The 71,091-nt window shown below is 41.2% G+C and overlaps 3 protein-coding genes across 8 annotated transcripts in view; all 3 read right to left on the bottom strand.

Moving 5' to 3' along the window:
* Positions 1-2,866: 2,866 nt before the first annotated feature.
* adnpb (activity-dependent neuroprotector homeobox b) lies at positions 2,867-19,959 on the bottom strand. 2 transcript variants are annotated; one of them, XM_047372247.1, is made up of 4 exons: positions 19,757-19,959; positions 9,040-9,152; positions 6,901-6,993; positions 2,867-6,789 (listed from the first exon to the last, which is right to left on the bottom strand). In XM_047372247.1, exons 2-4 carry the CDS (start codon positions 9,145-9,147, stop codon positions 3,787-3,789), a joined length of 3,204 nt encoding a protein of 1,067 aa, XP_047228203.1. In that variant the 5' UTR covers positions 9,148-9,152; positions 19,757-19,959; the 3' UTR covers positions 2,867-3,786. The 2 variants fall into 2 exon arrangements, with proteins under 2 accessions (XP_047228203.1, XP_047228196.1); XM_047372240.1 differs by having other exon boundaries at positions 19,435-19,958.
* Positions 19,960-23,501: 3,542 nt separating this feature from the next.
* dpm1 (dolichyl-phosphate mannosyltransferase subunit 1, catalytic) lies at positions 23,502-38,284 on the bottom strand. The gene is made up of 9 exons (XM_047386885.1): positions 38,098-38,284; positions 33,019-33,118; positions 32,786-32,819; positions 32,635-32,711; positions 32,452-32,477; positions 27,206-27,301; positions 27,038-27,106; positions 26,832-26,946; positions 23,502-23,895 (listed from the first exon to the last, which is right to left on the bottom strand). The coding sequence occupies exons 1-9, from the start codon at positions 38,226-38,228 to the stop codon at positions 23,791-23,793; spliced, it is 753 nt and encodes a 250-aa protein (XP_047242841.1). The 5' UTR covers positions 38,229-38,284; the 3' UTR covers positions 23,502-23,790.
* Positions 38,285-39,685: 1,401 nt separating this feature from the next.
* Positions 39,686-71,091, bottom strand: part of LOC124869933 (collagen alpha-1(XX) chain) — a 54,492-nt gene continuing 23,086 nt past the window's right edge. For all 5 annotated transcript variants that reach the window (XM_047368207.1, XM_047368189.1, XM_047368215.1 and 2 more), the window contains exons 14-43: positions 71,007-71,091; positions 68,336-68,465; positions 68,065-68,204; positions 64,609-64,735; positions 64,378-64,517; positions 64,128-64,260; positions 63,008-63,153; positions 62,742-62,871; positions 60,620-60,736; positions 60,374-60,520; positions 54,140-54,190; positions 53,006-53,044; positions 52,751-52,889; positions 52,332-52,474; positions 45,594-45,703; positions 44,995-45,153; positions 44,778-44,855; positions 44,501-44,587; positions 44,308-44,361; positions 43,104-43,199; positions 42,934-42,987; positions 42,781-42,834; positions 42,630-42,683; positions 42,209-42,280; positions 42,081-42,116; positions 41,117-41,183; positions 40,811-40,999; positions 40,654-40,731; positions 40,382-40,543; positions 39,686-40,258 (exon numbers count right to left, since the gene is read on the bottom strand). The exon at positions 71,007-71,091 is cut by the window's right edge and continues 61 nt beyond it. In XM_047368207.1, the coding sequence (XP_047224163.1) occupies positions 40,230-40,258; positions 40,382-40,543; positions 40,654-40,731; positions 40,811-40,999; positions 41,117-41,183; positions 42,081-42,116; positions 42,209-42,280; positions 42,630-42,683; positions 42,781-42,834; positions 42,934-42,987; positions 43,104-43,199; positions 44,308-44,361; positions 44,501-44,587; positions 44,778-44,855; positions 44,995-45,153; positions 45,594-45,703; positions 52,332-52,474; positions 52,751-52,889; positions 53,006-53,044; positions 54,140-54,190; positions 60,374-60,520; positions 60,620-60,736; positions 62,742-62,871; positions 63,008-63,153; positions 64,128-64,260; positions 64,378-64,517; positions 64,609-64,735; positions 68,065-68,204; positions 68,336-68,465; positions 71,007-71,091 (3,046 nt within the window). In that variant the 3' untranslated portion in view covers positions 39,686-40,229. The remainder of the gene's footprint in view (positions 40,259-40,381; positions 40,544-40,653; positions 40,732-40,810; positions 41,000-41,116; positions 41,184-42,080; positions 42,117-42,208; positions 42,281-42,629; positions 42,684-42,780; positions 42,835-42,933; positions 42,988-43,103; positions 43,200-44,307; positions 44,362-44,500; positions 44,588-44,777; positions 44,856-44,994; positions 45,154-45,593; positions 45,704-52,331; positions 52,475-52,750; positions 52,890-53,005; positions 53,045-54,139; positions 54,191-60,373; positions 60,521-60,619; positions 60,737-62,741; positions 62,872-63,007; positions 63,154-64,127; positions 64,261-64,377; positions 64,518-64,608; positions 64,736-68,064; positions 68,205-68,335; positions 68,466-71,006) is intronic.

The raw sequence follows: 71,091 nt of genomic DNA on the forward strand, positions 1-71,091 counted from the left end.
TCACAGGGCAACACACAAACAACCATGCACACACTCAATCATACACTTAAGGGCAACTGTGTGACCAATTAACCTAACAGGCATGTCTTTGGACTGTGGGAGGAAGCTGGAGTACCCGGTGAGAACCCACACATGCACAGGGAGAACATGTAAATTCCATGCAGAAGGACCCCCGGCCATGTGTTGAACCCAGGACCTTCTTGCTGCAAGGCAACAGTGCTACCAACTGCACCACCGTGCAGCCCACAGAACAAAGTATTCAATGAGAATATTTCATTCATTCACATCTAGGATGTGTTATTTGAGTGTTCCCTTTATTTTTTTGAGCTGTGTATATATGGTCGCTGAGACACTGCACTCAGCAAATCAACCATGAACTCTTCTATATAAAAAAATATTATAGAGTCAAATGTGAGGCTATCTGTCAGACAGCAGAACTTTGCATACTGGAATGTACCAAGTTTGGTTTCTTATCCAAACTGGGTTATGAAAATGGAGAATGACTCCAAACACAGCAACAAATCTGCAGCAGAATGACTGAAAACAAATGAATAAAGGTGTTCTGTAGAAGTTTACACTTCAGTTTGATGGAAATGTTGTGGTGTGACCTTAAGAGAGCTATAAGAGAGCCTGCAAACCTAAATGCTGCATGAATATTTACTCACAATTTCTCAGGAATGTGAGAAACTGACAACCTCAAGCAATTGCTGCTAAAGGTGGATTATGTTTTAGTATTCATGTGTGTAGCTTTCGGTAAGGCTCAAATTCTTTCTCATTCCATCTGGACTATGACCAGTTCAATCTCAAAATACTGGCTACGGTTAAGAGTTTTTACTTTCATGTCAAACCCGACTCGCATACAGGATCTCAGCTGCAAATTTACTGTTTAAATTCTAACATAAATGACTTCCTACAAGTGCTCCTTCTCCCTGGCTGATGTTCTCAAATCGTTCTTTGAATTGAGCATTATGTTAAAAAAAAATTTGAATGAGGAAGAAATTCAACTTACCTAAAATGTGCTAAAAAACACATTAACACTAAAATTAGCTGATGTTGATCATTCCAAGATTTTAGAGTAATTTCTTTTTCTTTTTTTAAAGTAATTTGCTTCTGTATGTTTAATCTGAAAATTTGCCTTACATTTTAATTTGGTCATTTGCGCCCGTTAGCATTCCTGAGTTAAATCCCAGATTCATGGCGCAGGTTAGGTTTCCATTTCTGAATGAAATCAATGCCAATTCAAGCCCATTGCAATAAAAATTCTGTTAACATATCATTCATCACAAAATTTTCTTACAAATGAGGCTTAAAACAAACACCGGGGCCTCGTCATCACATGCTTGCGGTTCCTTTGTCCACCTTAAACGTCACTACCCCAAAGTAAAATAGCGATCGCAGCAAACTTGTATCACACTTCTATACCATTTAATTCTGTGGGAGGCAGGTTCTGACTCACAGATCCAGAAAGTACCATCTTCTCAAATGTTACAACAGTCATATGAGCCTTTATAGAGGCAATCTAAAGAGGTTCTAAAACTAAAACAGACATTTATGCACCCATGGTAAAGGTGTCTAAAATATATTAAGCTTTTCTTACACTGAAAGCTTTATTCTCATGACATTTACTAGCTTGTAGCAACCAATGATGTCAGAATGCCCAATAACATCTGGCAGTAACATCAGCTTGGCCCTTTGACATGAAATAAAGCCAATAATGTAATCAATTACATTACTCATTGGCATTGTAACAAACAGGACAGCTTCTCTTGAAAATATAGTGTAGAATACTGGTAGTCTTCCCATTCACATTTTTAAGGAAACTCTCTCCTTAATGTTGGTAAGAGCCAATTTGAGAATTCTTTGTCATAAAAAATTTGAATATTTTTCATTTGTTTTGCTTATATGAATTTATTTCAGTACAAAGAAATATTTTATTAGTTATGGTGAAGTTGGTTTGGTAGGTAGACCTGCTAGAATCCAGGAACAGAATGTTTAATGTGACCTGCATGTGTCACACAATCATTACAATTTCAAACTATTTTTACTGCTAATGTAATAACAAGTTAGTAACTTATATTGGCAATATTTTATGTTATTGGCTCAGAAACATTTTTACATTACTGGTTGTTATTAATTATTGGTGGAAAAACATCATGCCCAGTTAACCACGGTGGAGGATCTGTGATGCCGTGGGCCCGTTTCTTTTCTGAAGGCCCTGGGAATCTTGGCACACTGAATGGTATCATGAACTCACTGAAACACAAAGATACTTTAAAACTGAAATCGGTTGTCACTCGGTTTTTAAACACAGGAAGGATTCAAAACATATGTTCGAATCTACATGAAAATGGTTCATCAGAAGTAAAAGCAACCATCTTCTATGGGAATCTCAACCCCTGTAGAAACCAGCAGGGTGAACTGAGGAGAACACAGGAGAGAACCCTGGAGTATGATCAGTCTAATCCAGGCGTGCCTGAGGGCTACTATCCTGCAACCTTTACATGCATCCCTTCTCCAACATACCTAAATCAGAGGAATGACTCATTACCAGGCCTCTGCAGAGTTGATCGACTGAACGCTTATGAGGGAATTCAGCAATTGGATTCAGATGGGTTGGAGGGATGCATTTAAAAGTTGCAGGACAGTAGCTCTTGAGGACTGGACATGGGTGCCCCGATCTAAAGCCTGTATGTTCCACTAACCTGGATTTTGCTGCTTTGCAGAACGTCTTTACCTCCAACTTTGCATTATGGACAAATACCAATTTCCAGGAAGAATTTAAGAAACTTACAATAAGCATGAAGCAAGAATGATTTTTGTCCTTTTGTAAACCAAGCCACCGGTAAAGCATCTGGCTCTGTGAAAATCACAATTACAGCACTTTATTATTCTTAAACGCTTAAGTGAAAAATAAAATAATAATAATAATAAAACAAAAACATGTACACACAATTCAGAACACAATTCTGTCTTCTGGAAGCAAAACAAAAAGCTTCCTTGCCAGTATCCTGGTTACTGTCCCGTCTTGTGGGTCAACTTGTTACGGTGGAAACAGAAACAAGCACAGTATAGTCAAAACTGATAAGCATCAGGCGCCAAAAATGGGTGAAATGATGCTTAATGCCAACAGAAAAACAGAGCGATGTTGCTGTCTGCAAAAAAATAAAAAATAAAATGAAAATAAAATAAAATAATAAAATCTACTTAAGAGAAAAACAAATGTTCATTTCATTTATATATATTTATTTGGCCAAAAAACTAATTTTGTTAAAAAATAAACATAAAAATACCAATCCACAAAAGCAACACCTATTTTTAAGCATAGCAATGGAGAACATATGAGGCTACCTTAAACACGGGGTGATAGCAAATATTTAAGGATACATGTACAGCAACATGTTTAAAAGACTGTACAAATTTACACTCCGTCTTAGTATACCTACATGAAAAATGGTGGATTATATCAGTCAGTTTAAAAGGATTTACCTCAAAACAACGCTTCAGGTATACTGAGAAGTTCAGTGGCTAAATCAGTGTTAATAACTTCTTATCTCAAAGTAATACAGAATATAGAAGGCAAAAACCTTTTTTTCCATCTTTGTTTGGTGTAACTTAACCGTCTTTGCATCACCCCTGTAGCTTTTAGATGCTCGCTGAGTCCTGCTTTCTAACATCAATGGATGGCTTTTTTTAAGTTGACTCATCTGCTTTACCTCTGTCACCCAGTGTAGCTGTCCTTCAGTTCAGGTGAGGCAGATTTATCGGTGTGATCACATCCTGATGCAGTCAGGATTGCTGTTTGCCCAGCTGGGCTCCGTCTCGCTGGCTTCTTGCGGATGAAGGGACAAACTTTGGGATGATGATGGGTAGAGTGTCTCTCCCTGAGCTCTCAGTGGTGCCAAAGCCATTCTCTACATGTGCCCCTTCCTCATCAACATCATCATCATCATCATCGTCGTCATCATCATCATCATCTTCGTCATCATCATCTGACATGTCATCCAGATCTGAAACCATCTTGAGGTCTGTCCTTGGCTCCAGTTTCTCTTTAGCTCCAGTGAGCGGCTGGTTGCCATGGATATGTGTCGCTTCGCCTGCTTCCTTGTCATCCCTCTGCTGCTCTTCCTCATCACTATCAGAGTCAATGGAAATGGGCTCAGAGAGGTCTAGAGGCATTTTCTGTGGTAAGGTGCTGCTGATTGTCTTGGTTTGGTCTCTGCTGACAGTACTTGGTTTGGAAACAGGCAGCGCTGTGTTTGTCCCTTCCTTGTTCCCCGCCGACTTGCCCTCTTGTAGCTGCTTAACTCCACCATTAGCAGCCATGAGTTGCCTGTGTCTCTGGAGAGCGTGTTCTGATACCCCCATACGTGTCCTGGAAGTCCGCTGTTTGCCGTGTCCACCTTCGTATGTGCCCTCCTTGTCAAACTCCAATTCGTGATCAAGTTTACTGAGGTCGTGCATGCTGAATCCCAGCAACACACTGGGCCGCTGGCTTTCACACTCCTGTATGCATTTTCTCCTTGTATTGACAAAGTGGCCGGAGATGTCAGATTTCCACAGCCAAAGGCTAGACGCCAGCTTGTCCATCTCTCGCTGGGTGGGATATGGCGCCCGATTGAAATATTGCGTCAGGAAAGCCTTCCTGGCCTCATACGGCTTGTTTTCCTGACCTTTGGGATCAAGAGCCAGAACTACAGGTTCGTCTGGATCTTCTTCAAAATCAGATGGACCATTTATATCCCGAGGGTGGGCCCTTTCTCCGGGAGGTCCCGGCCTCCTTCGCTTTGGTGCGCTGGTGTCAGAGCTGTCAAAAGTGGGCCGTTTGAGGGCGCTGCTCTGGGACTGGCTGACCCGAGAAGAATGAGTGACCCGGCTGTCCTGTCCATTCTGTGACTTCCCCACTCCTCGACAGTGTACCAAGTGGAGAGTAATGGTAGACGCAGTCATGTTACTTGTATAAACCCCTAAGCAGTGAATACACTTATAAGTCAGCTTCTTTTCTACAGGATGAACGGTCTGAATCACCTGGTGCCTCTCTCTCAGATGGTGGGCCAAGGAATCTGAGATTGGACCCTTGAGGATGGAAAAGCAGAGAGGACACAGAGTCTTTCCGACATCTCTCTTATAGGGCACAGACGCTTGTGGGGCAGACTTGATTGGAGGAACATCAGGGAGCCCTGATGGTGTTTTGGGTGGCTGCTGAGGCATCAACCTCTTGCCTGATAATAGAGAAGCAGACAGAGTTGATGAGATAGAGGAGGTACTGTTCTGAGCGTGGAATGCCACAGACTCTTCAGGGGCATCTCTCATGTTGTATGTAGTGACAATCAACTGAACATTTTTGGGGTTTCCCTGCTGCAAAGTGAGGTCAAAGGTCAGGGGAGAGTCTGTGCGAGGGCCGACCCTCTCCTCCGGATGCGACAGCCGCATGTGGGCAACCATCTTCTCCACGTCATTGAAGGTTGCCCGACAGTATGGGCAGGAGAGACCATGGATCAGCATGTGGTTTAACAGAGTGTCACTGGGGAGATAGCGGTTGCAGTACAGACACTTGCTGGTGAAGTTGTGAATCTTCATGATGTAGTTTGCCACGGCAGGCACCTTCTCCGCTTTGTGCTCTTTCTCAAAGTGAGAGCTGTAGACGTTCTCTGGGAACAGCTCGTTGCAGATGGTACAGATTTTCCACTTCTGGGTGTAGGATGTGCCGAGAACAGAGGAGCCACCTTTCTTTGCTGTGACAGAGGCTACCGTGGTGGCAGCTGCCTGAACACGCGAACCCAGAGAGTTGGATTTGAGTGAGGAAGAAGCACCGGCCACCAGCGGGCTCCGCAGGTTACTAGCAGAGATGAGCTGCTTTGCTGCATGTGACTGCAGCGGCACAGATACCTGGGCATTCCCTGGCAGGGTTGCCCTGACTTGGTGGTTACCCAGAGAGAACGGCTGAGTGCTCCCAGCCTTTAACCCTAGAGGATCGTGTTTTAATCCAGCTAGAAAACTATGGGAGTTAAAGCCAGCCTTTGATGCAGCTGCAGCAGCAGCAGCAGCAGCGGCAGCAGCTCGACTCAGCTGCTGTGAAGCAGGAGACCTTGGAGTGGCCATCACTGCTCCCTTTGGGCCCATCCCGATAATGGTCTTGTCTCCTTGAGCTTTGGGAGGGAACATAACAATTGGTTTGGGTCGGGGGACGATCACACTGGTGTGGCCAATCATGGCAGTGACCTGATAGCCAATCCTCTCATGGTCCTCGATGACGTGCTGGACCAGCGCCTCATAGGTCCGGGGAACAAAGAGACACTTCTTGCAGTGGATTTGGTTGCTGTTAACACTGTGTGTGTTATTACTCTCTGCCGTGCCGCCATTGTGACTGTTTGCTTTCTCTCCTGGTTTTACGATGTAAGGATGGGCCACTTGTTGAAAGTGTTCCCGGTAGATGTGCTTTCGCACAACATTGTATAAAGGGTCCCTGTAGGTGCACTTCTTGCAGTAGTAAACCGCCTGTTCCACATTGTCCCCTGTCCTCTTCAGGAAACTGTCCTTCATCATGATCCCACCAGCTCCCGCCCCCATGCCACCGGGCCCCTGCCGCACGCTGTTATTAGGAATGTGGAAGAGTTTAATGTGTGTTTCCAGAGTCTTTTTGTTGCCGTTGAAAGTGCAGTAGGGGCAGTTGAGCAGAATGTTGTTCTCGAAGTCCTCGCTGTGGACGTTGCGGAAGTGGCTCTTGTATGCTGAGAAATACTTGGATGAAAATAAGCAGCCAGAGCAGCAGAAAGGCTTTGATCTGTAGTCCTGGAGACACAGATGAGAAAAAAACAAGTTACTCTAACAGAGAAAATAGAAAATAACAGCATAACCCCAATGTACAGCAAAACATCTGTTCCATCTGCATGTTTCACCCACCTGGACTTTGGTATGGGATGGTTCCCACATGCACACATCTTCCCAGGTTGTGTGCTTAATATACACCTCAGGGGGGTTAAAATCTTTAAAGTCCTAACGAATAAGAGACAGAATAATACATGATCATGGTAGCTTTGCACAATACATTGAATCACAATAGTTATCATCCATCAACGTGTGCCATATCACTGCTTGGGTGCAACGATTGGTTGGATATAATATTTCTAGTGTTCTGCATATCTAGAATACGTTTGGGTCAGATGAATGGACTCCATCTTCCCTTAACCCCCCAACACCAGGAGTATTTCTGTAGTGGCTGAGTTGTTGTATGCTCAACAAATAAAAGTGTTTTGAAAATGAGGATTAATCATAACTGATCAAATTATTGCAGTTTTCATCAAAAAAAAAAAAAAAAAAAAAAGAATAAAAGGCAATTAAATATTTTCTTGACATCGTTAAGGTCTGGATCCCAGCGTCAAGGCAGCAGCATCAGAACCAGGGAGTTAAAAAAGCTCAACAAGCTAATAAAGTACTTTTGAATTGAATTACAAGCATGGGATCAGAAATGAGGAAACAAGGACAGTGACTGTTGAAAATAATTCATAACAGGATTTATTACAATAACACATTATGCAAAGTTTTCAGTCACAATATTCATTTTACATTTCCCTATACTTTACACAGTTTGCCATTCTTTAGAAGTACATGTTACCGCACTTTATTAATATAGAAAATAGCTTGTCAGTTTTTACTGTTTAAATGAATTTTTAGTGTTGATTTAAAGATTCATTTAATTGTCAATTGTAACTGCCATGTTTGAGCGAGTGAAAAGAATGGCTACAGTCTGACCAACATTAGGAGCAGTGAGCATGTGCAGTGCCTCGCAGCTGTACGTACTGTAATGGTTTCAGCTGCCAACGCTTTAACAGAATAATGAAGTAAAAGGAAAATGATACGTGGTTTTCGAATCCTTTTACAAATGAAATCCCTTTACAAATAATAATCTGCCTAATATTCTATTTCTGATTCAATACTTTATAGAACTTTTGGTGCAAGTTTTTACACACCTACGTACTTCTTAACTTCATAAATTAGCAAGAGATCAGTCCAGATTAATCAAGGTACCAACAGCAAACACTGATTTTCAAGTCTTGCCACAGATTCTCAGTATTTCACTCTGGACTATTCTAACACATGAATCTGCTTAGATCTGAATCGGCCCATCATGGTTCTGGTTGTACATTTAAGGTTACCCTCCTGCTGGAAGATGAACCTCCACCCCAGTCTCAAGTTATTTGCAGCCTCTTAAAAGGTTTTTCTTACTGGGATTGCCCTTTATTTACCTCCATTTTCCCCATCAACTCCAACCAAAAGTCTGAAAAAGTCTCTACAACTGTATTTTGCTCCAGTTTTTCCATCTATGTTGTTATTCTGCAACAAACCTCTGAGGCCTTTAAAGAACAGCTTGATAGTACGCATGGTTGGACTGTATTTATTAATTGACTTGTGAAGGCAGTCGGTTGCAGTGGGTTTTATTTAGTGCTATCAGAGCATCAGGGCCTAAATAGAAATGGCTGCCACTCTTTTTAGAGTTATTTTTGGAGATATTGAAAACCATGTATTATTTCCCTTCCACTTCACTATAATTTGAGCTCGTCAGGTTTACAGTCCAGTTTTTTAGTTAATATGACCAAATGAAAACAAAAACATAATAACATATAGTTCCTCCAACTTAAACGAAATCTAAAGCTGACGAAGAATAATCTAAGACTTCTGCTTTCAAATGCAAACAGCATCATTTTTTCACATATCAAGCGAAACATAATGACAATGGGAATACACAGTCATCTTGGGTAATCACAATCCAGCATGTGCTAAACTTCAGGAGGCTGGTTTATAGATTTAAATGAGACGACATCATCTTAATTCCTGCTGCAGTGCCAGGAGCTCTGCAGCAGAAGCTTTACTTAATGCATAGAAATCTCAACTCTTGAAGTCTCCACTGCTACAATGAATAACACTCTAAATACCATGTTATGAATGCTAGTCCAAAAAGGACCACTGCAATCATCTTTAGATGTAGCCCAGAAAGAAAAAGCAACCCATCACAGTAAAAGCCTTTACTCCTAGCATGATCACCTGTAGGTGATCTCTGCAGAACTCCAGGCCAATGTCTCCCAGGACCTTCTTGACATTTTTCCTGGCTTTCCGTAGACTGGTGAGGTTATTGACTGGGAGCTGGAACATTCTGCCTGTATGAACAGAGGGACAAAACACAAACACGTCATTATTAAATGTACGGTTCAATCTAGTCTGATGTAACAAGTGAATTTGGATCAGGCAAAGTTCCCATGAAACTTCCTCTTTCATGTGCAACATTTACCAACACATTTGATAACCGTTTAGCAATCGGATGTTTGCTGTGTTTGACTAAACCAGACACTTTTTAAATCTCCATGTCAACCAGGAGGATTTGGAATAAAATGGACCAATTACAAAGAAGAAGCAAGAAGGGAAGCCGACCAATAAAAAAAAAAAAAAAAAAGAAATCGTTGAATTAAGATGCTCCAGGTGTTTTTAGGACATGAGTCAAATTTTCAGTCCTAACCTCTTACACACAATCTGTTGTAAATGCGCTATGCCCTGCCTATGGTGGCACCAGAAACATTAAATAACAGCATGAGCAGGGTACACTATAGCATCAGTTACCATGGTGACCAACCACTGCGAGAAGTGACCCTGCTTTGTGATGCTGAAAATCCTAAACCAGCATCCTGGACTTTACGTGTATCTTGTGAATTAGATCACAAGGAACTGCAAGAGTTCAGGCTAACAACCAGTCAGGATGCATGGAGGTCTGGCAGATAATGGACACGAGTCGTCTTTTTTCCCACACAACGCCTCAGCTTGTTGGGTTTATGAGGCAAACTTGCTTTGAAGCTGGGGTCTGCACACTTTCCAGTCTATTCCAGTTCCATGTACTCATCACAAAGCTATTAGTTTGTTTTAACCTTGACTTTCATGACTGCATCCTTTAGACAAGTCCTATAGAAAGAGTCGTGAAGATGTTGTAATAGATGTGACCAACAAATCCGATCTTTATGAATTTATGGTTTCATTAATTAAATGCAACTCAGAACAACCAATGTCCTGTTTGTTTCTCACACATGTGAGACTGTAGTGTTCAGAAGCTCTGAACCTTCCCTCTTAAACCAGATGTTCTTTCACTCTGGTGCCATGGTTTGTGGGATTAATCGCAAACGGGTTTTTTCTCTAAACATTTGTTCAGAGGTATTTTCAGATTAATTCTTTTGCCAGACAGTTTTTACAGATATTTCATTATTATGTCACTCCCCACTCACTCAGTTATTAAGGCTGGTAAATCTGAGTGTTTTGCCAACAAAAAGACAATTTAACTAAAAATAAAATAAAATAACAAAATTAGACATTCTGCTGCTTGCGACCAGTTCTAAATGTACAACCCATTTAAAGTTTTTTGATAAATAAAAGAAAATAACCAGAAATTGCAGTTTGACAGACATAGAATAGGTCTGTAAGCAGAAGATTTGGCATGCAGCAGTTGGATGAACTGCAGGATGATGCATCTCATCTGGATCGTCACCTTCATCTACTACTTCATCAACATGTGGCAGAGAAAAGGTTTAATGCTTATTTTGTCCAATTTCTTCATTTTTCAGATTCTACGTCAGACAGAAGCATGCAAAGTGTAGAAAGTGAAAGACTGATTGTGACAGAAATAAAATATCATCCTGTGTACAAACCCAAACCTCTGAAATATTCGGAGGACCACGCTGAACGTTACACTAATCTTTTGATTATTTAGATTCAAGATTTAGATTAAAGATGATTATTATTTAGCTCCTTCTAAGCAAAATTATAGAAATGAGGAAAGACTCAGGACTTCTGAGCACTACTGAAGTACAGATGCCATCATATTTAGTGGCAGCCTTAATAAAGACACATAAAAAGCTTTAAAGTTATGTTTTATTGCAGTAGTATAATCTCACACTAAACATTTTTGTAAAAAGCAAAACGTTTACTGTATTTTTTTTAGCTGGTTGGTAAATAAACATAAAGTATCATTGGTTAGGAACTAATTGTTTAAACATAATCACCAGTGGCACAATTCATGCTACCTCACACAATCCTTTTGAAATAAAAGTAACTTAAGCATTTTTTTTACTAGGTTCAGAGTTAATGGGAACTTTTAATTAGCAATCCATGATTTTCTGTGTCTCTGGGGTATAAATATGATGTGACACATGCCTATTCCTAATACCCACTGGCTGCTAGGCTGAATCAGAACCCATCTTGCCACAACCGACATGGAGCAGGAGGGTAAGGAGGAGGGAAAAACAAAAACGCCGAAGCTCACTGTTCGGGAACTGCAGCAAGGAGTGACATCTTTGGGTCACCAAGTCAACCATTATACACCATCTACATCCTAATGGTGGGCAATAAAACAAGGAATGGAAAACAACAATATCAATGACAAAGATGGGCTTTAAATTCAGTAAGTCAGACGGTACATGAGGCCTATCAGACAGGTTAAGTGAACACCATTTCTCATGAAGTGTTTTTACAAGACAGAGAAGAGATTGGAACATGTGAATTTGATTTTCATTATTTTATGCTTGTACTGGAATATACTGGCCCTCTTAAGCAGTGATGCTAGTTGGGTTTGTAGGTCAATATATTACTAGGTATTTTATCTTCATTTCTTTACCTTATAACCTCTTATCCCTAATGCCCCTCAATGTTTAAGGGAATTGTGTTTAGTTCCCGGCCAGTTTTCAAAATAAATATCATTAGTTATTAATAATGTTTCTTTTAATTTGTTCTTGCAGTTTGTATTGAAATAGATGCCATCTTCGATGTTGGATTGTTAATTTGAAACTACATCATGAAAAATACAAAAATCGTTCAATACAGAAAAAATACCCGGGATTATTTTTGGTCAATATCACCCAGTTCTACTACATACCAACCAGTGCCCTGAGATGGTCTTTTCTGTCCTACCATTACCAATGTAAACATGTGGAGTTCGCAAAACTTTACTAGGACTTTGAGTAGACCCGTTCGCTTTGGTCAGAAACAAACACTCCAGGTGGGTTTGGTGTGAAACAAAGGATGAATGTGCCCACTGGTAATCATGGTGAGGATCTGTGATGAAGTGGGCCCGTTTCTCTTCCAAAGGCTCAGGAAAATTTGTTTGAGTGCAGCCAGGCGGTTTAAAAAAAAATGTTGTGGCCTCTGACAGTACAATGAAAAGCTGTAAATCGATAATCTAAAACTACGGGTGCACCGTTTGATCAGCCAGCCAATTGATTTACCCAGATTTCCTTAATTTTGGGTGATTGGCTGAGACTTGCACGTGAAACCGATCTTATCCACCGATCTTATCTAGCTCCGCAAAGGTCTTATTCACTGTCCCTTTTTGCTCTGCTGTGAGAGAGGGCTGACTGACAGACCCGGCCACCAGGTCACGTCTACACTAGAGGGTGACACGGGAGTGGATTTTCTCTCCTGTCCCATCCCGCTCCCACAGAAAAATGTCTTGTCTCATCCCAATCCCAGGCCAGCATAACAAAAAAAATCCTGTCCCGTCCCACTCCTGGTAAATTGACTCCCACTCCCATCCCGCTCCCGTTTAGAACGACTCCCACTCCTGTGCCACTCCCATTTTGTTTTCTTCATTTAGTCTTTTGGCAATTTGTTTCTTTGAAGGACCAGTTAGGTCCCTGTTTTTAGTTGTAGTAAAGGCCAGTTAAAGTAAAAAGAATAATGATGAAGAAATAATAAAATATCAAACAAGGAAACAGACCATGCCTATCTTAGTTGAATAAACAAAATGTACCTAGTTGTATTTTACTCATTTATTAAGTGATTGTTTCCTTTGAACAATGATATCACTTTTATGTTTCAAGTTGCTGAAACGAAAGAAAAATGCACCTAGTAAGAGAACAGTACTTGTTGAACAAAAGGCCAAAAAGGCATTACCTTCATCATTTAGAAACTGTACCTCAATGGTTCACAGCCCTGGTCCTCAGGGACCCCTTCCCTGCAAGTTTTAGATGTTTGTCTGCTCCAGAACACCTGATTTAAATTCTGACATGACCTCCTATACAGGCATCAAGAATGGAGGGTCAAACTGGACAAATTTAATACAATAAAATCATCATTAAATAAATAAATGTTGTGAATGTCCCATAAGTGAAGTAAATGTAACATGAAAGAAATGTAACATTAAATGTGCCATTAAGATAAAGGTACCATTTATTTATTTAATACATTATTAGAAACAATAAATGTACCATTATATCATGAAATGGACTATTATGTAATTAAATGTGCCACTGAATAATTAAGTATAATTTTAAAGACGACATGACGTAATTAGTGGTACACTTAATATTTAATGATGTATTAAATAAATTGTACATTTAATGGTACATTCAATTTTTTTCTATTTCACAACTTATTTAATATCTTCCATTGATGAAGCCTTTCTATACGGAGCCCTCGAGGGGACATGGGGGGATTTTTTTCTTTTTTGTGTCCCCACACAATAGTCTTTGCGTTATTTCGCAATACTTTGTGGGATAGTTTCCAAACCAGATAAGTGCAAAAATGAAACAAACACCACACCCGTTTTGAGATTTATTGAGTTTTATTTTGAAATCAGCCTTAAATAAAATTATCTTCAATCAGACTAAAAGACAGTTTTTATCCACAAGCTGTCAAACAAACTACTGAACAATAATACTGCACGAAAACCACATCTGTGACACTTTGTTTGCTTATTACTGCTGCATGATGTGTACTTTTTTTTTGTACGCCATTAGTGTTTTTGTTTTTATCGTGATTTGAACGGTTCTTCTTATCCTAAGCATTTCATCGCATTGTTGACTGCGTGTTAACCTGCATATGACAAATAAACCATATCAATGACATATCAGTGCTGTTTGTTTTATGAGCAGTTTGTCATCTGTGCTGCTGTTCCAAAATGCCGAACGCAAAAGTATTGCGTGGAGACGCAAAATAAATACATTTCCCCATGTCCCCTCACGGGCTTCCGTACCTTACCTCTTAAATCTTTAGTGCACATGCAGCAATTTTGTTGGTCAGATGAGACTTGACACATGATGGTACTTTTGGTTTGATGAATGAAGAGATGCAGGGTTGATTTAATCCAGAAGTTGGCAAACAAGTGTCCCTTAATCACTGGTGAACTTGATTACGTTTTACAAGCAGCATACTGCGTGTTAACACCGCTACATTCAACTCTCCTGAAGTTCGGTAATATTTGCGACTTTCCTGTCAGCTCTATGAGTTTAATAGATAAGTCCTTACTTCTGACTTTACGTTGCAAATCCAATTTTACCACGTCCACTTCACCTGCGTTTGCTCCCTCCATCCTGAACGCAGGTGGAAAACATCGATCAGAAGCACTGTTGGCTTGTGGGTCGTGTAGTTCGTTTGATTTGCATTATAGTTCAGGCTTCTTGGAAAAAAACTACACAATGGCGGCGTCGATTCAAGTTTTTTTTTCTTAGTTTATAACAAAGTCTCAGTTTTACATTTCCAAAGACAATTGTTCCTAGTTTGTTTTCCCTCCTATTGGTTAGCTCCTGCTCCCGTCTGCTCCCGTTCATTTTTTATCTTGTACCGTCCCAATCACGGGATCTTTACTGATGCTGTCTCCCGTCCCGCGGGATTCCAGTGGGAATCCCGTGACCCGTGGGACTCCCGAAAAAATGTCAGCCTCTAGTCTACACACGTGCGGTTCACAACTGTTGACAACAAAAGATTGAAATATTGAAGGTTATGATACCCGACAGTGTCAGTTATAAAAGTTTATCAGCATCAGCCAAAATTCCAATTGGCAGGTAAGGCTTTTTAAAGACCATTAATTGATGATTGGCCAGAAACAGCCAATCGGTGCACCCCTATCTAAAACTATAGCCAAATCATCGTTCTTCAACAGCCGTATGAGAAGATGTAGTGTTGCCATGGCAATGGAGGTTGTACAAAGAATTGACACCAGTGGTACAAACATTTTTTCCTCAACATAATATTTTCTACTGAATAAAAGCATATTGAAAGTTGGATGTTTCTCAATCTTCAGTATGAGATTATGATGCTAAAATAAACCATTTGCTTTAAGGCTTTTAACACATCTTTACCAGAGATGCCAACGAATGTGTTCACACCTATTTATAGAGTAAAATGAAACAGAACTGAATAGTGGCATAAAGTCATGCAGTCACAATTAAAAACTCACCAAGACTTATTTATCGCCAGCTTCACACAGACAAGACTTCTACACTGACTGATCAAACTTACTTCTCTTATTACCACACAATATCCTCTGTCAAACCGCCTGGTGTGAGAACTTTATTGCATTAAAACTGTTTTACCAAAGACATAAAACAATATTCTGTTGTACTAAGGTGATAAACCACCTGTTTTAAGACATGAACTGTACTGTCATGTTACCAGGAGTGGCTTCTGTGATCAGAAATATCCCAAACATTTAATCTGATATTCTTTCAGCTACTGTCCAGCAAGCTCCTCAGTAAAGTCAACAATAGATACACTAGAACATTAACATGTCAAACTAGTGGTTTAATCATTTCCTGTGCGTAGGCGTGGCCTCCAGTACCACACTGGTTTCTGCTGATCCGTGTGTCCCCTAGATCGGGACCACTGTTGACACAGTGAAAGACGACCATTATCTCTACACACCAATCCAGTCATTTAGCAGCCGTATCCATCATTTCTAACAAGCTACCAACCAAATACAGGAATCTCCCAGACAAACCTTTGCCATTGTGGCCCGTGTCATTTGAGTGTTATGTGATGCATGTGTGAACTGAATCCCCTGATATGGTCCACACTGACAGGCTGGCTGGACTCCTCCAGACGCAAGTAGAAATCAGGAAGCTGAACACAGAGGAAAAAGCTGTCACTTTATCCTTTAAACAAAATCTAAGTATCTGCTGCAGGTGAAGTCTGATTAGGAGGTCATTTGGATATGTAAGTGAAAGTAAGGGTCAACTAAAGGGAATAAAAGCATGGCGAAGACTTTTCACAGTTAGTAATGCTAACTGTGTCAACGTGCTAGCGGAGTTTAATATGGCTGCACAATATTAGCCAATACTGCAATAGTTAGATCAGTAGCGATAAATGACGATTTTCTTCCTTCCTCTCCTTTTAATCTGTGCTTCCATCAGTTTGTGACTTTCAGCATCTGCTGCTGTGAGACTGTCCAACTGGCTAAATATTACATTAGCATGAAAAATTATAGTTCGTTACACTCGAAATATATTGGCTGACAATTATTGCACTCCAAACGGTCCTTTGAGACATTAATACACACTGATACAGCGATGACGATATATTGTGGGGTTTTAGTTTTAAACGGCAGTACAAAAGGCTGAAAACGGTTCAATATGTCACCTCTGTTATGATTTTATCTGCATTGACAAAGTGAATTTGTTTTTCAGTACAGAGCTCCGTAACGCTCTATTCTCTCACGCACAGCGCCATATCAGCTCTGGTCCCAATTATTCAGTCATGGAACATTTGGGTTTAAAGGCGTCTTCATTTTACAAACATGTTTCTACTGACTGGAAGTAATGTTAACTTTTTAGAGGGGCCAAGCCAAAGTCCTGACTTCGATCTAATAAAGGATCTGTGGAGGCAGCTAAAGATTAGGGTGATGGCAATGAGGCCTTCCAACCTCAAAGACTCATCTTCAAAGATATTTCAGCAAAATACCAGTAGAAAGATGTGAAAGATTGTTCAGCAATAGAAGGGTTTGAAATACCGATAATAATCATTACTGAGAAGAGTATAAATCACTTAGACATTGAATTTGTTTTATAGAATGTAAACAAATACAGATCCTCCTTTACGTAGTTTATTATCTGCTGAGAGGTCTCCTTTCCTCCTAGAAGCAACGTGAAAACTCCGACATTGTTTTCTTGTCAATAACACATACTCCTAGTACCGCCTGGTGTCTGTCATTCACTACAAACCTGGCACACGTGTACGGAGTGATCCAGTAGTGTCTGGACTGACCCTATTATGTGCAGACAGGGCTAGATAGAGGTCTGAACACCCTCACGCTGCACTGAGGACAGTTTTCTTCAGACCAGCTTTAGAAGATGGGAACCTTGTTTCTACTTTGGTTTGGCGGTCCGAAGGCAGCCTGTCCTGGGACGCATTAAAGGTTCCTCTCTGATTTTGTGTCTGTTAAACTACACAGGTGAGCTTATAAAAGGTTTGTAGCTGAACTAACTACAGAAAGATGCAACTGAGATGAATGTCTGGCTTATTGATGGCCAGATAACATGCTGATCAGGTTATTGGTGACGTTACAGAAATGTCCCAACGACGTCCATGCATCAGAAGGCTCCTGTAAAACTAATGATGTAACAATCTAACACACAACAGTGAATCAAAGCATTTCCCTCCTAAATATCAAGTTGAGCCAGCCAACCTGCTCATTATTATTATTATCGCATCTTCCAGAAATAACCAAATAGCTTGTAATGTACTATACTTTTATGTTTTACAGTGTGCAACAAAGGAAAAAAATACAGCGAGCTATTATCTGCTTTGATCAGGAGTAATGGCGAATGGTAATTTTCTTTTTTATTTGTGTTTTCTTTTATAGAGGCCTCTGTCCCATAACCTGGACCATTAACCTTGAGCCGTTTTTGTGAAAATCCACAAAGAAATCTGCTACAGTCAGTATCAGCAGGTCAAAGCTCTATCTGATGAGTCTCTACTTTCAACTTGAGTTAACTACTTTTAGCGGTCACACTAGAAAAGACCAACAACATCCTATTTATAACAACTACTAATATCGCATTCAGAGTCATCATGTTTTTTTTAGTTCACTTGTCCAGCCATTAGGTTTCTGATCAAATGTTTTTGTGTGCAAGGGTCAAAGGTCACTAGTTCACAATGACAAATCAACATGATGCCAAACAACTGCAGTGAACACATCAGCTCGTTTCGTCTTCTGCAGAGAAAGGGAGGTGAGGGACCCACCGTGGTCCCTCTAACGTCCTCTCTGCCTCCTGGATTACTGTCCTTCAACAAAACATATACAGGCATTGGACATGCAAGACACAGAACTCTACCCACTTCCCCATCTGGCCTTTTTTTTATCCTTCATCCCTCCCTTAGATGTTAGATGGCGCTGCAGAGGACTCCCATTATGTAAGCCTCCCAATACTCTACTCTGCCTGGCCCCTTTTCCTCCCTTCCTCGCAATGCCATCACAGAATGGCGCCTCCTATTGAGTAAGCAGCAGCCCCTACAATATGTCTGCAGTAGAGGGGGGAGGGGAGGGAGAGATGTTGGATGGGAGGAAGAGGAGGGACAGAAGGAGTGAGAGGGAGAGACTGGGAAAGGGGGGAGGGTGAGTGTGAGAGAGGATGAAGAAGAGGAGGAGGAGTAAGTGGGCCAGTGTGGAAGGATTGCAAGGGGAGAGATGAGAGGAAAAGGGGAGGGAGGGGGAACGGGTGAGGCAGGGAGGTCAGGCTGACTTGCGGAAAGGAAAGAGAGGGTGGAGTAACAGAAAATGGAAATGGGTGAGAAATGGAAGGGGCAATAGATGAGGGGAAGGGGGGCAATGAGAGGATGAGTTGGAGAGAAGGGAGGAAGAAAGAGAAGGAAGAGGACAGGGAGGAAACACAAGAGGAGACTGCTGGACAAAAAAAAAAAAAAACAGGCTTCCCGTTCTGCAGAGGAGCTACAAGGAAAGAAACAGAGCCCTTCAATGCATTAAACAACCAGGATGTGATCACCAGATATATCATGTTTACACTTTCTCAATGTCTAAATGCTTAATTAGGGAAGGGAGAAGCACTTCTCATAAGATCCTCTGAAATATGAGATTGTGTTTTACCACATGACTGCACACCTGTCTGATGAATTCTGATAAAGGTGTAGGTTTGTTATCTGGGTTCATGTTAAAACAGCGACCATGCTCCCCCATCAAACACCTGGAGTGAGAACAGCCCTGATGTCACCTGGCTGAACTCTGATCACATGTGGGGGGGGCAAACAGGCATCACAACATTATAATCAATATTAGATGGAGTGTTTGAAATAAAACACTGTTTACACCAATCCAGCCACAGTCCTTTTAGTCTTATTTGTTAGAAAAACAAACATCTGGAAAGAGCGAGAGGGGCAGTTTTGGCAGGGAGCTGCTGCAGCTGACAAAGAATAGGGGCACACCGCGCTCAGCTAGCATGCTAAGCTAGCTCCTAACAACATGAGCTGTTTAAAACTAATTGTTCTCCACCATCAATGTTTTGCTACAACCATGTCTAACCTGTTACAAACCAGATCTGTGAGTTATGATGAGCCTCCCTACACGGAGAACCAGGCTCCCACCGAAACCCTTCACATCACATGCCCGCAGGTAGGGCACGGTTAACGGCCAGCTATCTGAGGGTGCTCCCCCGGCATTATGACACCCAGGTTTACCTGCTTTCACATCCAGAACTCCCGTCTGAGCGAACCGTGCCGCCTCGGACTGACTGAGGCCGTGTCTTCACACCTCACTTGCGCAGCGCAATTCTCCCAGGTGCCTCAGGAGGAACACCGGCCGTCGCTCTACCTCCCAAGCCCGACGGTCCCTTCCCAACAGCGGTTATCCTCTCCCCTCTGTTCAGAGAGCGGAAACGGAGAGCGCTCCGAGCTTCACCGGACAACTAATAGGGCCGTTCCCCGGAGCGCAGAGGACGGACACATGTCAGCTACTTTACTCCTGAAATCGAAATCCCCCTTCAACTGTACCTATACTTACACGGTAGTTAGAAATGCTTTGCCCATTATCTTCTGACAGACAATACACAGGCAGCCCGCAAACTGCCCAATCCAAAATGGCGCAAATAAAAGAAGCGGAAGTGACATCTGCCTTATTAGCATAAACTATCTCATTGTAAGGTCCTCCCAAGCTCATCTCATTAAAACTCCTGATTGGTTTGTCAATCAGTTTGCTTAATTAAACAAAAGTCCGCTAAAAACCACCCCCCGTCTTTCCTCCATGGCTGTTTTTTTGCGTTTGTTCTGGACTCATTGGGGTAAACAACCGGTGCAGCAGTTACCTGAACTCTCCGACAGCGGGCGTCCTTCTATGTATACCCGACTCCCCTCCCTGCACATAGGTCGAAGCTGGAACAACACTAGATGGCGCTGTAGTTGCTCTAACTAACTTCCCAATTAGTGGAGGCTGGGACTACTTTCTGTACCTCTGGTTGATGATGATAAAACGCTTTACTGTGGAGGGCCACAATTCAACAAAGACGTATGCTGACAAATATTTCTGTGACCTTTTAAATAAAATTAGAAATGCATACATGAAATACATCTAGAACAATTTCAATGTTTCAATAATTGATTAAATACATAATCCGTCAGCCCTCCTCATCAAAGTCAGAGGACGCAGCTAATACTTTAGGTTAACTGATCAAACGTTAGGGTTTGACAAGTTACCTTGTCATTATGGATTTTACCATAGAAAATGTGAAATAATTAAATACCGAAATAAAAACGAGGTTTAATTAATTGTTAATAGTTATTTATGTATTTTCTTAATTCATATATTCACATAAGGACATTTTATTTAATCAGTGCATTTATTAGTTTTGTTTAAACAATTACATTTTTTTTTTTTTTTTTTTGACAAATTTGCTCAAATGATTATCGACAAGTTAATGAATGGACAGGATGGATGCATGAGAGAGTAGATGGATGAATGATGGATGGACAAATTGATGAGTGTAAAATTGGATTAATGAATAGGCAGATGGATTTTGATGATTGTGTCTTCCAGATAATAAATACCCAAAGTGCAGTGTATCATAAAATTTGATTACATAAGATCAATAAATAAAAGTATATTGTTAGCAGAAATGTCCAGCTCCTAATGGTTGGGTCTCCTTTTAATGCGGCGTGGCATGGAGGTGATCAACCTGTGACATTGTTGAGGTATAATGGAAGCCTTGGTTGCTTTGATAGCGACCTTCAGGTCATCTGCATTGTTGGGTCTGGCGTCTCTCATCTTCCTCTTGAGAATATTCCATAGGACACAGTACGGTTCAGGTCAGGCCAGTTTGCTGGCCTATCAAGCACAGTAACAACGGTCACTGAACCGGCTATTGGTACCTTTGGCTATGTGGGCTGGTACAACCCCAATTCCATTAAAGTTGGGACATTATGTAAAACGTAAATAAAAAAATATTACAATGAGTTGGTAATTATGTTTTACCTATATGCAATTGAATACACTACAAAGTCAAGATATTTAATTTTCAAACTGATAAACGTTTTTGCAAATATTCACTCATTTTGCATTTGATGATTTTAAAACATTCCAAAAATGCTGGAACAGGAGCATGTTTACCAATGTGTTACATCACGTTGGTACAAACTTAATAACACTCAATAAGCGTTTGGGAACTGAGGACACTAATTGTTGAATCTTTGTAGGTGAAATTCTTTCCCATTCTTGCTTGATGTACATCAGTTGTTCAACAGTCCAGGGTCTATGTTGTTGTATTCTGCACTTCATAATGCTCCACACATTTTAAATGGGAGGCAGGTCTGGACTGCAGGTAGACCAGTCTAGGACCTGCACTCTTTTGGAACACATGCAGATATGGCTTGGCATTGTCTTGCTGAAATAAGCAGGGACGTCTCTGAAAAAAAAAACGTTACTCGGATGGCAGCATATGTTGCTCCAGAACCTGCATGTACCTTTCAGCATTAATGGTGCCCTCACAGACGTGCATGTTACCCATGCCATGGGCACTAACACACCACCATACCATCACAGATGCTGGTTGTTAAACTTTGCTCTGAAAACAATCTGGATAGTCCTCTCCAAAGCTTGTCAGCAGAGGGAAGCATGAAGCTCTAGAATTCCCTGGTAGACTGCTGCATTGACTGTGGACTTCAGCAAACACAGTGGACCAGCACCATCGGATGACATGGCACCCAGTCATCACAGACTGTGGAAAGTTTACACTGGTCTTCAAGCAAAGTGTATTCTATGCATCTCCATTCCTCTTTCAGACTCTGGGACCTTGATTTCCAAATGAAATGCAAACTTTACTTTCATCTGAAAAGAGATCTTTGGACCACTGAGCAACAGCCCAGTAATTTTACTCATTTGCACAGGTAAGATGCTTGTAGTCCATGTGTAGGATTCATATGAGTGTAGTGATATTGATGCACTGACTCCAACCTCAGTTCACCCCTTGTGAAGCTTCTTGTATGCATGTTGTTCAACAATCCTCTCACGGCTGCGGTTATCCCTGTTGCACTTTTTCTTTCTATTCAACTTTGTAAGCTGTAACGGAGCATCAACTGAGATGTCATCTAATGCTGTTCACGAGTCCACTTATGGTCGGCTGAGACACGGGATCCCACTGTTCTTGAAGGGTGGCCCTCAGGTCATTGAGGTTCTGGGGTGCAGAGTTATGAGCCTCTAGATGGTGACTAAGCGGATCCCATACGTTCTCTATGGGATTCAAGTCTGGAGAAAGTGCAGGCCCCTCCATTCAAGGAACCCCAGTCTCCACCAACCATTCCCTAATGATGCTACCGCATGAGCGGTACATTGTTTTCCATGAAGATGAAATTAGGCCGTGTTGTTCCAGCAGGGGCACAATGACTGGTTTAATGATGTTATTCAGATAGTATGGGCTTGCCACTGCACCATTCGTAAAGTGTAGGGCAGTTCTGTATGGACTAGACACACCTGCCCACACTGTAACACCACCACCATCAAAGTTTGTCTGATGACAATGGCGTAATGCTCTCCAACATGGTTAGTGTCCATTATTACTGTTCAGCATGAGTCTACTTTCATCAGAGAACAGCCCTGAAGCCCACTGGTCCCACGTCCAGCATAAATGCTCCATGGCCCATACAAGACGGTGATCCCTGTTCCTGGTGGTGTGTTCAGGGACCCTTGCAGGTTGTCCATCACATAGACCACACTGATGTACAGTTTCTAATGATCTGACGCGACACTTGGGTCCTCTCATCTCCCTTAAATGTGTCTGGAGTTGAGTGGGATACATCATCCGGTTCCACGGTGACATCCAGCCTTTCTGTGACTCTTCCAGTCCCTCTGTGTCTGCTGCAACCTGCTGATGACACACTGTGACACTCCAAGCTCAGTGGCCACTTCCGTCTGAGAAGATCCTGTTTGAAGCCTCTCAAGGATCAGTTGTTAGGTGGCGTTTTGGTCTTGGTTAAGCTGCTTGTTAGAGAACAGCAAGTTCTGCAAACAGCACCAATACATTGAACAGTTGGACATGTACATTCAAAGGTTTAGAGACGGTCACATTAAGTTCTCCTGTAAAGGTTTTAGTGTATTTTAGATTAATCTTGAAATTTCAACCGAAAGACGAATGTCCCTAACTTTTTGTGAGTAATGTATTTGCCTGTCTATGAGTCAGATACTGATTTTGAGGAAAAGACATTTGTATCAGGATTCAATTTCACTGTTTAAAAACAAAAAAACTCCGACAACAAAACAGTGGCAGGAATATAAACTGTTTATTTTATACAAACAACACCTAATCTGTGAACCTGTTAATGCAGGGTTCCGTACACATTCAGACATGGGAATGGTGAGACACCAAAACAGACTCAAAGGGATGATGGGAATGTAAAGCTTTGTCTTCCTTCAATGTCCTTAAGGCTACAGAGGACACTGTTTAGCATTAAACGCCTAACACGGTCAGATATCTGCTTTCTTGTTTGTCGTCATGTCACTGTATAACTGCAGGAACCTGAAGAAACCTTCTGGTGAAAGCACACCGCTGATCATGTCGTGGCGAACAGTGTAAGCAGTCCTTTCACGAATGAAACAATCTCATTCCCTCCAAGTTTGGACTCTCCGTAAACTCGGTCCACAAAGGAGATGGGCACCTGTGTTTTGGTAAGAGAGAGATTGTGTTTTAGACTGTAGAGATTAAGGAAAACATTTATATTAAAAAAGCAATTAATTCCCTAATTTCCTGCTGAAGACAGCTTTCAGAAATCTGCTGCTGGCTGGTCTTTAAACACTTGTTGTCATCTTTAGAATTAAACATTTGAAGCAGATATAATGCTCACTTTCTCCAAAACAAACATAAATGTGCTTTTATTTATTAATCTGTGCATACCCAGTAACTACAGGTGTGGTCAGAAACCTTTGATTGATCTGAGGATGAAACATTTATACAACATATAATACTACTCAGTGTTAAACATATACATACATCTACCTAAACCCGTTACTAAGAGGTGCTGAATGTTTTAGAGGTACTGTTAACTTCCTGTTTGTGATCATGACTGTACAGCTGGTGGGTAGGTTCTCCTTGGCAGCAGAAAAAATGGATTTGTTTACAGCACAATACTCAGAACAGGAATGAGTGAATTTTTAACACAGCTGAATGAAATTTACACAAGTTGAAAATGTCTTTATGAGCAAATTCTAAGCTTGTTAGTTCAGGAAACTGTACTCATGTACAAGTGACCTGACTATACCAAAGTCCGGAATAAGACCGATAACGTCTTCATCAGATGAAGGAATATTTCGGGAGCCAGAATTCTGGAACGTGCCATGACCTGGAAACTGCTGAAACATTTTCACTGTCTACACTGAAACCAATTTTACATCATCACTGACAGAGTGTCCCAACCCAGAAAGAAGCACCTGCTACAAAACTAACACCTTTAAACTTGACTGAAATTTACAGTTGCCCAAATGTTTTCTTGGGAATTGTTCATTGGTCAGATACAGCACAGACCGAGCTATTTGACTACAATGGCAATGTCTTTCTGGAGGGTTCACGGGGAGGCTTTCAGCCCTAAGAACCACCGGTCTGGCATGGTGACGTTTTCTGCCAAAGGTACTGAAGTAATGAACAAAATGGATGGAATAAAGAAGGACAACTACCTATGTCTAGTTAGCTAGAAGGTTGAAATCTGGAAAAAACTGTGTGTTCCAACAGGACAAAGAACTGATACACACATCAGAAGATTTGTATTATACCTTTCGTACACATTTGTTTTTCTGTTTAAGACTTTTATTTTTGTTGGACCACTAGTTTGCTGAATATTGGACCATTTGCACGTTGCTGGACGCCACCAGGCCTCCTGGCATTTTCGGCCATTTTGTATCCAGGACAGTCCGTTCCTACAGATCCCGTCGGACATTGCGACTGATATGACGGGGCGCTCCAAGTCTGACGTCACAGGACGCTACATAGGAAGGCGCCCATTTTGAACACTCGCCTTCAGTTGGAGACCGTGACACGGTTACCAACATCTGAAGCATCACCTGGAGAAGAGTCCCGAGTGGATTTCATTTATTCTCTCTTGTTGGCCAACGAAGAATTCATAACTGAGGTTTCTGGAATAAGGCGGCCCGAAATCTCAATTTGTCGATCGAAGATGTGTTTAACACGTAACTAAAAAACCACGGAGTTTCAAGGAGCCACCTTGTTTTGTCCTAGTCGACTGTGATGGTCAGATCATATTTTCCCTTTCGCCAAGGAGGACAGAGGACGAAGATTGACTGCTTTTCCTGAAGTTAACTGTGGACACACAGTAACTTCCAACTTCCACCCCATTCTCTCTCAACCCCGCTCAGAAGGGAGACAACGACAAGTAAAACCATCCTTTATTTTTTTTTGTGTGTTTTGCGGGGTTATTGAACACCTGAGAGCAAGCACAGGCTCGCTGTGAGACTGGACTGTTATAATAACCTCATGGTGAAATTCAACATTTTCTTTGTTTTCAACCTCACTGCTTGCTAGCTTGCCGCCAAAAGTTTTATAACTCTTTTTCTGCTCAAGAGTTGGGGGAGGTTTTATGACTGAGTATAAATGAGTTACAGTTGGAGCTGTGCCCCACCCTCCACTCACCAACACACCCCTTTGTCATATTATCATTTTTGCCATAACTGCTGGTTTGATCTCATACACACCCACTGCTGTTTTGCCTTATTTTGTTTAATTAGATATTTTACCCTTTTGTGTAGAACTTTGCATGTTTGAGTAGGTGAAGATTATTGAATCAGAAGAACGGATTGTATCAGGCTGTGATTTAATAAATATTCACATAGATAAAGAGAAGGCGTTTTGTGTTCATTTTGTGCAAGAGTGATTCGTCAGTCAAGATGAGGTTAAAAGTTCCACACGTTTCGGCAGAAACGGTCGATTAAACAGTGACATCTCTCGTAATAGTTATTAATTATTACTGAGTATTTAACGGTTGTAATTATCTGAGCCACAATTACAACACCAGAAGACATGTCTGGTCTCGATTTATAAATGAGGATTTTGGTTAAGAAATTAATTTTGTCAAATTATGATTTTTAATTATAATTATTGATAAAGATTAATTAATCAATAATCATAATTCCAACAGATTCAAATTAAAGATTAAAAAGTTCCCCAGATTGTTGTATTAATATATCATCAACCATCCAAGCTGGAACTGTTAAAATAGCCCAGAATGCTGCATAGTCACCCACATGTCACCTGTGCCATCCTCTGTGCTGTTTGTTCAGTTGAAAGGATGGTTTTAAAGTTCAGTAGTTTAAGACCTACAACTGGTTTGGTATTAAAGGAAATCTAGTTTTTGTTTATCCCCCAAGCAATGCTCACAGCAAAGATGTGAAGTTAGCTTATATGTGGAACCTGTTAGAGTGCAGAGGGCTCAAAGCTACATCTTTGAGGTCAGGATGAGAACAAAACTTTCAACTTTCACTCTTTAAAAGTAAATTACACATTTTGTAATCAGACCTTTTCATCTCTATATAAAAATAAGTAAAAGTTATAAAAACAGTCGAGAAACGAGCTAAGTCTGAATTTCACCTCTCCGATTGTGTAGTTGAGCTGTCTGGCTCGGACGATCATCTCCATCTGAAACACGTAGCCTTTGGACACACACCGTTCCACCAGACTCTCCAAGACGTTTTTCTTATATAACCTGATGCATACAAGACAAAAAGGAGAAGAAACACTCTGGTACACCTACATTTAAAAAGACAATCACACAGCAAGCCTCACACACCACTCACCTGAAGCTTCCTGTTAGGTCTGACGCACCAGGTCTCAACAACACCTGACTCAAAAAGTTGGCCCCTCGACTGAAAGCAGGAGAAATGAGCAAGAAATACCTTAATGTCAGCTTCTTACCAATAAAGGGAGAGTAAACTGGGGGAAAAACTGTGCTGAGGAGGTGTTACCTGATTAGCTTCCTGCGCAGGTCCCAGCCGTAAACACCTCCATTTCCTTGGTATCGAGTGCCGGACACAAGATCATAATCACCTTCCTTCTGCTTTCTGGTCAAAAAATAACAGACACATTCATACTGCAACTCCCTGCTGTCACTCAGAACGCATCTACTTAACCTACAGTGAAAACCAGAAGTTCACATACACTGTAAAAAAGGACGTGTTCTAACACTACGTCTGACTAAACCTTTGCTGTTTTAGGTCAGTTTCTATTTGCTAAATGTTGGGACGATGAGACAGGAAGGTTGGTTGTTTTTATTACTTTCTTCAAAGTCAGAAGTTTACACACATCTCTTTAATATTTGGTAGAAATGCCTTTTAAACCATATGATCTTGTTTGAATGCTTTGGGTATTCTTCCTCAAGCTTCTCCCAACAGTTTGATGGAATTTTGGCCCATTCCTGGTTCCAGAACTGGTGGAACTGAATCAGGTTTGTTCGCCACCTTGCTAAAACACATTTTTTCAGCTCTGTCCACATATTTTCTATTTTTTGCACCTTTGTTTATGGCTTCGACTGTCGTCCTTAGGCCAAGCTTGTTGTCCCGTCTGTGCTTAAGATCTAGCGTCCTGGACGGTGCTTTGAGTTGTTGCTACATTGTTTCCATGTACAGGTCCTTCTCAAAAAATTAGCTTATTGTGATAAAGTTCATTATTTTCCATAATGTCATGATGAAAATTTAACATTCATATATTTTAGATTCATTGCACACTAACTGAAATATTTCAGGTCTTTTATTGTCTTAATACGGATGATTTTGGCATACAGCTCATGAAAACCCAAAATTCCTATCTCACAAAATTAACATATCATTAAAAGGGTCTCTAAACGAGCTATGAACCTAATCATCTGAATCAACGAGTTAACTCTAAACACCTGCAAAAGATTCCTGAGGCCTTTAAAACTCCCAGCCTGGTTCATCACTCAAAACCCCAATCATGGGTAAGACTGCCGACCTGACTGCTGTCCAGAAGGCCACTATTGACACCCTCAAGCAAGAGGGTAAGACACAGAAAGAAATTTCTGAACGAATAGGCTGTTCCCAGAGTGCTGTATCAAGGCTCCTCAGTAGGAAGTCTGTGGGAAGGAAAAAGTGTGGCAGAAAACGCTGCACAACGAGAAGAGGTGACCGGACCCTGAGGAAGATTGTGGAGAAGGGCCAATTCCAGACCTTGGGGGACCTGCGGAAGCAGTGGACTGAGTCTGGAGTAGAAACATCCAGAGCCACCGTGCACAGGCGTGTGCAGGAAATGGGCTACAGGTGCCGCATTCCCCAGGTCAAGCCACTTTTTAACCAGAAACAGCGGCAGAAGCGCCTGACCTGGGCTACAGAGAAGCAGCACTGGACTGTTGCTCAGTGGTCCAAAGTACTTTTTTCGGATGAAAGCAAATTCTGCATGTCATTCGGAAATCAAGGTGCCAGAGTCTGGAGGAAGACTGGGGAGAAGGAAATGCCAAAATGCCAGAAGTCCAGTGTCAAGTACCCACAGTCAGTGATGGTCTGGGTGCCGTGTCAGCTGCTGGTGTTGGTCCACTGTGTTTTATCAAGGGCAGGGTCAATGCAGCTAGCTATCAGGAGATTTTGGAGCACTTCATGCTTCCATCTGCTGAAAAGCTTTATGGAGATGAAGATTTCATTTTTCAGCACGACCTGGCACCTGCTCACAGTGCCAAAACCACTGGTAAATGGTTTACTGACCATGGTATCACTGTGCTCAATTGGCCTGCCAACTCTCCTGACCTGAACCCCATAGAGAATCTGTGGGATATTGTGAAGAGAACGTTGAGAGACTCAAGACCCAACACTCTGGATGAGCTAAAGGCCGCTATCGAAGCATCCTGGGCCTCCATAAGACCTCAGCAGTGCCACAGGCTGATTGCCTCCATGCCACGCCGCATTGAAGCAGTCATTTCTGTAAAAGGATTCCCGACCAAGTATTGAGTGCATAACTGTACATGATTATTTGAAGGTTGACGTTTTTTGTATTAAAAACACTTTTCTTTTATTGGTCGGATGAAATATGCTAATTTTGTGAGATAGGAATTTTGGGTTTTCATGAGCTGTATGCCACAATCATCCGTATTAAGACAATAAAAGACCTGAAATATTTCAGTTAGTGTGCAATGAATCTAAAATATATGAATGTTAAATTTTCATCATTACATTATGGAAAATAATGAACTTTATCACAATATACTAATATTTTGAGAAGGACCTGTATTGTCCTTTCCTCATGATGTCATTTTGTTGTAATGCGCACTAGTTCCTCCTGCAGCAAAAACACCAAGACATGATGACCAAACGTGTCAGTTTAGGTTCATCAGATCAAAGTACATATCTCCAAAAATAAGGTATTGCTCTCCAAATGGTAGGAGATTTAAAATATGTTTTTGTTGTTGCTTTTTATGTAGCTTCTTCCTTGCTGGGTGACCTTTTAGCTCATCTTGGTACATGATTTGTTCCACTGTGGAGAATGACACTTGGCCAGCATCTTCACCAGGTCTTTTGCTCTTTGCTTGGGGTTGATGTGCAGATTTTCACCAAAACATGTTCCCCTCTAAGACAGATACTGTTCCTTCCTGAACAGCATGATGGTTGAACCTTCCAATGCTGTTAATACTCTCTTATAATTGTTTGAACCGAAAAACATGGCCCCTTCAGGTATTTGGAAATTGTACCCAATGATAAACAAGACCAATGAAGGTCAACAGTTCTCTTCTGACGTTTTTCCACAGAAGGAACTCTTGCTCTTGAACTGGTTCGGTTTGTCTGCCTTCAAACTCTGGTTTCCACCAGTTTTGGGAACCAAGCATGAGTCATCAACGGTGGTCGTTACACAGCAAGGTAGCAAGACAATGGAGCTTGCTGAGCTGTGCCCAGTGTTCCTTTAAATGCAAAAAGAGAGAATCTATAAACTATAGTTAATAAAGAAAAGGAGACGGCGACTCCATGCAAGAACAATGGTAGATACAATGTTTGCATTTGCATAAGTATTTAAAGCACTGCTGATTTTGCAGGTTTTCCCACTTCCAAAGCATGTAGAAGTCTTTAATTTTAATCATAGGTTCTCTTCAACTGTGAGTGATAGAATCTAAAACAAAAATCCAGAAAATCCCATTGTGTGATTTTTAAGTAATTAATTAGCATTTTATTGCATGATATAAGTATTTGATGACCTAACAACCAGTAAGAATACCGGCTCTCACAGGCCTGTTAGTTCTTCTTTAAGAAGCCTTCCTGTTCTCCACTCATTATCTGTATTAACTGTTTGAACTTGTTATCTGTATAAAAGACACCTGTCCACACACTCAATCAATCAAACAAACTCCAACCTCTCCACCATGGCCAAGACCAGGGAGCTGTGTGAGGACACCAGGGATAAAATAGTAGACATGCACAAGGCCGGGATGGGCTACAGGAAAACAGCCATGTAGCTTGGTGAGAAGGCAACAACTGTTGGCCCAGACCTACACAGCAGGACCTAGTCAATGACCTGAACAGAGCTGGGACCACAGTCTCAAAGAAGACCATTAGTAACACACTACGCCACCATGGATTAAAATCCTGCAGCGCAGGCAAGGTCCACCTGCTCAAGCCAGCGCATGTCCAGGCCAGTCTAAAGGTTGCCTATGACCATCTGGATGACTCAGAGGAGGAATGTGAGAAGGTCATGTGGTCTGATGAGACACAAATAGAACGTTTTGGTCTAAACTCCACTCATTGTGTTTAGAGGAAGTAGAAGGATGAATACAACCCCAAGAACACCATTCCTACCATGAAGCATAGAGGTGGAAACATCATTCTTTGTGGAAACTTTTCTGCAAAGGGGACCAGACGACTGCACCATACTGAGGGGAGGATGGATGGGGCCATGTATAGTTAGATCTTAGCAATCAACCTCCTTCCCTCAGTAAGGGCATTGAATATGGGTGTGGGTTGGGTCTTCCAGCATGATAATGACCCGAAGCACACAGTCAGGGCAACTAAAGAGTGGCTCCGTAAGAAGCATCTCAAGGTCCTGGGCTGTCCTAGCCAGTCTCCAGACCTGAACCCTGTCGAAAATCTTTGAAGGAAGCTGAAAGTCCATATTGCCCAGCGACAGCCCTGAAACCTGAAGGATCTGGAGAAGATTTGTATAGAGGAGTGGTCCAAAATGCCTGCAGTGTGAGCAAACCCCGTCAAGAACTACAGGAAACGTCTGATATCTGGAATTGCAAACAAAGGTTTCTGTACCAAATATTAAGTTTGGTTTTTCTGATGTATCAAATACTTATGCAATAAAATGGAAACTAATTACTTAAAAATCACACAATGTGATTTTCTGGATTTTTGTTTTATATTCTGTCACTCAGAGTTGAAGAGTACCTATGATAAAAATTAAAGACTTCTTCATGCTTTGCAAGCAAAACCTGAAAAATCGGTGTATGAAATACTTGTTCTCCCCACTGTAAGTTCAGCATTCGCGAGTGTAACAGAAACAATATGCCTGTTGAGTGAGTTTTTCCAGACATATAAATAATGTTTATATGGTACGTTTTTTGTCTTCGCCGCCGTACATGTTGCGTCTATTGTCTGTGGCTTCGACCTGACCATAGGTGACATAGCAGTTCACGCAGAAAAACCACATATTCTGCAGTGCCCGAGTTGAACCAGAGTTTGCGCTGTTTTCACTGGTGGAACAACACCTTGCTGGTTCAAAATCATGTTCGGGAACCTGAATGAGCTCCGAACCAAGTTGGTGGAAACGGGCTATTCCTGAAATCTTTGGCATTCTTTTGACTTTTTCAGTGAAGTCACACAATGAAGCAGGTTGCTTGAGTTGTACCTTAAAAGACGCCAACCAGCGTGCATCAAATTAACTCAAATGCTGTGTAATAAGCTATTATAAGCTTACCAAGCCGTGACATCCGCTGGGCTTTCCCAAATTGTTTAAATTATTTTTTTAATCAATTTTATTTTTTTAAAACCAAGATTACTACTTGTGACTTTAGAGAATAAAAAAAACATCTCTCTCAGTCTGTCAGTTAGCGAATGGAACCAGTTCTGGAAAACCCAACTGATCAAATCAGCCCAAATGGCAAAAATATGTTTTTAAACAGTGAATATAAACTTCTGGTGTTAACTGTACATTTTATCACTAGAGAATTTATGTTTTACTGTACACATTTATAAAAAAAAAATGTTTCAGAGATACTTACTTGATAAACTGAGGGATAAACTTTGGCTGAAAGCAAAAGTAACAGAGTCATGAAATATGAATGGAGCAGAATTAGTCATTCACTGAACCCATTTCTACAAATCTGATTATTTCGGCGGTTTCAGACAGGAATAGTTCAGAAACTGTGCCCTTCACAAAGAGATGGAAAACGTTTTCCACTCACATGGTGGGACAGATCTGCATCCATTATAATGATGAAGTTGCCAGTAGCATGCCTCATGCCGTGGATGTAGGCTGTGCCTTTAAAAGCAGACGGGACACCGTCATTAAATCATCATAAGTTACAGAGTTCACAGCATTTTTTAAGAACTTACCAAGACCTAGTTTTTTCTCTCTCGGTCGCAGAAGCTGAAAAACAACAATAATTTATTATTTGCAACAGTTAACTTTGCATTAAATACGTTTCTATAGCACTGTGTTAAAGTCATTCATTTACACCAGCAACAAACAATAACCGTCGTAAATAAAATCAGAATTTCATTTTATTCTTTTTATGCTAATTGTCTGACCCTCAGATTAGCAGACACATTACTGACACTTAACTTACTATTTTGTCTTCGCCATAAATTTTCTGCAGCTGCTCTGCCACCTCCAGTGTCCCATCTGGGCTTCCGTCATCAATGACGATGATCTCATAATAATATCCACTGCAAGATGGACAAATTGAAGACAGATGTCATTAGTTACTATTGGTTACCTATACTTATATGCCTGACAGCAGTTTTACACTAAGCACAACTAGTATAAGCAACACATTTAACCTGAAAATAATACAGCGCAGCTAAAAGCTCATTAGTTTGTTTGGACACACAAACCACCTTAAAAAAAACAGGAAGGCTTGTCAAATCCAGCAAGGCATATACCAATTAGCCAGTCTTCGAATTGCCACTTTTCTCTTAAAAAAGGACCAACAACAGAGAGATCCAATGCTGAAATATCAGATTTTCTTTCTGTTTATTAAATGCATCAAATGCAAACAAAGAAACCCAGAAATTGGTATCAAGCAGTAAAGGCCTGACTGACTGATCTATAGTTTAACCTGGACCAGACTTCCTTTTAGAAAGTAAAACCTAATTTCATTGCTTTGCAGCATGCAGACTACCTTGCAGTAAGTTTGGTTCAAAAACCAACACAGACATTCTAAGGGATGTTACATTTTATTGGGGGCTCGTCCGGGATGGCTTCTGGATATTGTCAGGCTACAAACATCCAAGCGATGATATTTTGATGCTCAGATTTTGTTTTGGCCCCAAAAAATTATCGAAAATAAAAAACTTAAATGATTCAGCCAGTGCCAGAACTGGATTCAGGGGAACAAGCAGAAACAACCTGATTTGGTTTCCCACTCGTTTGACAAGCATTACAGGTCCTTCTCAAAAAATTAGCATATTGTGATGAAGTTCATTATTTTCTATAATGTAATGATGAAAATTTAACATTAATATATTTTAGATTCATTGCACACTAACTGAAATATTTCAGGTCTTTTATTGTCTTAATACGGATGATTTTGGCATACAGCTCATAAAAACCCAAAATTCCTATCTCACAAAATTAGCATATTTCATCCGACCAATAAAAGAAAAGTGTTTTTAATACAAAAAACGTCAACCTTCAAATAATCATGTACAGTTATGCACTCAATACTTGGTTGGGAATCCTTTGGCAGAAATGACTGCTTCAATGCGGCGTGGCATGGAGGCAATCAGCCTGTGGCACTGCTGAGGTCTTATGAAGGCCCAGGATGCTTCGATAGCGGCCTTTAGCTCATCCAGAGTGTTGGGTCTTGAGTCTCTCAACGTTCTCTTCACAATATCCCACAGATTCTCTATGGGGTTCAGGTCAGGAGAGTTGGCAGGCCAATTGAGCACAGTGATACCATGGTCAGTAAACCATTTAACAGTGGTTTTGGCACTGTGAGCAGGTGCCAGGTCGTGCTGAAAAATGAAATCTTCATCTCCATAAAGCTTTTCAGCAGATGGAAGCATGAAGTGCTCCAAAATCTTCTGATAGCTAGCTGCATTGACCCTGCCCTTGATAAAACACAGTGGACCAACACCAGCAGCTGACACGGCACCCCAGACCATCACTGACTGTGGGTACTTGACACTGGACTTCTGGCATTTTGGCATTTCCTTCTCCCCAGTCTTCCTCCAGACTCTGGCACCTTGATTTCCGAATGACATGCAGAATTTGCTTTCATCCGAAAAAAGTACTTTGGACCACTGAGCAACAGTCCAGTGCTGCTTCTCTGTAGCCCAGGACTGGGGAATGCGGCACCTGTAGCCCATTTCCTGCACACGCCTGTGCACGGTGGCTCTGGATGTTTCTACTCCAGACTCAGTCCACTGCTTCCGCAGGTCCCCCAAGGTCTGGAATCGGCCCTTCTCCACAATCTTCCTCAGGGTCCGGTCACCTCTTCTCGTTGTGCAGCGTTTTCTGCCACACTTTTTCCTTCCCACAGACTTCCCACTGAGGTGCCTTGATACAGCACTCTGGGAACATCCTATTTGTTCAGAAATTTATTTCTGTGTCTTACTCTCTTGCTTGAGGGTGTTAATAGTGGCCTTCTGGACAGCAGTCAGGTCGGCAGTCTTACCCATGATTGGGGTTTGGAGTGATGAACCAGGCTGGGAGTTTTAAAGGCCTCAGGAATCTTTTGCAGGTGTTTAGAGTTAACTCGTTGATTCAGATGATTAGGTTCATAGCTCATTTAGAGACCCTTTTAATGATATGCTAATTTTGTGAGATAGGAATTTTGGGTTTTCATGAGCTGTATGCCACAATCATCCATATTAAGACAATAAAAGACCTGAAATATTTCAGTTAGTGTGCAATGAATCTAAAATATATGAATGTTAAATTTTCATCATGACATTATGGAAAATAATGAACTTTATCACAATATGCTAATTTTTTGAGAAGGACCTGTACATGAAGGGTTAAATATTATTTATTTTATTACTTCATACATAGAGTAACTTGCAAAAGTAACACTAAACCTCAAATTATTCATACCCCTGGCAGATTTCGATCTAGATTTATTTTTCATTCAAGCAAGAAGTTTGTTTCTCGTAGGAAATGAGACAGACATCTCTCAAAGAGTATCCATTTTAAAAATAAAAACATTCATTCACATTTCATTAAATAGTATGCTTAAAATTATATATACCATTCTTGATAATTAGTAATCTTCGTTTACATCAAAGTTCACAAAAATCACATGAGGGGTTCCACAGGGTTCCACCCTAGAACCCCTCCTATTTAATATCTACATACTCCCCCTAGTTCAGATCATAACACACAGTATGATAAGTTACCATAACTACACAAAGGTTGGTACACAGAACATACACAGAACAAATCAATGCATGGATGTGCCATAACCTTCTTCAAACAAAACTGAAGTCATTATTTTTGGACCAAAGAAGGAATGATCAAGAGTCAGCACACAGCTTCAGTTATTACAGCCAGAAACCACTGATCAGGCCGGAAATCTGGGTGTACAGGTCCTTCTCAAAAAATTAGCATATTGTGATAAAGTTCATTAATTTCTATAATGTAATGATGAAAATTTAACATTCATATATTTTAGATTCATTGCACACTAACTGAAATATTTCAGGTCTTTTATTGTCTTAATACGGATGATTGTGGCATACAGCTCATGAAAACCCAAAATTCCTATCTCAAAAATTAGCATATTTCATCCGACCAATAAAAGAAAAGTGTTTTTAATACAAACAACATCAACCTTCAAATAATCATGTACAGTTATGCACTCAATACTTGGTCGGGAATCCTTTTGCAGAAATGACTGCTTCAATGCGGCGTGGCATGGAGGCAATCAGCCTGTGGCACTGCTGAGGTCTTATGGAGGCCCAGGATGCTTCGATAGCGGCCTTTAGCTCATCCAGAGTGTTGGGTCTTGAGTCTCTCAACATTCTCTTCACAATATCCCACAGATTCTCTATGGGGTTCAGGTCAGGAAAGTTGTCAGGCCAATTGAGCACAGTGATACCATGGTCAGTAAACCATTTACCAGTGGTTTTGGCACTGTGAGCAGGTGCCAGGTCGTGCTGAAAAATGAAATCTTCATCTCCATAAAGCTTTTCAGCAGATGGAAGCATGAAGTGCTCCAAAATCTCCAGATAGCTAGCTGCATTGACCCTGCCCTTGATAAAACACAGTGGACCAACACCAGCAGCTGACACGGCACCCCGGACCATCACTGACTGTGGGTACTTGACACTGGACTTCTGGCATTTTGGCATTTCCTTCTCCCCAGTCTTCCTCCAGACTCTGGCACATTGATTTCCGAATGACATGCAGAATTTGCTTTCATCCGAAAAAAGTACTTTGGACCACTGAGCAACAGTCTAGTGCTGCTTCTCTGTAGCCCAGGTCTGGGGAATGCGGCACCTGTAGCCCATTTCCTGCACACGCCTGTGCACGGTGGCTCTGGATGTTTCTACTCCAGACTCAGTCCACTGCTTCCGCAGGTCCCCCAAGGTCTGGAATCGGCCCTTCTCCACAATCTTCCTCAGGGTCCGGTCACCTCTTCTCGTTGTGCAGCGTTTTCTGCCACACTTTTTCCTTCCCACAGACTTCCCACTGAGGTGCCTTGATACAGCACTCTGGGAACAGCCTATTCGTTCAGAAATTTCTTTCTGTGTCTTACCCTCTTGCTTGAGGGTGTCAATAGTGGCCTTCTGGACAGCAGTCAGGTCGGCAGTCTTACCCATGATTGGGGTTTTGAGTGATGAACCAGGCTGGGAGTTTTAAAGGCCTCAGGAATCTTTTGCAGGTGTTTAGAGTTAACTCGTTGATTCAGATGATTAGGTTCATAGCTCGTTTAGAGACCCTTTTAATAATATGCTAATTTTGTGAGATAGGAATTTTGGGTTTTCATGAGCTGTATGCCAAAATCATCTGTATTAAGACAATAAAAGACCTGAAATATTTCAGTTAGTGTGCAATGAATCTAAAATATATGAATGTTAAATTTTCATTATGACATTATAGAAAATAATTAACTTTATCACAATATGCTAATTTTTTGAGAAGGACCTGTAGTGATGGACTCAGACCTGAACCTCCAGAGGCACATAAAGCCAATCACTAAGTCCTAGCAGGATCTTAAAATACTCCATGCATTTATCTATAGATGAATTGATTACTGCAACAGTGTCTTCACAGGTCTGTCTAAAAAGTTAATGAGACAGCTGCAGCTGACCCAGAACCCTGCTGCCTGGTCCACACTAGAACTAAGAAAGTAGAGCACATCCCCACAGTTGCTGTTGAATCCACCGTCCAGACCACTCAGGTCTTCTGGTCCACTCTACTCTGCATCCTCAGAATCAGAACCAAACATGGAGAAGCTTTCAGTTCTTATGCTCCACCAGTCTGGTACAAACTTAAACAATATCACTGATGAAAGATAAGTAATAAGTGTCAACCACAGGTCCAGGATCATTTTAAATACCACAGTACACATTCTGGGACGGCCCAGTTCGGAATGTTAACATCTTAGAGATAAGATTCAGCTCAGCATTCCGGTTCCAACACGGCGACAGCAGCAGCAGTTAGCACTAGCCGAGCAGTTCAGCAGCTACCACCAACTCACTTTTCTCCGAAATATTTCACCAAGAGCCACACGATCAGAGGAAGGTTTTCTCTTTCGTTGTATGTCGGTAACAGGACGGAGTACTTGTCTCCGTTTACTCGGTTTGGCTGCAAAGGTTTTCGACTCGCCATGGCTACGTGACACTACAACAACCCATCTGCGCAGCCGCACAACTGCTGCCTGCTGCGTAGCTTCCTGTTTGGTGTTTTCAAAATAAATTGAAGCGGTTAAATACCTATAAATAAGTATAAATAAGTATTTTCCTATTTTAACTGGCTGTTGTTTTCGTATTTGCAGCTTCTTTTCTTTTGCGGCTTTTTTAAAACTTGCTGTTGTTTCTGCTTTTCGCTGTTGTTTTCGCATTTACAGCATTTTCATTTGAAGTGTCTTTCTGTTGCGTTAGTTTTTGCGTTTGTATGTTTTGGAGTTTGCATCATTTATGAATTATGGAGTTTTCATTATGCATAGGTTGGTAGCGCGTTGTCGTCCTTTGCTGCGCGTTTGCACCTCGCGGCCACCGTAGGGAGGTAGATTATAGTTTTGCTTACAAGAACGTAAACATGACACGTCCCAATGACAAAGTTCTGACAGACTGACTCATTGGTGATGTTTTTTTAGGAAATCCAAAACAGCTTTCAGCATTTCCCTGTACAATGGCACACTCATAATAAAAATGTCTAGAAACTTTGATCATAAATAAACCCTATATTACTATCACACCATTTTTTAAAGCAATAATAGTAACTTTTCTACGGAGCCAGGTGTCGTGCCAAGGTAGTTACCCCCGACAGAATTAGTATCCCCCGCGTCGGGAGCGCGCATTCGTCAGGAAATCATATTGAGCCTGCCAGGATTTACATCCCCATTCAAAAATGGACTAACAATGTCCCACATTCCTGATTTTCGGATCTTAAACACTTCTTATAATGAATAAGTACTCCACAAATTTTGAAGCAGTTAGCTCTTTAAATGCAAAAGTTACAGGGGATACAAAAATATCAGACTGTCCCTGCCATAATTTGTACCCCCGTCCAAATAATGGACAAACAGTATCCCACATGTCTATGTACATGTATCTGTGTATGTACATGTATATGTATATATTGGTGTCACAAGTCCATTGTGGGACGTTGCGTGCCTTTCTTTGGATAAGTCCCATTTAAAACCCTTGAGACCAATCAATAAATATGGGCATTATATTTAGATCTAGCTGACACTTGTTGATATCATTTTAAAAATGTAATCATAAATGGATTTCATCATCTTAAGAGCATATCCAGAATTTCACAGTTTGTCTCTCGGTCCAATACAGACAATTTATTATATGCTTTTATAAGATGCAGAATAGATTAGTGCAGTGTACATGGGGAACACACCTACATTTAACATGAAAATGAGTTGTTGAAGCTTCCAGTTGTACTTTTCAAAATAATCACCAGTGGAAACATTCTCTAATAAGGTTGCTCCTACACGGATCTATGACTTTCATATGTCTGAAAATTACAATTCAAATCTGCAGCAGTTTCACACCTTCAGTCTATGCAGTATCAATCTAATGTCATTTTAGTCTCAACATAACATCAACACGTTTCACAATAATTCAAAGATTTTATTCAACACTAACATTTTTTTAAATTCGCCAATCTCAAGACATCAAAAAATGTAAACGGGGGTTTCCAGATGAAACTTACACCACATAAAATACACATGAATTAAGAAAAATACAGCAAATACTATAAAAAATATACAAATTATCTATATATATAAAAGTACTCTCACAGTATTATTTATATAACGTGAAAAAAGCCGTTCGCACCACATGGTATGGTTTTTAATGAAATTGTTACTTTATGCAGTGCATGATACATGAAAACAGCAATAAAAGCTTTCAGTGCTGTTTGTATAATAAACACTGATTCAACTGAGAACTTTTTTCTATTATCAACAGTTATTCTATTTGATGCTGGAAAGCTCTGATTCATTTTAGGTAAATTTCTCTGGAGATTTCAAATGGGATGAAGACTGGAAAATGACAACAGGTAAACAGGCCTCTTGTTGCTCTTGCTCAGTTTTAAAGGAACCACGGTCCTTTCATACTGATGTCCATCATAGTCACTGTTTGTTTTCTCCTCTCAAGGCTGGTAGCCATAATAAGGGTCTTCTGAATGAAGAACATACACACAAACAAAGAGAAACTTTCAGACGACTGATTTAAAGATGAGACACAGTTGCCCTCAGAAATTAAATTTTGCAGACTGTCATTCGGCCACTTTTAGCAGCTAACCTGTTTGCTGGGGAATATTTTGACAGCCTCCACTGCTGTCACATACACCCCGTGGTCCAATCTCTCCTGGCTGACCAGAAGGCCCAAGGGCCCCTAGTGGTCCTGGCTTACCATCGTTTCCTTTCGGACCTGGAACCCCTAGCTTGGACTCCCCTGGAGGACCTGCACACACAAAATGCACATCCCTCACATATCTTAATCACACAACAGGTTACTGATAATCTGTTTGACACTAATTTAATAAATGAAACAAACAGGTCAAGGAGAGGTACCTGCAAACCCTTTGATCCCTGAGGGCCCCTGGACGTTATTCCCCGAAAGCCCTTTTTCTCCAGGAATACCTCTCCGTCCTACAGAGAAAAGAGAAGCAACTGAACAGAATGTCTTGGTTAATAGCTCTGATGAGACATCTAACAGATAAAACCTTACCCTGCTCTCCTGGATATCCAGGCCTCCCAGGTCTCCCTCTTGAGCCGACATTCCCCTGGTTGCCCCTGGCACCTGGTGGGCCCCTGGACCCTGGTATACCAGGTTCCCCTGGGGGACCCAATGGCTCTTCAATAGGAACGGGCTTTCGACCAATCTCATTGATGAACATATCAAGCTTTAAAACCTCATCTAAAAAGGAAGACATCAAATCACCATCATTTTTTATGTTGCAGTGACTGCAAATCACAAACAATTAATATAGGTAGAGGTGTTCATTGTAACACCCCTGTATTTAACAGTACTTACTGTGTACTAGTTGTTCACAGGCCTGTGTGACCAGCTGATAGATCATGGCCATAGACTGAGGTTCCCCCTGTAAAATATCAGAAGATTCACCTGCTGTGAGCTAAGGCAGCTATGAGCTCAGAAGCTATTAGCCAGTTAGCTTGAAAACATTTGAGTAATAATCTTAAATAGCTTCTGACATTGCATTAATTCCATAAAACACTTTTTGCTGCAACACTGTACATGGGAAGACTTTACTCTGCAATAACAGCAATGCTTTCAATAGAACTCTGGAATGTCGCGCACACAGATGTGTGTATGAAAACACCGTGTGGCACATAAAATATTTATCAATAGACAAATGACAAAAATGTATTTGAACCTAATGCTGATTGGGTTATACCCCTTACAATCTGAGAACTTAGTTAAATTCTTTATTATGTTACCTGTTCTTCTTTGAAGGTAACCCTTGTAAAAAATGAGGATACACCGATTGCAGGTTTCGGGCCAATCACGATCTTTAAAAAGCCTAACCTGCCCATTCAGATTTTTTTTTTAGAACTTATATTGTCAGGTGTTATAAGGCCCAATACACCTTCAATGTTCCAATCTTATGTTGGCAACGGAGGGAGACTATCGTTAACCACGCATGTGCAGATGTGACCTGGTGGGCGGGTCTATCAGTCAGCCCTCTCTCATGGCAGAGCAGAAGGGGACATTGACTGATTTTCCCACTTTTGTGGTTATAAGGTAGATAAGACTGGTGGATAAGATTGGTTTCACATGTAAGTATCGGCCAATCACTAATCACCCGCCGATCACTCATAACTAAGGAAATCAGCCGGCTGATCGATCGGTGCACCCCTAGTAAAAATCATATCATTATTGGACTTCTCTAGTCTAAGGTGTACTAGATGTAATAGCATAATTGTTTAAACATAAACTCAGAGTGGTAGTAAGTATGTATTTTATCCCTCTTACCCACCTTTTCACCTCGATCCCCTTTATTTCCTGGCAGTCCCTGTGAAGTTAAATGTACATGAGCATAAACTGGCAGATAACCATATGTGAAGACAGGCTGGACTGCTTTTGTGTTTGTCCCAAAGGTCTTACTGTTGGTCCAAGAGGTCCAGAGGGACCCCTCTCCCCTACAGGTCCTGGGTGTCCTGGAAGCCCTTGGAAACCCTGAACCACAGAAAATGTTTAATGGGGACACTGGCAAAAACTGAACTTTATAGGAAAACTTAAAGTGCACCCAGGAAGATATAATTGTTGATGGTTTTGATTTCAGCAAAAAATGCATATATTTACATACTCCCCAATATGAGAAATCTAGTCCATTAGAACTAAATATTTTGGTTGTCCTGATTATAACATTTTTAAAAGTTTATTAAAGACTGATAGTTAATACATTCACTAGAATCCAACAACCATTCAATGAAGATTTCATAAAATATTTGTTTTAATCTGTGTTCTAGGGTACATTTTTAACTCAAGCTGTCAGATATGTACACAAAGGACAACTTATTCTCACCCTGGCGCCAGTGATGCCTGGGGCCCCAATGTTTCCTTCCACGCCTCTAATACCCTGCAAACATGGAAAGAGAGAGACGGAGAGATGAGGACTGGCACAAAGCTCTGCTGGAAGAGGACTTGTTATCTTTTTCTAGGATCAAGCAACTCACCTTGGGCCCTGGGATCCCCTCTTCTCCCTTTGGACCTGGCGGTCCAGGTAAACCCTATATAAAAAAAAGATCAAACAAGTTGGACAGGGAATATTATTGTTGTTATTTGACAACCAAAGGATAGATAAACAGATTCGCATTGTTTCAACTCACTTGTACTCCTGATCGCCCAGGATCTCCTTTTTCTCCCCTCGCTCCTGGTGGACCCTGATTACAACAATGTTAACAACAGAGGAACATGTGTTTTTTTTAAATCTTTCTAAAGTAAATTCTTAGACATTACCAGCAACACACACAGGAGAAAATGTAAAGTTAAGACTCACCATTTTGCCTTGGACTGTTATGCCTCGCGGTCCAACGCTGCCTAGAGGTCCAAGACCCCCCTCAAATCCAGGCTTTCCTGGGGGCCCCACCTCCCCCTGACAGAGTCAGCATAAAAATGGCAGTCAAGTTTTGCTTAAAAACAACATGTATGAGTTCCTGGGGATATGAGTTCCAGCTCTCTTTAGATGCCTTGACTGGGAGCCAACTCAACTCATCATACCTGCAGTTGCTGTTTACAGTCCGGGATTGTCAGACACACGCCCAACAAGTCATGTGCCCTATTTTCATGTGCGTGGTTTACAAAACTGTATTATTGCACATTTTTATGTTAATTTAACAAATCCCTGTTTTTCCTAATGGTGCCCATCTCCAGCAATATTTGGTAAGCGGCACAATAGACAGATCGCCAGTCTATGACAGGGCAAAACAGAAACACAAAGGAGAAACAGACATGTACCGAACCCACACAGGCAGAGGAGAACATGCATGCTCCATTCAGAAAGACCCTAGGTTGTGATTGAAACCCAGGACCATTTCGCTGCAAGGCTAAGGTGGTATCAACTGCTCCACAGTGCAGAATGTTACAAGTCAAATTATCAACAAGTCATATTAAAATAGAGAGTATACATGCTGATGTTGGCAGGTCACTAAAAACATCAGCTGATTGAAGACTGGAGATGTATAAGTTTAAAAGCAAATAATGAAGCTATGCATGTTTCAGGCGATGTACAGTCAGGATATTACAGTAGCTTTCTTAACAGCGTTGATGCTATGCTAAAGCAGCATAGTGAAGCTGACCTGCAAAAACTCGGATGTGGACTATATGTCTGTCTGTGTCAAAAGAAACAAATAGGAGGGAGCACAGCATCTGGAACGGTCATTTGCGAGTGAGATAAGTCGGACATGATTGTGATACTAGACAAGTATGAAACGTAGCCTTTTATTTTACTTTATATACATAGCAATGATTTTAATGAAGTTTGGGACTCTCCAGATTTAACCATTCGATCAGTATCAGATTGGAAACCTGATCAGGATGTCACCATTATTTACAGTAACTCATATTAATAAAATAATTACAGTAAAATAGAAGTTTAATATTTAGGAAGCCACGAAGCCCACTTCCTTCACAGTTAAAGACTTTAAGCTAAAACTACCTAATAACACTGCCTATTTTAAATGTCACAATCATTTTTATCTTACCTTTTGGCCTTGCTCTCCCTTATCACCTTTCTCCCCTTGAGGACCTGGTCTACCCTGTGAGAAAATATATAAATGGAACTTTAACATTTTAATAATCAACAAAAATATGCCTTGGTATTTACTATATCACAGAAAATTACAGGAAAAAAAAACAAAAACAATTTATTTGAAAGGTACTCATGTGGTGACCTACAATGGGTCCAGCGGGACCAGGAGCTCCAGGAATGTTGGAGGAACAGGTACATGTATACGGTGCAGCAGGACAGCTCTCCTCATCCCTCTGAGACACAGACATATTCCATAAAGGGTTTCGGTTAACTGGTGAAGCGGCTGTATGTGTGTACCTAAACTGGGGAAATGTGTTTCTTAAATTCACACACCTCTCATATTTAATTACGGTTTTCAGACAGTCATCAAATACTTCTACCAACATGAAAAAAAGCTGACTAAAGATGTGCAGGAACACTGACCACTCCAGGCAGGTCACAGCAGGTATCCATGGAAGCCCATGTGGTATTACAGACAATCTCAAAGGACTGCAGCTGAAACTGGAAACAGCAGCAGAACAAAATAATTATATCTACCTTCATTTTATTACTCGCATTGGGTTAGTTTGAAGAATCAGCAGATTCTTCTGTTTATTCACAAACCGATTCCGCATTAATGTCAGAGAGGAAGAAAAGCTACCAGGGCTGAGCCGCTATTAGGTCCTCTGGTTTTCACCAGTTTTCCCAGCATCTCGAATCCATCGGTTGGCAGGTTTCCCAGAGGGCGAGCTGGCCTTTCACCAACAGGCTGACAGTCCACAGACAGGGAAACACTCACCTGGCTAACAGACAGGTGAACCTGTCAGACCCAAATAAAACACAAACACTATTAATGATAAAAAATGACATCCAAGTTTATATTAATCTTTCTGTTTTCAACCATATTACCACAGCATGTAAAGTTAATTAAGCAAAGGCTTTTAACGTCAAACACTTCTCTTATGTAACTAATTTATTTCACCAGAGTTTCCATAATTTGATCATTAAGTGAAACTGAAATATATGAAGAAAAATTCCATTAAAGTCAGCATTCAGTGGTTCTTCAAATAGGGAGCAGCAGCATTTGAATATGGAACTAAATACAAAGCATTAACTAAAGGCTTAAGTCTCAACATGTTTGACTCACACTCCCCTTGTCTGTGAAATAATTAGTTCTAAAGAAGGACCATTTTATTTGCTGCTAAATAAAAGTGAAAATTAATTCATCCTTAAAGAGCAGCTCGATGGGTTTTATTTCACCTTGTGAAAACTTCCATAGAAAATCTTGTGAACCAGAGGCTGATCAAAGGTGAGCTCCTGCACTTCTCCCCTGTAGTCTAGACTGAAGTACATCAGATGTTTGGTAGAAGCTGTGAAAAACAGAAAATTGACATCTTTCATCATTTGCTGTACTGTTTTAACTAATGGTGCCTTAATCCAATCCCAAGTATTTGCTTAGGGACCCAATCCGGGCATTTTTAAACAATTGCTATAGACTTTTTTGTGTCAGTAGGTAACTTTACAACAGAGACCACAAAAATCACATGTGGGGTTCCCCAAGGGTCCATCTTAGGGCCCCTTCTATTCGATATCTGCAGTATAGACCAAACGTTTGGACACACCTTCTCATTCAAAGAGTTTTCTTCATTTTCATGACTATGAATATTGTAGCTTCACACTGAAGGCATCAAAACTATAAATTAACACATGTGGAATTATATACTGACCAAAAAAGTGTGAAACAACTTAAAATATGTCTTATATTCTAGTTTCTTCAAAGTAGCCACCTTTTGCTTTGATTACTGCTCCGCACACTCTTGGCATTCTGTTGATGAGCTTCAAGAGGTAGTCACCTGAAATGGTTTTCCAACAGTCTTGAAGGAGTTCCCAGAGGTGCTTAGCACTTGTTGGCCCTTTTGCCTTCAGTCTGTGGTCCAGCTCACCCCAAACCATCTCGATTGGGTTCAGGTCCGGTGACTGTGGAGGCCAGGTCATCTGGCGCAGCACCCCATCACTCTCCTTGGTCAAATAGCCCTTACACAGCCTGGAGGTGTGTTTGGGGTCATTGTCCTGTTGAAAAATACATGATGGTCCAACTAAATGCAAACCGGATGGAATAGCATGCCGCTGCAAGATGCTGTGGTAACCATGCTGGTTCAGTATGCCTTCAATTTTGAATAAATCCCCAACAGTGTCACCAGCAAAGCACCCTCACACCATCACACCTCCTCCTCCATGCTTCACAGTGGGAAGCAGGCATGTAGAGTCCATCCGTTCACCTCTTCTGCGCTGCATAAAGACACGGTGGTTGGAACCAAAGATCTCAAACTTGGACTTATCAGACTAAAGCACAGATTTCCACTGGTCTAATGTCCATTCCTTGTGTTCTTTAGCCCAAACAAGTCTCTTCTGCTTGTTGCCTGTCCTCAGCAGTGGTTTCCTAGCAGCTATTTTACCATGAAGGCCTGAGTCACACAGTCTCCTCTTAACAGTTGTTCTAGAGATGTGTCTGCTGCTAGAACTCTGTGTGGCATTGACCTGTTCTCTAATCTGAGCTGCTGTTAACCTGCGATTTCTGAGGCTGGTGACTCGGATGAACTTATCATCCGCAGCAGAGGTGACTCTTGGTCTTCCTTTCCTGGGGCGGTCTTCATGTGAGCCAGTTTCTTTGTAGCACTTGATGGTTTTTGCGACTGCACTTGGGGACACTTTCAAAGTTTTCCCAATTGTTCGGACTGACTGACCTTCATTTCTTAAAGTAATGATGGCCACTCGTTTTTCTTCACTCAGCTTCTTTTTTCTTGCCATAATACACATTCTAACAGTCTATTCAGTAGGACTATCAGCTGTGTACCGTATCCACCTCCTGCACAACACAACTGATGGTCCCAACCCCATTTATAAGGCTTGAAATCCCACTTATTAAACCTGACAGGGCACACCAGTGAAGTGAAAACCATTTCAGGTGACTACCTCTTAAAGCTCATCAACAGAATGCCAAGAGTGTGCGGAGCAGTAATCAAAGCAAAAGGTGGCTACTTTGAAGAACCTAGAATATGCACTGCCATACTTGCACACTGATCATCTGCACTGTTTTATTGCTCTTGCATCTTATACTGCTCTATATTTACTCTCACTCACTTAAAACTGTGCACATATATTTATATTATATTGTAGATATGTTTATACTGTTTAATTTGTATTGTATTGCACTGACTACGCCAAAACAAATTCCTTGTATGTCCAAAAACGTACTAGGCAATAAAGCTTTTCTGATTCTGATTCTGATATAAGACATATTTTCAGTTGTTTCACACTTTTTTGTTCAGTATATAATTCCACATGTGTTAATTCATAGTTTTGATGCCTTCAGTGTGAAGCTACAATATTCATAGTCATGAAAATAAAGACAACTCTTTGAATGAGAAGGTGTGTCCAAACTTTTGGTCTGTATTGTACATGCTCCCCTAACTCAGATTGTAATTAACAACAACATAAGTTATCATAACTATGCAGACGACACACAGCTATACGTTACGATGTAACCAGGCGACCATGAACCCATTCGAGCGCTGGGTAAATGCTTAGAAGAAATCAATGCATGGATCTGCCAAAATTCTCTTCAACTGAATCAAAACAAAACTGAAGCAATAATTTTTGGACCAAAGGAAGAGCGTTTAAAAGTTAGCACCCAGCTTCAGCTAATATAGCTAGAAACCACCAATCAGGCTCGAAACCTGGGTGTAATGATGGACTCAGACCTGAACCTTGAGAGGCACAAAAAGACAGTAACAAGGTCGGCCTTCTATCTAAAGAACATCTCCAGGATTAAAGGACTAATGTCTCAGCAGGACCTTGAAAAACTAATTCATGCATTTAGCTTAAGTAGAATTGATTACTGCAACGGTGTCTTCACAGGTCTACCTAAAAAGTAGATCAGACAGCTGCAGTTGATCCAGAGCGCTGCTGCCCGCGTCCTCACTAGAACTAAGAAAGTGGAGCACATCACCCCACATCACCCAGCTGCCAGAAAAACGGTACTTTCCTGACAGCACTGTGTCAAGTGTAAAGTTTGGTGCAGAAGGGATTATGTTGTTGGTCTGTTTTTAGGAGGTTGGCCCTGTTGTTTGACTGGAAGGAAACCTTTATGACTTAGCAATAAGTACAGCTGCTGAGCCACAATTAGCTCACCTGGAGGGGTGTGATTGGGATCAATGGCCTCCCCAATCTGAACCCGAGTGGTGTTTCGTTATTGATTTCTGTCCCAGGCAAGGATTCTCTATACCGTACACCATGTTCAAGCATAATGGTGTTCATCAGTGCACTTGGCACCAGAGGCCGATACCCGACTTTGCAGTTGTGTCTTCTGACCTTTGGCTATATGTCTATCGCACTCACCTGGTGGTGAGTTGGATCAGCTGGAAGAGGAGGATTCCAGACAGACTTGGCTGGCCCACGCATTAAGCAAGGGTCTGCTAAGAACATCTGGCAGAGCCCTTGGTCAGAGACATATTTTAGGCCATTCCAGAAGTTTAAAGGAGCAGAGGCAAAAACCTGGGCCTAGGAGGTTTTTGGTGAGGCCATGGAGAACATCGGCCTTGAGTGATTCTGGCAAACTGTCCGGCGCCTCAGGAGAGGGAAGCAGTGCTTCACCAACACTGTTTACAGGGGGGGCGGGGAGCTGCTGACCTCAACGGTGGAAGAAGTACTGCGAGGATCTCCTCAATCCTACTGTCACACCTTCTCTGGTGGAAGCAGAGACTGGGGACTTGGAGTTGGACTCATCACTCAGGCTAAAGTCACTGAGGCGGATCAAAAGTTCTGCGGTGGCAAAGCTTTGGCGTTAGATGAGGTGTGCACCTCAGGTCTCTGTATCTTGTGGGGCTGTCGTGGCTGACACGCCTCGTCATCATGGCGTAGCAGTTGGGGAAGGGTGCCTCTGGACATGCAGACCGAGGTGGTGGTCCCCCTTGTGAAGGGGGACTGGAGGGTATGTTCCAACTACATGGGGGATCACACTCCCCAGACTCCCTGGTAAGGCCTATGCCAGGGTATCGGAGAGTAGAGTCTGGCTGATGGTCAAATCTCGGCATCAGGAGGAGCAGTGTGGTTTTCGTCCTGGGCGTAGAACACTAGACCAGCTTTACACCCTACAGGGTGCTTGAGAGTTCATGGGAGTTTGCCCAACTGGTTCACATGTGTTTTGTGGACCTGGAGAAGACATTTAACCAAGACCCTTGTGGTGCCCTGTGGGTCGGGACGCTCCAGGAATACGGAGTCAGGGACCCTTTATTAGGGTCCATCTAGTCTCTGTACAAGAGAAGCAGGATTTTGGTTCGCATTGCCGGCATTAAGTCAGTCCTGATCCTGGGCATGTTGGATTCTGGCAGGGCTGCCCTTAGTCACTGCTCCTGGTAATAACTTTCATAACCAGGATTTCTAGGTGCAGACAAGGGCCAAAGGCGGCCTGGTTTGGGGATTTCGATTCCACACAGATGACGTGGCCCTGCTGGCCCCTCATGCACTGTAGCAGTTCGCAGGCAAGTGTAAGCAGCGGGGATGAAGATCAGCTCCTCCAAGTCCAAAGCCATGGTTCTTGACTGGAAAAGGGTGGCTTGACCTCTGCGGGTTGGAGGTAAATTGCTGCCTCAAGTGGAGGAGTTCCAGTATCTCGGGTCTTGTTCATGAGTGAGGGGAGAATGGAGAGGGAGATCGACAGACAGATCGGTGCAGCCACCACAGTAATGCGGACGCTGCACCAGTCCGTTGTGGTGAAGGGAGAGCTGAGCTGAAAGGCAAAGCTCTCAATTTACCGGTTGGTCTACATTCCTACACTCACCTATGGGCATGAACTTTGGGTCATGACCAAAAGAATGAGATCCTGGATACAAGCAGCTGAAATGAGCTTCGTCCATAGGGTGGCCGTGCACTCCCTTTGAGATAGGGTTAGGAGCTCGGCCATCCGGGTGGGGCTCGGAGTTGAGCCACTGCTCCTCCACATCGAGAGGAGTCAGCTGAGGTGGCTCGGGCATCTGTTCTGGATGCGTTTTGGACACCTCCCCCAGGAAGTGTTCCAGGCACGTCCCACCGGGAGGAGGCCCAGGACATGCTGGAGGGACCACGTTTCTTGGCGGGCCCAGGAATGCCTCTGGCTTCCCCCTAAGGAGCTGGAGGAGGTGTCTGGGGAGAGGGAAGTTTACTTAGACTGCCGTCACCGCAACCCAGTCCCGGATAAGCGGAAGATGACGAGTACGAGGATTAAGAAAGGGATGTTACTGAAGTTCTTATGCAAGTCATAGGTTAAGTGAGTACCTTTGGCAATCTAGTGTATATTTCCTGTGTTGGACCACTTGTTTGCTGAATATTGGACCATTTGCACGTTGCTGGACGCAACCAGGCCTCCTGGCATTTTCGGCCATTTTGTATCCAGGATAGACCGTTCCTACAGATCCCGTCGGACATTGCGACTGATATGACGGGGCGCTCCAAGTCTGACGTCACAGGACGCTATATAGGAAGGCGCCCATTTTGAACATTTGCCTTCAGTTGGAGACCGTGACACGGTTACCAACATCTGAAGCATCACCTGGAGAAGAGTCCCGAGTGGATTTAATTTATTCTCTCTTTCGTTGGCCAACAAAGAATTCATAACTCAGGTTTCTGGAATAAGGCGGCCCGAAATCTCACTTTGCCGATCGAAGATGTGTTTAACACGTAACTAAAAAACCACGGAGTTTCAAGGAGCCACCTTGTTTTGTCCTAGTCGACTGTGATGGTCAGATCATATTTTCCCTTTCGCCAAGGAGGCCAGAGGACAAAGATTGACCGCTTTTCCTGAAGTTAACTGTGGACACACAGTAACTTCCAACTTCCACCCCATTCTCTCTCAACCCCGCTCAGAAGGGAGACAACGAAAAGTAAAACCATCTTTTATTTTTTGTTCTTTCTTAGAAAGTCTGGGCAGGGTACAGGAGGTTTTAGTGCAATGAGATTCGCCATTTAATCTAATGTGTCCTGAATGATATGTGCATGTAACCTTTTTATTGAAACTTTGATGTGCCGTGTTGGATGTCTGGAAGCCGCTGCGCTACCCAGCTTTGTGTGTGTTTTGCGGGGTTATTGAACACCTGAGAGCAAGCGCAGGTGTGCTGTGAGACTGGACTGTTATAATAACCTCATGGTGAAATTCAACATTTTCTTTGTCTTCAACCTTACTGCTTGCTAGCTTGCCACCAAAAGTTTTATAACTCTTTGTCACCTCGCAGAGTTGGGGGAGGTTTTATGATTGAGTATAACTGAGTTACAGTTGGAGCTGTGCCCCCACCTCTACTCACCACCACACCCCTTTGTCATATTATCATTTTTGCCATAACTGCTGGTTTGATCCCATATGCACCCACTGCTGTTTTGCCTTATTTTGTTTAGTTAGATATTTACCCCTTTTGTGTAGAACTTTGCATGTTTGAGTAGGTGAAGATTATTGAATCGGAAGAGCGAGTGTATCAGGCTGTGATTTAATAAATATTCACATAGATAAAGAGAAGGCGTTTTGTGTTCATTTTTTGCAAGAGTGATTCGTCAGTCAAGATAAGGTTAAAGTTCCACCAGAGTATTACCAGAGATGTCACTGTTTAGTCGACCGTTTCTGCCGAAACGTTCGACTAAACAGTGACATCTCTGGTAATAGTTATCAATTATTACTGAGTATTTAACGGTTGTAATTATCAGAGGCGTTGAGCCGCAATTACAACACCAGAAGACATGTCTGGTCTTGATTCATAAATGAGGATTTTGGTTAAGAAATTAATTTAGTCAAATTATGATTTTTGATTATAATTATTGATAAAGATTAATTAATCAATAATCATAATTCCAACACCTGGCTTCAGACAAAGGCATTTTAATCTGCTCACATTCAAATGTAGATGTGATGAGTCTATGTGAATAATGAAAAAGCTCCTGTTTTAGAAGATGGAGAGCTCCAGAAGCATTACTCACGGTCGATTACAACTCCCATCTTTGGCTGGAAGTCATTGTCAGTGAGCTGCCAGAGAGCAAAGGCCTCTTTCGTCGTATCCTGCAGCAGGCGAAAAGTGATGCTGATGGTGTGCTCTGGAGAGAAACCTGCAGGGTGAATAAACCTGAAAACAGAAAAGGAAAAATTTTGTTTAGAAGCTTTACTGTAGTTTTTTCTCTGGCGAACTTCATTTAATTTAAATATGCCAATGACCACGTTTTAGAAAAAAACATCAAATTACCATATTAACACATTAGGAGGGTAAAAAGAAGAAATTACTCTAAGATCCATCTACAAAAAGCAAACCTTCTGTCAGACATTCTGCTAAGCAAACATGCATTAAGAAAGGCATGGTAGGAGGTTTCCTTTTTAACTAATTTGTGAAATAATAAAGTCTCACTTGGTACTCTGTGTCAACTGCACATCTTTGTACAAGGTGTAGGTGGGGAGAGTGTTAAAGACAAAAGGCTCGGCTGCCACACCCTCTACTGATGAGTGAGCTTTCTGTGTCAGACCAAACGCTTCCATCATGTTAAAACCTGAACCAGCACACAAATAAATCATTAATACTCAGTAGAACATTTATTGGGATCAAATGGGTCAATTTCTTCTCTTTTTTTTATATGAAATAGTGTGTGAGGTAAGCCAGCCTCACCTTTAACAATGCTGTTCTGGATGGTGATTTCAGGACAGACTGCAACACAAGAGGGCAGCGCTGAGACATTATAAGACAAGGTAGGCAAGCAGCAACGGCAAGAGTGTATCACTATGGTTTCCAAGAATATTGACAATAACCGAAAAATAACTGAAATATGATCACTTCTGTTTGACAACTAGGAATCATGGACATGAATGTCATATAGGTATGGGACTTTTAAAGTCCATGGTTTACTGATTGTACACTTCCCAACTTTTAAAATGTAGAAAGAAGTTAGATGGAAATGTTTAGGTGAATTTTCTCTAATCCACACGGGGCCAACATTATACATTCAGGCTCAGATATTTACATACACTCCAATAATATTTGAATACGTTTCGCTTAGCAAGTTGCATGTCGACCACACTTTTTTGCATCCATCAGCAAACCTCTGGCATATTTTTGGCTGCATATTTGATGTGGCAGAATTGGTAAAGTTCATATAAACAGGTTAGTTTTCTGCCACTGACCTGTTCAAACCTATTGATCATAGAAGTGGTCAATTGGTTTTGGTTCTTCTTCTAGACTTTTGCAAACATGGTGTGACTTGGACTTACATAACAATTCATTTTGGGCTGCAGTTGTTTAGAAGTGGCTCTAAAACATATTCTCAACTTGTATAAATCTACAATTCTCCTTAGACTTTCCATTAGTTTGACTCACCCATTGTTCTGATTGTTGGTCAATCTACTGCTTGCTGTCAAAGAGAAACTACCAGCTGCAGTCAATCATGATCTTAGAGAAGTTAACAGACCTTGGCTTTGTCTGCCTGTTTTTTTATTTCGACCATGTGTGGATTAAAGAAAATCCATAATTAACCGAAACGTTTTATTATACATTGTGTATTTATTACACCTTGGTAAAAGAACATTTCTAACAAACCATTAAAAGCCTTAAACTATAGTGACATTATTCTCTGTGACGAGAACACTTCTGACAGCACTGTAAATAGAGATCCATGTCTTGTTTTGCTGAGGTAAACGTGTGAACATTTTTCCTCATCCTGTAAAGCAATCTAAGGCTGCATACGAAAAATCTAAAAGAAATGCTGAACTACTCTAAAAACACAAGAAGAAAAATATAAGGATTCACCTTCATTGTGGACAGGATATATCCGTGGTTGGATAGGAATTCTGGCTGGAGCTGGAAAATGAACAATCAAAACAACGTGCATCATTACCGGAATAACTACTACTTTGTACTTTAATTGCAGTTTTGTGAGACTTGTGATACGTTCATAATTTCAAACATTTGTGCAAATTAATTTGATTCTATTTGCTAATAAACTGTCGGTTGTATTTTGTATGCACTGTAATCTCAAATACCAGTACACCAACACAAGTAATTAGTTTACATGAATTAGAGATAAATGTTTCCTTTTTTCAATTGATTTTTAGGAAAGGTGCATTGGCAGGTGGGGGACATGTGTTTTTAATTTGTGCATTGTAGGCACTTCACATGTGCCAGGATCATACTTTCATGGTGTTTTTATAATACAAAGAAAATGAAAAAATATTCTGAAAACATAGGGCATAGCTGGATTTGTTCGTAGCACTGTAAAATTGTATGTTCTGTCCCAGATTTTGTGACAAAAACAAGTCATCAGAGCCAAAATGAAAGGCAAATCAACCAACTGGATTCTTAAAAGTGGGTATAAAGTTGCTAATAATAGGGAGATATGCCAACTCTGGAGCTAGAGGAATACATTAGAGGGAAGCAAGTGTAGATGTAATGTAATACCTGGTGTAACATCTACTGCTGTATGACACATATGCACACTCTCCATTCTTTTGACCAACACTATTAAGAAGGCCTTCATCGTGAGTTTAGATTCAGTTGAAACACTGTTTTATTACACAGATGATGAACCTGAGACTGTTTTGAGAACATGAAGCTGTTTTGAGACAGAAAAATGTTCATTTATAGGTAAGTCAATGCATGTCAAAACTCAGTAACTCAGTAACCTTTTGAAACAAATTCAATTCAATTCAATTCAAAGATACTTTATTGATCCCCGAGGGGAAATTAGAATTCCAGTCCAACCCATCCAAACATACATCATGACACAAGACAATGGGGGGACGGGTCACCGAGGCTTTGCTGCCCACTCACAGGCGCTGCCCTTGCTAGATGAGAAAAGAGGCCACATTAGGTAAGTAGAGGGAAAAAAAAATCATATTTCACACTTTATCCTTAGCAGGATACAGTTTGAGATTGCAAAAAAACCTCAGCACAAAGAAGCAACAAATTTACAAAACAACATCATGCTGGGAACGGTGAAGGTGGTGTGAGGGGTGCATATGTTTATCTTGAGCATGTGTGTGTGTGCAAGTGAGTGTGTGCAAGTAAGTCCATGAAGCACTGTCACAGAGGCCATTGTCCTTGATGGTTCGTTGGAATGTTCATCAACCGGCCACAAAGTTCTGAGCAGGTCCACAGGTGTCCTCAGGGAAGGGAGGGGGCAGAGGGAGCAGAGCGTCATGTTTACATAACTTCCAGGAGAAGTTGAAGATAACCAGCCATCAAGGCCGCGCAGGGGAGCCAGATTCAGAAAAACAATAATTATTTGGGTTAGGCTGACTCTTAATTTTCCGTCAGCCTTGAGAGTCTCACTGGTGCTTCTCAAAGGCAAATCCAAACAGCCAAATTCCTGGTCTTTCTGCCAGATCCGAGCAAACAACTTTCTCCAAGATTTATCCCATTTCACCCCTGAGTCCAGGAACCGCAACCTGCCTGCGATCCTAAGGATCACATCCAGTCTGCGATTCAGCTCACGTAACATCTCAGTCTGAGTGTTGATCGCTCTGAAGATCCCATCACAGATGCCAGGCAGCCTTACATTGGCCAGAACAGCTGCTGACATTCTCTGAATTTCCCGATATGTCAGGTAACCACTGACTCCAAAAAGCAGAAATCCTGATATCAAACATCCAATTATATACACATCTTCCACATCCTCGACTGACATTATCGATAGACACACAATCCTCCACTTCTGTCAGGAGTCCATCGTGTATCCAGAGAAAAACGTCCCGTCCGGGTTAGTGGGCTCTCCCGACCCCTGTCTTCTCGTCGAGAAAATTTTATCAATTGCATTGAGAGACCAGCTAACCAAATCCATATTTTGGAAGAATTTGGAAGATGTGCAAAAAGAGGCTCCAAAAAAAAGACAAGACACAGAGCTGAAGGAGGGCAGATATGGGAGGGGTGCGGGAGACAGAGAAAAAGCGTCCACCTCCACCGAGAGCAGGAAAAACAATGCACTCTTGTTTGTCTCTTCTTGGAAGGATTGTGTGTCAGTAGACCTTAACCTGGACTTCTGCTTCTAGCCAGGAAGTAAGGTTTGTTCAGCAACTGTCTCCCCTGAAATGTAAATAATATGATTTGAAAATATAATAAATATATTTTTTTGACCTTGATTGAATAAAGTTAGGTTGTGTCAAGGGTACTCGAGGGTTCATGGGAGTTTGCCCAACCAGTCCACATGTGTTTTGTGGACCTGGAGAAAGCATTCGACTGTGTCCCTCGTGATGCCCTGTGGGGGGTGATCCAGGAGTATGGAATCGGGGGCCCTTTATTAGGGGCCATCTGGTCTCTGTACAAGCGGAGCAGGAGTTTGGTTCGCATTGCCGGCACTAAATCGGACCTGTTCCCGGTGCATGTTGGACTCTGGCAGGGCTGCCCTTTGTCACCGGTCCTGTTCATAACTTTTATGGACAGAATTTCTAGACAGAGCCAAGGGCTGGAGGGGGTCTGGTTTGGGGACCAGTGGATTTCGTCTCTTCTTTTTGCGGATGACGTGGTCCTGCTGGCCCCCTCTAGCCAAGACATACAGCATGCGCTGTGGCGGTTCGCAGCCGAGTGTGAAGCAGCTGGGATGAAGATCAGCTCCTCCAAGTTCGAGGCCATGGTTCTCGACCGTAAAAGGGTGGCTTTTCCTCTTTAGGTTGGAGGGGAGTTCCTGCTTCAAGTGGAGGAGTTCAAGTATCTCTGTGTCTTGTTCACGAGTGAGGGAAGAATGGTGCGGGAGATCGACAGACGGATCGTTGCGGGTGCCACAGTAATGGGGGCGCTGTGCCGGCCCGTTGTGAAGAGAGAGCTGAGCCGAAAAGCGAACCTCTAGATTTACCAGTCGGTCTACGTTCCTACCCTCACTTATGGCCATGAACTTTGGGTCATGACTGAAAGAACGAGATCCCGGATACAAGAGGCTGAAATTAGCTTCCTTTGTAGGGTGGCCGTGCACTCCCTTAGAGATAGGGTGAGGAGCTCGGCCATCCGGGAGGGGCTCGGAGTAGAGCCGCTGTTCCTCCACATCGAGAGGAGCCAGTTGAGGTGGCTCGGGCATCTATACCGGATGCCTCCTGGACGCCTTCCTCGGGAGGTGTTCCAGGCACGTCCCACCAGGAGGAGGCCCAGGGAACGGCCCAGGACACGCTGGAGGGACTATGTCTCTCGGCTGGCCTGGGAACGCCTTTGGCTCCCTCCGGAGGAGCTGGAGGAGGTGTCTGGGGAGAGGGACGTCTGGGCGTCTCTGCTGAGTCTGCTGCCCCTGCGACCCGGTCCCAGATAAAGCGGAAGATGACGAGTACGAGTACGATGAGTATGAGTAGGTTTATACTTGATGCATTGAACAGGCCGCGAGGGTGCGTGCGCAATCTCCGCCCCTGCACAAGGGCCCTGCGGGCAGTCATGCCGCCTGATCATGCACCTCCACGAGTTTTGAATGAATGAAGTCGGAGGTTCAAACGTTTCACGCTAAAATAAATCTTCATGAACAGGAGGAAGGGAGTAACAGAACATAAAACAACAAACAAAAAAGGTAAGAGAAATGCGTGTTACAAAGTTAGCTTGTATGCATTAACAGTGTTTAAAGTTTTTATATTGTTTTTATTGTTAAGAGTCCGAAATTGTATCTAGGTATAGTTTTATATCCTTCACCAAGAGGTCAAAAAGCGGTTTTACTGTTATTATTCTGAAACTTTGCAAGAAACAGAATAGTTTTTTTAATAGTGCACACATCCATTTTTTTTGTTATGTGAAGCATTTCTTCTATCTTTCACTACATTTCTTCTGGTTTTCTAGCATAGTGCCCCTTGTGTTTTCAGAGAATACTGCAGCAATGTCAGGATCAAGTATAAACACCTACAGCACTTGTTCAGGCTCGCGCGCCATCAGCAGAGTCCTGGTTGACACCCCGAAGCACCACTATAACTGAGCCTTAATGCTCCACAAACACAGACTTATTAAATTCCATTGTGATACGTGTTTGATGACATCATCAGACTGAGAGACACACAGCAGCATCAAACAGGAAGCCCAATCAGACATATCAAGCTTGAACAACGTGGTTAAAATTCGGTTGGCTCATTGTTTGTAACTTTTTGTTTTTGTTTTTGTTCACTTGTTTACTTTTATTTGTTTTGTTAATTTGGGAAGTTAATCTTTCAGGTTTTGCCTTCATGAATCTGCCGTAGGAAAAAGAGCCAAATATTCCACCAAAATGATCTTTTGTACTCTTTACAATGAGGTTCCAAAGCTGAAGCGAGGCTCCAAGGAAACATTCAAAGGCCAGTGCCAGGAGAGGAACTGCTGGCCAATCTGAGGGTGAGCTTTCCAGCCGTACAACAGCTGTGTTGAGATATTCTCCATAACCAGAGTCAGAGATGGGAGCAGGCGAATTGCACAGGTCCAAATTTAGTTTTGAAAAAGAGGGAACACCACAATCTTATTTCTGACAAAGTGAGGCACCTCTTATCAACTTTATTGTGGTGGTTCATAGGTGGCCAGAGTTGATGGACCAACTTCACCTTTTCATATTCAAACCTTGCCTTTAAAGTTAAGTCATGTTTTCAGAACTCCAAATTATGTGTGAAACCTTATGTTTCATCGGTTTCGAAGGCCAGCTATGGTGAAGAGAGAGCTAAGCTGATAGGCAAAGCTCCTAATTTACCGGTCGGTCTACGTTCCTACCCTCACCCATAGGCATGAGATCCCCGATACAAGCGGCTGAAATGGGCTTCCTCCGCAGGGTGGCCGGGCACTCCCTTAGAGATAGGGTGAAAAACTCGGCCACCCGGGAGGAGCTCGGAGTAGAGCCGCTGCCCCTCCACATCAAGAGGCATTCCAGATGCTCTCTGGACACCTCCCTCAAGAGGTGTTCTAGGCACATCCCTCCAGAAGGAGGCCCAGGGGACGGTCCAGGACATGCTGGAGGGATTATGTCTCTCGGTTGACCTGGTAAGCCTTGGGCTCCCCCCAGAGGAACTGAAGGAGGGGTCTGGGGAGAGGGAAGTCTGGGTGTTTCTACTGAGATTGCTGTTCCCGCAACCTGGTCCTGAATAACGGGAAGACGACAAGTACCAGTACGAGTACTTTATGTTTGAGTTTGAGAGAGACACTGATAGGACTTTGGATAAAATTAGACTTTTACTCTAAACAATAATTCTGGCATGATTACTAACAGGTTAATGAATAATTCTAAAAATGATTCATTACAATATAATCATTCTATTTTAACTGAAAGGTTAATCTTTTTTCCATGAAGTATGCATAAAGAGAGTTCCCTGACGAAGGGAATCTAACCTTTAATTTTATTATTCATTGACACTGGTAAAGAAAATATTTCTTATTAATAAGACTAATACACAGATATAATTAGGTAAACTTTTCAAGGCCTACATTTAACCCTCAACAGTTTGTGAATCTTTTGCATTTGATAGACTAAAGACAGCATTGTTTTGCATTTGCAGAATACCTCCAGATTAGCCATGTTTGTTTCAGAATGTCTATGCACATCTAAGTTTCAAGATTTGCTGCAGCTTTTCAATTGGATTAATATCTAGACTTTGACTAGGTCATTGTAACACATTAAAATGCTTTGATCTAAACCCTTCCATTATATATCTGGCTGTATGTTTATGGTTGTTGTCCGGCTGGAAGGTGAACCTCCGTCAAAAGTCTCAAGTCTTTTTCATCATACAGCTACCACCATGTTTCATCATGGGGATGTTGTGGTCAGCATGAGTCTTCACAATGCTGTTTGTTCACTAATGTTCTCTAATAACATCTGGGGCCTTAACAGAACAGCTGGAGTTATACTGAGATTAAATCACATACGAATCTACTGAAGAGATTCATGAAGGCAATTTTGTACAAAATGTTGAAAATCATGATTTATCTCCCTTCCACTTAACAATTGTGTGCTACTTTGTGTTAGACCATTGCATAAAATCCTAATAAAACCCACTGAGGTCTGTGGTTGTAATGTGACAGCATGTCAAAGGGGTGTGAACACTTTTGCAAGGGACTGTAATTACTTCACACCTGTAGGATGGAGAATGGAGACGGCAGCGCCCTCTGCAGAGCCCAGAAGCGAGTGCACGCTGATGCGATACAGAGTTTCAGGTTCCAGGCTGTTGAAGCAGTAACTGCTGGTGGACTCATCCACAGTTTCCTGTTTTGTTTGCTTGTCTAAACACAGAGTCAGAACCCAACATGATGTTCACCCCAGTTAATGTGGTTTCAGAAACATGTTGAGTATAAACGTCCATAAATGTTTTAGGAGATTACCTTTAACTGACTGTATAACAACACGGTATCCATCAACGGCAGAGACTGGTCTCCACGACAAACAAATACTGGTATGGTCTGACCTGACCACGCTTATGCTGCTCACACGTAGACTGGCTGCAGGGACGGACACACAGATATAATCAGTAGAGGGCATGAAAAAGGAGTTACATATGAACGAAAAAAACTGATAAAACCTGCAAGGAGAAGAACAAACTGTTGTAGTTTCAACATTTTGCTTTTTTTGTCTTTGAGTTCTTGGTAACAGATGTCATTTACACTTTATCTCCCCCACTTGATGTATATTAACTGCAGTGAATATTAATTTTGGCATTTTTAAAACGTGTGTTCTGTGTTCAGTTTGTAATTGCAATGTTTCTATATATTATGGTTATTTATTATGTTTCTTTGTTTGCTAAGTTTGAACCTCTACTCTGATTACACACCTTTGTTCAGTGATTGTTACCAGAGATCAGAGGAGGCCCAGCACACATGGCTGGAAAGCAGTTGCTCTGGGCACCAAAGAAAGACAGGGATAACAGGATATAATGCACAGATTCTCTTCAGGATAAAATATAGCTTGAAGAAATTGTCAGTATTTTTTTTACATTTTCAAGTAAACAAAGAATAAATTTCAGGCCCAAGTATCTTTGCATTTCTATACTGGGCATGCTTCTTTCTTACATCTAAAGCTCACCTGACTGCAGCTGGTGATTGTCATTGTAATATGTTTGATCACTTTTCTATACTCACCTGGTTTGGATAAAATCTTAAAAAACATAACTCTTCCCACTTCACATAAATATACAACAGACCAAAAGAAAGGAAATTAGTGTATACATGTTTATTTCTTTGTGGTAACAATGCTTCTTGGCAGTCAATTTTATACAGTTGGAAAGGCTGTTTATTTCCCTTTAAACTGTGCCCCATTTGTAAGAAAAATGCAGTTCTGGGTGGAGCAGCTGAGTTAAATATGTGGGTAGTGCCAATGAAAAACTAACACAATCCTCCGTCTATGCCGAACAGTATTTGATGGTGGCAGTGTGATGATGCGGCCCAGCATCTCTCTCACTTGTCATCACTGGAGGCAATCTCAGTGTAGAAACACATCAAGAAATCTAAATCTCCACTCTTTGAGACTGCAGCCAATCCTCCAACATGACAGTCCCTGCCCCCACAGAGTGGGATATATCATGGATGACCTTCAGAGTTTGGGAGTGAGGAGGATGGAATGGCCTGCCATCAGTCCTGACCGTAAGTTTTAAAGGCTTTTAGGATCAGCTTGGGTGTGCTCTCTGTACCAGACTGATGAACACAACCGCACTGACTGACTTGCGAGAAATGCTGGTAGAAGAATGGGACCCATCCCACAGCAATGCGTGACCCAGCTGTACGGTTCTCCCGTGCAATAAGGCCTGTGTTTGTTTAATGAATAAACAATTATATTATTATTACATTATATATTATAATTGTCAATATATTTCTTGTTTCTACAAAATTCTTTCTTCCAATTCAACAAACAACACTGAACACGCATGAACAAGAGAGTAAATTGTTTGGCATTGACAGACTGGATTTAATATGTTTTTCATAGGCTGAGCCCACGCCCTCATCTCTGCTGCTTGACCTACAAATGCATTTTTCTTACAGATGTGGCTCCTTTTATGGGGAAATCTTAAATGTCTTTCCAGTGTCAATAGATTTATTCACAAAAAGTTTTGTTACGACACAGAAAAAACAGACTAATTACAAGTGCTCTTACCTTTTAGGTGCTAGGTATATAAAGTACAGTGAAGTACAGTTTTAAACACCCCCTGTTTTAAAGTGGTGTTAATTTAGTTTTTCAGGTATTCAGAGGGTCTTTAAGAGTTTTCAAACAACTAAACTTCCACCCAGTTGTTGCACAATATGCAGTGTTTGTGTTAAAAAAAACAAAAAAAACAAAGAAAAATGGACCAGTGAAAAATTAAATAACACCAAGAAGAGAAAGAAAAACCCAACTACAATAGATGATTAGTATCTAACACTGTGTGTTTCGGAAACAGATGATGGCTTAGCCCCAAGCTGCCTCAGGGTGCTTCCACTGGCCAGCTGTTTTCTAAGGCTGTTGTACTCCACTTACTGGTTTTGCCTTGAGCTGAGCCGCTGCCTCCCTCTCTGTTGCGATACTCAGCAGTGACCAAGATGCTGTACCGTGTATCTGGCTGTAATGACTCCAGCACCACCTGCTTATGACCACCTGGGACCAACACCTGTAGACAATAAAGCAGTCTTTCAAGGCTCCCAACACAGGCAAGGTGATTTGTAGTTTCTCTCTGACAACTGACAACACAGCGATTTGTGCTCCTTTGGGGCAAAGAGCAAAAAAGCAAGAAAAGTCCTGCTCACAGTTCTGTCCTGGGTCTCGGCTCCCGTCAGTGGTGTGTAAGACACGCGATAATGGAGGACGTGAGCATTTGGAGGCAGCCAGCTGACCACCATGCTCACTGCAGTTTCTTCTGAAACGGACACACTGGAGGGGCCTCCGCCTGACACTGCAGCAACAAGATACATATGACAGATTCTTCATTTTCAGAAAAAGAGAATATTATTTTTACACACAGGGTGGATGGAAAACCTGCAGATAATCTGAGCGCCAAATGATTTTGTTTTTCTTTGATTTCATTTATTTTAATACTCTTCCTTATTCCCCCTTCTTTCTCTGTTTCATATACAAAATACATTTTTTTGAATTCTTTGTAAAAAAGCACATCATAGTAAACATAAACTTTGAAATCATCCAACATCTGTTTACAGCCTTCTCTGGCAAACAAGGAAGTAATTCCTTCAAAGTAACATGTTAGGGAATTAAACGGTTTATCTTCTGACGTGTAAATAAAAATAACCACAAGTCCCTTAAATCCCTAATGGATTTTTAAGAAAGATGCTTCACTGATGCTGCTGCTGTGTTTGCGTGTGTGTCCTCCTGAGAGATGTCACTCGGGCTTTATTCGTTAAATATGCGTGAATGTTACAAACCTCTGATTTTGAATACAATACAAACACTGAAATGATCCCAAGTTTCCAGCAAGAAGACTTAATCCAAACCGGAGATGTCTCTCCTCTTCTTTTGCCTCAGAAGCAATAGAACAATGTTATAGCTTTTTTGCTAAAAAAAAAAGAAAATGCTGGCTTTTATTTCTGCAAAGCTCCCCGTTTCAGCAGCCTCGGCATGACCTCAGTCGACCCTGCTGCAGTGGGAGATGTTACTGCTCACAGCCACAGTAGAAACATTCACAAAAAAACAGTAAGGGTACACGAAGGTTGTTGGAAAAAGGTTTCAGGAAAAAAGAAAACTGGACCTCATTGTTATAATGAAAACCTTCAGAAAGCCTGAAGAAATTATAACAAAGACATTTAAAAGACTAATAACTGGCTGGCAATTGGGAAGCTAAGCATACATACTGAAATAGTGGGTGGTTTAATACTTTTGCACAGTACAGTGTGTATATAAAAGTGCAGGACTTACAAGTACTGTATCTAATGGCCACAGCCTCACTCTGAGCCCCATCTCCATAGAGTGCAGACAGAGAGATTTGGTATTCTTTATCCTCCTCCACGCCCTCCAGGATAGCCCCGTCATTGTCTCCATTCACCTTCAGCTAAAACACACGACACCAAACACATTTTATATCATTTCTTTTACTACATTCAGCTAGAAAAATAACAATCTGAAGACATTATAGAAGCTTGTTATCCAGCAGGCACCCGAAGCTCACCTGCCTCAGATCTCCTTCACTTAAGGAGATCCATTTGATTAGGTAATAAACCACATCATCTGCTGCTGCCTCCCAGCGAACCGTGAATTCACTGCCTGAGAAATTAGTCACCCTGAGATCTGATGGAGAAGGCACCTTCACTGGCAGAGAGGAAAAGGTGGTCAAGAAAACCTCAAACAAGAAGAATCAGAGACTGGACGTGTGTGTGTGTGTGTGTGTGTGTTGGCTTACGCGTTGTGACGTTACTGGTGAGTGTGGCAGACAGGCCTTGCGGGTAGTGAGACTGGACTGAAACCAGGTATCTGGACAGGGATGAAAGGCTCTGCACCAGCACAGAGTTCTGCCCTTTTACCTCCATCTGGATAGATAATGTTAGACATTCATCACATGCACAACTGTCTTTGAACTATCTGTGCATGCTGTCTATACCTGATTGTAATTTTATTATATAGACAGCTGTATTGTTCAGTATTGCTGTCGTGACACTCGATGATGATTTATACCAGCAATCACTGTCAATCAGTGAAGAAGGTTCCTTGATGGGACATTTTAAGCTTGGATCTTTAGTCCATGCACGACTGCATCTCACACTTCAAATTCTACCCCCTTATTAGTTTTAAAAGTAAACAGTTTTCTTTTGTAATTATAAAGCTGGACGTTTTTGAGTTAAAAGAGCTCGACACTGTTTGCAGCTTTTTTAATCCAATCTGACCCTCCCAGATTTTGTCTCCTTAAATTTATCAAACGCATTCAAAGCCTCCACAAAATGATCTTTATACCATGGCTGAAGATTTATTTATTAAGAGGTGTCTTGGTGTTTTTGAATGAAACACATAACATACACTAGTGTGCCATGACAATATGATTGTGAGTACAGCTGCTTATGATCTCACATGAGTCTGCAGGCCCAACTGATTCAGCTGCTGAAAGCGAAGTACTGAAGACAGGCCCAGCAGGTTACAGGAACACTGAGCTGTTTTGGCAGCAGGAGATGTAGCTAGAAAACATCAGACCTGTGATAATGTCGTTAATTCTTTTGGAGTTAAAAAAAAAAAAAAAAAAAGAAGATTGCTATTATGTTTTTTCACAACATGCTGAAAACTGGCAGTGAAAATTTCTCCTTGAACTCTGTTTTCTTGTTCTCTGTCCTGATGTATAAATGTATCATTATAAATAATATTTTCACATAATGTGACATTTTTCCAGTACAACTCAACTGAAAAACAAATCGGTAAGGGGGTAAAAAAAAAGAAAAGCTAAAGCTTTGTTTAAGCTCTTTTAAATTCAAATTCTGTATTTCCTCTTCTTTGGAGTCTCTCACCATGACTTATCCTGACTAGACAATATCTGCAGAATGTGAGGACTTGTCTTCTCAACAGCCCTCTTCATGTGGTTTCCCAGATTTCATGTCAAAGTTATTTCTGGATTCTGGTCAGGCCATTCCAGAACTTTGTTTTTCTCTGATAAAGGTGACGTGGATATTTGACTGAACTCACTCTGACCCTAAAAAATAAATCCCTCTTCTTCATCTTCAGCTTTCTAGCAGGCAACCAGGTGGTTGATGGGTATTTAGAAACGCTTTTGACTTCCTCGCAGTATGTTTAGAATGAGGTTTTTGGAGATTTTAGCCACAACTGGATGTTTTTTTTGAAAGAAATATGGAAGAAAATGATTCTGCCCTTTGGGCCCTGCTATTTAGAAAATATATTTGGAGAGTACAGCTGTCTGATAATGAATTTTTAAACACAACCAGTACTTGTTGAAAAGTCCTTCAGCTCCTTTGGTGTTGCTGTTGGAGAAGAGTGAAACTGAAGCTAATGATGCTTCAACAAAGAATAATTGATGGGTGAGCACTTTGAGGAAAAAATATACAAAATTGAAAGATGTAATAACCAAAGAAAATGTATGTATTTTTCACTTGAACTCTGCAAGATACATGTATTAAAAGTAAAACTAGTTATTAAATGATTTATTAAAGTCTGAAATGTTTTACATGAGAAAACCCTGACATTTTTACAGGGGAGCCACTGTACAAAGAAACAGTTCTCAATTTTCCATTTTGTTGTTGTAACTAAATGCTGTATAATCATTTTCTGTAAATGAAAAAGTTTAAAATATACTTCAACACTGCATTTCTTATCTGTCTTCAGAATATTTAGCATATTTTCTACTACTTTAATCTTTTGAGACACCACCAAACCAAAACCAGATGTAATGAAAACATTAACTTATTGTATGAGATCTTATTTTAATCTTCCTGATTCTAGATGTGTTATACAATTTGGCTTCTTTTTCTGTTGCTATTTTCAAACATTTCTTGTGAAACAAATAGACGTTACAGTAATGGCTTTATCCAGGACACACGTTTGTTGAACTTGAAATGTAGACAATCTGTTGTTGGGAAATATCAACAAATAATTTTGTAGCTCAGTTAATATTTAACCAATTAGATTTGACCTGTTTGCTCTATTCTTGATGTAGCTGCATCGCTCCTGTGTTTATTTGTTGTGCAATCACATGCCAAGAATCGTCTGAAAAAGCATGCAGCTTCTAATGTGAGGTCTGGACCACAGTTTTTTAACATAAAGGACAGGATATAACATGAGAAGTTAAAATGCTCTGGATACCACGACTATACCAATGAAAACCTCGACCAGTGTGACTAAAAGTACAGCAAATGACAACAACAAAAAAAACATTAGTCTCATTTTGAGCCAATTAAAACATTTCCTACATATTTGATATCTAGGAGAGGCAGAACGACATCAGTTTGCTGAGTGATTTATAAACAATCACATTTTGACTAAAAGATCTATTCATTTGTTTTACTTCAGTTTAAGCAGTATTTGCACACATAAAACAACTGAAATGGTTTTTCTAACAGCCAAACATGAACTACTTCTGGATACTTACTTCAACATTTGAATTTGAATTATTTGAGTTTATTTGTCTTTCCTTTTATCTGCTTTATATGATTTTTTTTATATGTTAGAGATAATTGTACATGCAATTACTTGCACAGAAGGATCTTGGAAATAAGTATTTTCATAGTGTTCTGTTTCCTATAACAAAAGCATCCTAAAAGTCCTGATTGATCTCGTACAGTAATAGGTGTTTCTAAAAGCGAAGCTTTCTATCTCGGCTAAGTTGAGCCCTTAAACAAAGAAGCAGCCCTCTGAATCTGTGCTGTTTACAGATCCACTTCCTCTTTCTTATTCCTTTTGTTTTATGAAACATTAATCCTTTTATGAAATTGTCATTACTCACTCCTAAAAGGGATTTTGCCGAATGTAAAAACAATGGATAAATAATTACAAGAAAGAAAAAACAGTTTTGTTTCCCAACAGATTTTTAATATATTTAAATTCAAAATGTGATTATTGAGAGCAACATGGAACCAAAGTCAAATTCCTTGTTGTGGCAAACAAAGGTGATTCTAATTCTGGTTATGCACAAATTATTATGTTCCTCCAAGGTAATTTCACCAATAAGGAAACTAAAACAGAGCACATCCGCAATATTGAGAAAAATGTTTTATTTTATGTGACTTTGTTCTTAGCAACATCATGGAACATCTAGACATAAAAACAGATCTGCTGTGAGATTATTGTGGTTTATGAGATGAAATATTAAAACAGAAGTAGGAACAAATAAAAATGATTCAGCGCACTGAGGACGGTGTTTTACCTGCTTAATGTCACTGCCATGGTTGGTGCTGTAGGTGATTCTGTGGCCTGGGACGTCCACAGCACCAGGGACCCAGCTCACCTTTATCATACTGTGGGTTATAATCGGGAACTGAATTCCAACTGGCGCCGGGAGGGGTACTTTAGTATCAGCAGTAAGTAGTGAGTCAGGAAATATAGGATGAAGTAATACAAAATATTACAGTTAAAATAATAAGCTTGGAAGACAGACAGATGGAAATGCATATGAGAACGTTTAGGGAATCACTTACATGTGCGTGAAACTGAAGTAACCGGATCGCTGGGATCTTCATCGAAGAGAGCATAAAGTGTAACAGAGTAGTCTGTTTCTGGTAGCAAGCCTTCAAGCTCCACCACTGTCTGCCCTGCACTGAATTTCTCCTTTCCATAAATGGTACAAAACATAAAATTAGTTGTGGAGGCATATTATTCCACTCCAAAGAAATAAACAGTTAATCATGTGCTATCATTATATTAAATCAGAACAAGGCTGAATCTTGTAGCTTGTAATCATTCGTAAGGAGATGAATAGCACAATCATCTACATTTAGAGGATAAGCTTATAAATTATTGATTTTTATCTTTGGTGTTCAGTCAAATATTTTCTTGTGATAAAAGTCCTTCTTGGTAAAAAAAAAATCTTATACCATTGGAAAGCCTGTTTATTTCCACCTGAATGGTGCCACATTTTGTAGGGAAATAAATTGTGATGAAAAACTTGCCAAATCCTCTCTTCCCAAACCGGTTACTTACTTTGTCTCATTCATTGCAATTAATAACTAGATTAAGTTCGACATAGTGTTAATTAAGCATTTGATCTATTTAACAAACAGGGGCTTAGAAGTACATGGGAGAACCGTACACATCTACGTACTAACACAGGCCCCTGGGCAGGAGCAAAAGAGGACCATATGTGTCTGAGGTCATGTGAAATGTTACAATGATTGCAGATGTGTATTCCTTAACTGCATTAAAGTTGGGGTTGTGGCTGGGGCGTGTTAGACCCCATTGCTTGCTGACTGCAGAGTCTCCCCCACCCCAATCCCCAGTCCGGGGAAACCCAGGCCAGCCAAGCGAAGCAGCCTAGGACCCGGAGACCCACTGAATCAGTCAGGAACCCAGGCACCACACAGATCCCGGGAGGTTCACCCAGGCTCTGTCCACCCAGGTATAACCATCCCAACCTCAGACCCTATTCTGCCATTAATATTGCTTCCAATGATGACAGGCTTTGGTGTTCCAGAGAGGGAGATGAGCCAACATCATAATACTGCCTCCACCACAAAATGTTCGGCATTGGCAGAGAGGATTTAGCAGGTTTTTCATGGGTGCACATATTTTCATCACAATTGCAGCACCATTTAGGGAAGATTCACAGGCTTTTCAACTGTAATAGATTGATTGTCGAGAAGTATTGTTACAACAAAGAAATGTTTGATAAAACACAAATCACCTTTCTTTTTCTTCTAAGTATATACCACACCATACCAACATTATTTATAAAGCACTTTAAAACAACCACAGCTTAAACAATGTGCTGCACATAACTGCTAACTATGAACATATATGAGAAGAAAAGGCATATATAAATATGACATAAGAACCATTAAACACAGTAAAACCAATTAAAACAAACAAGTTCAAAACTAGGTCTCGCTAATGTTGAAAGCCAAAGAATAAAAATGGGTTTTAGGATGAGTTTTATCGGTAGGCAATGAAGTAAGCCTCTCTAATATGCAGGGGTAGGTTATTCCACAGTTGAGGAGAAGGCCTTGCCCCCCCTGAGCTTCCTCCTAGACCTCCTTGCTACCTGCAGGAGATGCTGTTCAGCCAACTTGGGTTGTCAAGAAGCCAACTAGGGATGAAGAAGCTCAGAGAGGTACTGCGGGAAAAGGTAATTCGAACATTTCAAAACGAAAATAAGAATATTATATGAATTTTACAATGAACGCTAAACTGCACAGGCAACCAGTGAGGTTGGGCTTAGGCAGTGGTGACCCATATAAAGTCTGGGAAAAAAAAATCACAGTCTCTGTGAGTAACACATAGAGTCAGGTTAAACATAGCAACAATGGGACATTTTTCCAAATAGCCATTTCTAGACATTAATCATAAAATGGGAGGGTGGTTGAGAAGTCATATTTTACAAAGAACATTATAGGTAGAGATGCTAACAAAAATGTTCTTAGCTGCAGCACTGTTACAGGGGACAGAAGGAAAAAATAACACAACTAACACCAAATCTCCACTTAATGTTGTTTAAGTAAAAGGTAGCATTAACATGGCAGCAGAGCTAGCCCCGACAGGAAGCTAAAAAAAATTCAATTCAATTTAATTCAATTCAGTTTTATTTATTTGGTGCCAATTCACAACACATGTTGTCTCAAGGCACTTCACAAAGGGTTTGGAATGGTGTGTTGGGGAGGTAAGATTAAAATGCTGAGAGTTTGGCCATTTTAGAATGGGCTATGTGTGGGGGTACTAAGTAAAATAATACACTGATAAAGTTTGTCCATCTAGAGCCCACTGGTGGCCATTGTTATACTAAAAACCACAACGACTGGGGTACTTCTCTCTGTCAGACTGATTATAACCATTGGAAAAGAGAAGGGGTCATACAGGTAGCAGAAATGGAGGGTGTGTAACTGAGCCGGTTTAGGCTCAGTTATGGTTATGTGGGAACAAGGTAGGCAGATAGTTATGGTAGTGAGTGTTTTCAGTTGCTACAATGCAAATGAATGTTAAATTCATACAAACCAACAGCAGATTTACATTCTCGGGACACCTTGTGTGAGTTTTTCCAGACACTACTGCTTTTCTTAACATTTCGCCTTTGTACATTTCTGAAATGCAACCACTCTAATTGTTCTTCTGGCTTCTGTTTGGTTGACTAAATTCTGATTTTAGAGTTTCACTCCTTACCTCCTTGGCATCATCAGGCTCTCCATCACTGAGTGCTGAGTATAGGATCATGTAATGAGAAGCACCAGGAGCTGGACTCCAGCTC

The sequence above is a fragment of the Girardinichthys multiradiatus genome, chromosome 1 (assembly GCF_021462225.1).
Source record: "Girardinichthys multiradiatus isolate DD_20200921_A chromosome 1, DD_fGirMul_XY1, whole genome shotgun sequence".
Taxonomy (NCBI): Eukaryota; Metazoa; Chordata; class Actinopteri; order Cyprinodontiformes; family Goodeidae; genus Girardinichthys; species Girardinichthys multiradiatus.

What these genes read in the sequence shown, in the direction of transcription:
- adnpb (XM_047372247.1), bottom strand. Translation starts at nt 9,147, where the DNA reads ATGTTCCAGCTCCCAGTCAATAACCTCACCAGTCTACGGAAAGCCAGG. An exon ending in TCTGCAGAGATCACCTACAG is followed by an intron (nt 6,994 to 9,039) that starts GTGATCATGCTA and finishes CTTATTCGTTAG; the next exon opens with GACTTTAAAGATTTTAACCC. An exon ending in CATCCCATACCAAAGTCCAG is followed by an intron (nt 6,790 to 6,900) that starts GTGGGTGAAACA and finishes CTGTGTCTCCAG; the next exon opens with GACTACAGATCAAAGCCTTT.
- dpm1 (XM_047386885.1), bottom strand. Translation starts at nt 38,228, where the DNA reads ATGGCGAGTCGAAAACCTTTGCAGCCAAACCGAGTAAACGGAGACAAG. An exon ending in AGAGAAAAAACTAGGTCTTG is followed by an intron (nt 32,712 to 32,785) that starts GTAAGTTCTTAA and finishes CTGCTTTTAAAG; the next exon opens with GCACAGCCTACATCCACGGC. An exon ending in CTGCGCAGGAAGCTAATCAG is followed by an intron (nt 27,107 to 27,205) that starts GTAACACCTCCT and finishes TCCTGCTTTCAG; the next exon opens with TCGAGGGGCCAACTTTTTGA.